The 72089-nt window shown below is 46.3% G+C and overlaps 2 protein-coding genes and 1 pseudogene across 2 annotated transcripts; 1 reads left to right on the forward strand and 2 right to left on the reverse strand.

Moving 5' to 3' along the window:
• The first annotated feature begins 2447 nt into the window (after window positions 1-2447).
• On the forward strand, window positions 2448-29190 carry LOC134442707 (uncharacterized). Its single transcript, XM_063192749.1, has 10 exons — window positions 2448-2461; window positions 4476-4488; window positions 5748-5861; window positions 6134-6227; window positions 7636-7697; window positions 8275-8362; window positions 9015-9076; window positions 11157-11250; window positions 24286-24346; window positions 29041-29190. The coding sequence occupies exons 1-10, from the start codon at window positions 2448-2450 to the stop codon at window positions 29042-29044; spliced, it is 606 nt and encodes a 201-aa protein (XP_063048819.1). The 3' UTR covers window positions 29045-29190.
• Window positions 29191-41952: 12762 nt separating this feature from the next.
• LOC134442706 (uncharacterized) lies at window positions 41953-45085 on the reverse strand (annotated as a pseudogene).
• Window positions 45086-67615: 22530 nt separating this feature from the next.
• On the reverse strand, window positions 67616-68842 carry LOC134442708 (uncharacterized). The gene is made up of 2 exons (XM_063192751.1): window positions 68749-68842; window positions 67616-68655 (listed from the first exon to the last, which is right to left on the reverse strand). Exons 1-2 carry the CDS (start codon window positions 68818-68820, stop codon window positions 68200-68202), a joined length of 528 nt encoding a protein of 175 aa, XP_063048821.1. The 5' UTR covers window positions 68821-68842; the 3' UTR covers window positions 67616-68199.
• Window positions 68843-72089: the final 3247 nt, after the last annotated feature.

Here is a 72089-nt window from a genome sequence, read left to right on the forward strand (position 1 = left end):
GTGTGTGTGTGTGTGTGTGTGTGTGTGTGTGTGTGTGTGTGTGTGTGTGTGTGTGTGTGTGTGTGTGTGTGTGTGTGTGTGTGTGTGTGTGTGTGTGAGAGAGAGAGAGAGAGAGAGAGAGAGAGAGAGAGAGAGAGAGAGAGAGAGAGAGAGAGAGAGAGAGAGAGAGAGAGGGTGCATGTGCGTGTGCGTGTGCGTGCGTGTGTGTCTGTGTGTGTTGTGTGTGTGTGTGTGGTGTGTGTCTGTGTGAGTGTGTGAGTGTGTGTGTTTTGTGTGTGTGTGTGTGTGTGTGTGTTCGTGTGTGTGTGTGTGTGTGTGTGTGTGTGTGTGTGTGCGTGCGTGTGCGTGTGTGCACGAGTACATTTTAAAATGCATCAAATCTATATAATTGAATGGAAAGTAGCCTTGGTGTTTATTCTAATATGCAGTCATTGGTCGGTGCTAATATAAGCCACTATGGCTGAGTAGTCTGGGCTCCTAGCAACATGTGCCAGACCAGCAGCTGGCCTCCCTCAGCCTCCCAGCTACACTCCTCAACCCTGCGCTCCACTCTTCCGTTTGTCTCTTCTCTCCTCTCTTCTCCTCGCCTCTTTTCTCCAATTTTCTCTTCTCCACTTTTCTCTCCTCTCCTCAACTCCATTTACTGTATCTCCTTTTCTGCTCTGCTCTGCTCTCCACTCATCTCCTCTCCTCTCCCCTCCTCTCCTCTCTCCCCTCCTCTCCTCTCCTCTCCCCTCCCTCTCCTCTCCTCTCCTCTCCTCTCCTCTCCTCTCCTCTCCTCTCCTCTCCTCTCCTTTCCCCTCCTCTGCCGTACACACACACACACACACACACACACACACACACACACACACACACACACACACACACACACAACCCCCATCATACACATACACACACTGACACAAACATTCTTATACACACACACCCAAACACACACGCACGCGCACACACACACACACACACACACACACACACACACACACACACACACACACACACACACACACACACACACACACACACACACACACACACACACACACGCTAGCCTTGCCACAACATCTCTGCTGTGCTCTGCTGTGATGTGTGTTCCCTTTCCGCTCCACTCCTCGGTCACTGACACAGATGGCCGAGGAAAACAACTTAGCGCTTTTAGCTAAAAGGCCAATTATGGTTCTCTGGCACTGTGGTTATTTCAGGCATCCAAATGTTTGGATCCATGTGTGTGTATCGTTTGTGTGTGTGACTGTGTGTGTGTGTGTGTGTGTGTGTGTGTGTGTGTGTGTACCGTATGTGTGTGTGTGTGTGTGTGTGTGGTGTGTGTGTGTGTGTGTGTGTGTGCATGTGTGTGTGTGTGTGTGTGGGTTCCTCTGTGCTTTGAGTGTGAGAGTCGGGGGGGGGGGGGGGAGTCCAAAGCATGTTACACAGCTACACTCAGTGTTATTGCGTGTGTATGTGCATGCGTGTGTGTGTGTGTGTGTATGTGTGTGTGTGTGTGTGTGTGTGTGTGTGTGTGTGTGTGTGTGTGTGTGTGTGTGTGTGTGTGTGTGTGTGTGTGTGTGTGTGTGTGTGTGTGTGTGTGTGTGTGTGTGTGTGTGTGTGTGTGTGTGTGTGTGTGTGTGTGTGTGTGTGTGTGTGTGTGTGTGTGTGTGTGTGTGTGTGTGTGTGTGTGTGTGTGTGTGTGTGCTGTCCAATAACTGCACTAAGGAACTTTTGACCCTTGACCACTGGATACACTTGTTTCTCCTGCTTACCACAAGCAAAGACTGTGATCTGTCGGAGCTGGCCCAGTTACTGGGGAACCTCTGTGTGTGTGTGTGTGTGTGTGTGTGTGTGTGTGTGTGTGTGTGTGTGTGTGTGTGTGTGTGTGTGTGTGTGTGTGTGTGTGTGTGTGTGTGTGTGTGTGTGTCGGTTTCTGGGGTTACGGGGACAAATTTCCTGAAAAGTCCAAGAGCAAGGAGGACTAGGTGAGCTATGAGGACAGCTGTCCTTTTTATGAGGACAGCTGTGCATGTCCTCATAAAAATGAGCATTATAAAGTGATTTTTCAGCATGTTATAGCTACCAAAACGTGTTTTTCTCCAAAGACCTGTTAAATATAAAGTCCAAAATACAATGTTGTTTTAAAAAAATGTTTCTCATATCACGTTTTAATACTAAAAACGGGTTTTTTTATCAAAAGTCTTGCTATACCAAAAAACCTGACATATTGTGTATGCCTGTGTGTCCGCCACTGCCCCCTTTCGATGGTAGGTGGTCCTGCACAGGAGCATACACAGGCGCGGGAAATTATACACACGCGCGGGAAATTATACACAAGCGCGGGAAATTATACACAGGCGCGGGAATTTAATGCATATTGCAACGTCATTGGCTGAATAGGAGGAAGTACCTAAGCTTACACTTGCAGCGACACGCCCCGACCTTGGATCCGTGGAGAAGACATGGCGGAGATCGGGTAAGTTGCTTAGAGCTCTAGCTGTTCTATTCCATCAAATTGCATGCATTTATTTTACTTAGCCTACGGTCTCTGCTGTTGGATACAGTGATGCGGTTTAAATGCATATTTAACGTTGCAACTTATAGACCTACATTTACTGGAGTTTAACAACAGTTATCATGGTATGTCCAAATGCACAGAGAAGTTGCCTCAAACTTTTTCTTTTGGCTGCATGTTAGTGATGAAGTTATCAAATGTCATATTTATACTGCGATGTCCGATATGCAAACTTAATGAAAAGTCCAGGATGTCATGCGTTGATCATTATCTAAATCCTGCCATCCATTGTATGGGCGTTGTTACCCAAACTGCCTCGTTCAAAGGACATGGCATATTTAGCCTACATATTCCTGGCAACATTAAGGCAACGAATATGGAACAACTCGGTATGACATGTTAACGTGGGGTCTACAGGTGTTATCATTAATCCATCTACTATACTGCAAAGACAATGTTGAAATTGTGGCAATTGTATTGTGTATTGTGGTGGCAATGTGTAACGTGGTTAGGTAGGTCATAGCAAAACCAATGTTGGACTCAACATTTCCTCGAATATATTTCAGATACTAGCGTTTTTTGAATGCATTGTCCGACAGCCGAAATGCGTCGCTTGTTTAGAGGTGGTCCTCTGTGTCTAGATGTTGGACATGGCATGTTATGTTACATCTTTTGCTAATCGAAATGCCTTTCAAGTGTGGCGTCTGCTAGTACTAAACGCCATGCTAGCTAATGGCTGGATGCGCACAGTGGGTGAGTAGAAGCGAAAACGTATGGACTACGTCTGAAGAGAAATACTGTTTTTGCCAGGGATGTTTAATATAAGTAGTCATGGCGCTAATACACTTGAAATGAGGAGAAACAATGTGATGGTGCTTTTCTCGTGTAAGGGAACGCGGATGGCCACGGAACGATTATTAGTTGTGAATCTTCCCCCCACCGGTTCCATTTAATCATCGGACTGGATTTCTGTTATTGTTATCAGAGCTAGACGCTACGTGACTCAGGCATCAAAGGCAAGTCATACGTTTAACCAATTAGTTACTTTATTGTGTGTCGCTTAGCCCCTTGACAATTTAAACACGCCTGGTGTGTTGTCAAAGAGCTGGCTGCTGGCCGAGCTGTAGGGAGTTTGTCCATACCCTCGTAAGCATCTCCAAAATCGCCGAATGCAAAAGGCATTCTTTATGAAACCAGGTAAACTGCACGCAACGTTCTTTATGTCTGCGTGGTGCTGCCAACTGCTACGTGAAACGCAACTGCAAAGGAATCCGTACTTGCATTATTTTTTGTATCCCCAAATATTCACCATCTAGATAGCTTTATTTCCGGCGTTCTGTTTTACCTCGCCACACAAAGTTTCCTGGCGTTTGCGAGCGATTTGCAAATTACTTGTGTTTGTTTTTAATGGCACTTATTATAGACATGTGAGCTCGACAATGTAAACGGACCAAACCTCCCCCCTTTACTGTTTTGGAAGTTATATTTGATGCCATCAATAGCCAACTTCCTAGTCGTTAGACAACAGGAGGGCCACATGCGCAGTCTGGGAGTGCATCTTAATATGCCACCTTGCCTCCTCCACTTGCGCTTGTCTCCTCGTCCCGCCTCCTGGCCCCTACTCCGTGGAGAAAACGATAAAGTGTCCCAGCTGTCAGCCTAGCCACAACAACTTTTGAGGGACTGTTTTTCATTCACCATCCCAATTGCAAACAATTGAGCTTTTGCAAGATATTGAAATATAATGCTGTTGTCAGTGATGTCATCATGACGAGAAGCGAATGGAGGAGGCAAGGTTGCATATTAAGATGCACTCTGGGAGATTGGATCAGACTCAGAGCGCGGCTGAAGAGTGGCAGCAGGGGCGGAGCTAACCATCTTGGGGCCCTAGGTGAAACATGAACACACAGCCCCCCCCCCCCCCCCGTCATTGTATAGACATGAAATTTTGTGTTTTTTATGTGTACTATTTCAGTGTTTTGTCTCACGTAGGCCTAGGTATCTCTGATTGCTTTTCCTATTAAGATTAGCCTACTTGTGTGTGTATTTCAATACAATCATCACATGCTTCTCCATGCTGGAAAACAATATCTTGCGGTGTTCTGTTGCACAGAATCCCAACCAAGATCAGAGTGTCAGTCATCCACGACCACACCCAACATCACTGCTTGTGAGGTGAGCGCAAACACTGTTAAGCTCTGCTACTGGAAGCATGGGTGGACCTCATAAGCGTAGTGTCCTCTCAACTATGTTTTTTTTCTGATTGTGCCACACACAAGTAGCTTACTGAGACACCGAAAATGTCAATAATGTATGCAAGACACTATTGCTGTTTGTCACCAGAAGTTCTTCCTCGTGTATATTAGGTGGGGGTGGGGCGTAGTATGTTTCCCAGCGTGGCTGGACCTCATTAAACGTAGATTCCTTAAAGGAACAGACCACCCTTTTTTGATTTTCACATATTTGCAGTATTTCCCAACATTATTCATGAATGTGCATATCATTTTCGTCTCAGTGTTTTCAGTACTTAGATTTATTGGATCAGAATTATTAGCATAGCTTAGCATAATCACTGGAAGTAACTGGTATCTTTAGCATCAAGCCACAAGTGGTCACTGGACGGAATTAAATTGCCGTTTTACACTCGGGTGAATTTTACATTAATTTTAAAATGGTTTATAAGTACATTTGATTGTGTTTTATTTTGTACCATACACTTGCATTGCTATGCCTAATGTGGCTATACTGTTCAATCAGGCAATGCAAACACATAGACGAAAATTATATGCACATTCATGAATAATGCTTGGAAATACTGCAAATATGTGAAAATCAAAAAAGGGTGGTCTGTTCCTTTAAGCTTCGATTTCGGATCACACTTTGCAGACATCTATTGAAACTATTCAAAACCAGTGTCTAGATTTTTCTCTTCGAGTGTAGTTTCTCCAAGATTTTGTATTGACTGTAGGAGTGCCAGCGCTGCTGTAAAGCCTTCAACACATCACAAAGATTCTCATTGCGGCTGAGGTCTCAACTTTATGGTGGCCAATCCATGTTTTAAAGTGATCTCATGCTCACTGAGCCATGATTTTGAACCTTTGAACCCGGTGAAGTTTGACATTGCCGTCTTAGAATACGACGGTGCCAAATGTGTTGTGCAGTAATGCTAAAGGTGCTCCAACAACTTTTGGTGTGTGTGTGTGTGACGTTGTTTCCGTGGTAACTCTTTGGCCAGTCTGTATGTTAGTTTAATGAAAAGAGGAAAGTAAAACCATATCTTATTGTGTTGTGTTGCACAGAGTCCCAACCAATATCAGAGTGTCAGTCATCCACGACCACACCAGACATCACTACTAGTGAGGTAAGTGACTGCTTCCTTGCGCCACTGAGCAATGTGTGCAGAAACTTTAGAGCTTTGCTACTGGAAGAATGAGTGGACCTCATCAATTGTAGTGTCCTTTCAAACATGTTTTTTTTCTGATTTTGCGCCACACATGCAGCTCAATAGAGTGTCTTGCATACTTTGTTTTTCTGTGTGTTACCAGAAGTTCCTCCACGTGTATAATGGCATACACGCACAGTCACGTTTCATTTTTTGAAACTAAACATGAACGTTGCTGTACATCTTTTAAGGTGGAGTGTTCCACACCCTCAGTTAAAGAAGTGATTGGAGCCGTTGGTGTCAGGCAGGAGTCATCTGTGGAGAATAATGCAGCTATTGCCAGTGGTAAGTGAAAATTTTGAGTAACCAGTCCCTCCAGTTTTTCGCTATTCAGCGATCGCGTGGATTCATGCAAATTCAATGATATTCCGCATAATTTCACGATGCCAAGTAATTCCTGTAAAGCCGCATTTTTCCAGCAAATTTTCACCTTTGTCCCTGTGAGGATGTGAATTCTCTTCCCCTCTTCACCGCTCCGTTTGTGAATGCGCACGGACAGCATTGGCAACAGCAAGCGCATAAAGTGACTCTCTCTCTCTCTCTCTCTCTCTCTCTCTCTCTCTCTCTCTCTCTCTCTCTCTCTCTCTCTCTCTCTCTGGGGTGCGCAAACGGAGCACTCGCATTCGTTGACACACACACATAGACGCACACGCATACAATACTGATTCTGGACTTGAGCATGGCTAAAATGAACTTTGTTGTGTCGGGATTTGTTGGGGGGAAGGTTTGGAACTCAAGGTGGAAAAGTTTGGACGGTTTTGGTCGCCGCGGGCGACGCCATTAGCCTAACCACGAGGTTATTTCATATAGGCTAGCGCATTTCATGTTCCACACACTTTGCCGTTAAAACAGTCCCTCCATAACATCCACAGCATCTAGCGAGGCGCCTGCTAGCCAATGTTCCCTCTAATTTTTTCGGTGCCTGAGCAAATGCACTATATCACTGAGCAGAGCCAATAACCTCGGTGAGCGGGTCGGACCCCCCCCCCGCCATTTTAAGGGTAACATTGATGCTTCATAATATGTTGATTATATTGTCATTCACTATAGTGAATATTACAAAATCAGTTAAGTAATGTTTCCAAATCTTGATTATTACTTAATCATCAAACCACCAACATCAATATATTGTAGGCTAGGCCTACATTTGTAAGATGTTGGAAAGAAAGTATCTTTACAGCAGCCCAATAGCCCAGAATGTTGAATTTATGTTTAAAAGGATGAATCATTTAATTTGGCTTTAAATGTTTTATAATAGGCCATGCCTATGTAACAAATTTAAAAGACTAAAATATTGAGCTGAAATTAGGCCTACATGAAGTAAAAGTATGCACTGTCACTTTAAGAGCTTGTGGAGATTTCAGATCTTGGAAAGCAAACTTTTTTCTTACCGGACAGTCTGACTGACCTTCTGGCTAACTGGGTTTTCTGGACCTTCTTATCAGTAGGCTAGTAGTTCGTTTAGGCATAGGGCCTATTAGTTCATATGTTTTCAAGACATTTCCCGTCATTGTATAGACATGAAATGTTGTGTTTTTTATGTGTACTATTTCAGTGTTTTGTCTCACGTAGGCCTAGGTATCTCTGATTGCTTTTCCTATTAAGATTAGCCTACTTGTGTGTGTATTTCAATACAATCATCACATGCTTCTCCATGCTGGAAAACAATATCTTACGGTGTTCTGTTGCACAGACTCCCAACCAAGATCAGAGTGTCAGTCATCCACGACCACACCCAACATCACTGCTTGTGAGGTGAGCGCAAACACTGCTTCTGATCATTACTCCACTTAACAGTCAGACACCTTAGAGCTCTGCTACTGGAAGCATGGGTGGACCTCATAAGCGTAGTGTCCTCTCAACTATGTTTTTTTTCTGATTGTGCCACACACAAGTAGCTGACTGAGACACAGAAAATGTCAATAATGTATGCAAGACACTATTGCTGTTTGTCACCAGAAGTTCTTCCTCGTGTATATTAGGTGGGGGTGGGGCGTAGTATGTTTCCCAGCGTGGCTGGACCTCATTAAACGTAGAGTCCTCTCAAACACGTTCTTTTTCTGATCGTGTCACACACAAGCAGCTCAATGCTCTGAGTTTGCGCAGTGATGTCTTTAAACAGCAAAGGAGTGTCTTGTATACCTTGCTTTTCTATGTGTCGCCAGTAGTTCCTCCACGTGTATATTAGGATACATGCACAGTGGGTGGGGCGGAGTGATGGCAAACATGCCTTTCACTATAGTGCCTATTTTTTAATAGCATAAATAGTCACGTTTTAATATTATTTTTTTTATCTTAACATGAATATTGCTGTTTATCTTTTACGGTGCAGAGTGTTACACCCTCTGCTAAAGAAGTTATAGGAGATATTGGTGTCAGGCAGGAGTCAGCTACGTTATTCTCCACAGATGGGTCCATTGGTAAGTGAAAATTGAGTAACAATAACTTCTTTGAATAAACATCACGGCTGCTGTGGTTTTTCAGCACGGAGAAACATGTGATAGTTGTATTGAAATGGTTTTGTTTCTGTGTTCACTGATGCATTGAGTAGCAGTTTCTGTCTGGGAAGTGAATTGAGCGTCAGCCTGGCACAAAACAACTGTCGCACTAATATACAGTTAGGCCGCCTTAAGCTTCGATTTCGGATCACACTTTGCAGACATCTATTGAAACTATTCAAAACCAGTGTCTAGATTTTTCTCTTCGAGTGTAGTTTCTCCAAGATTTTGTATTGACTGTAGGAGTGTCAGCGCTGCTGTAAAGCCTTCAACACATCACAAAGATTCTCATTGCGGCTGAGGTCTCAACTTTATGGTGGCCAATCCATGTTTTAAAGTGATCTCATGCTCACTGAGCCATGATTTTGAACCTTTGAACCCGGTGAAGTTTGGCATTGCCGTCTTAGAATACGACGGTGCCAAATGTGTTGTGCAGTAATGCTAACGGTGCTCCAACAACTTTTGGTGTGTGTGTGTGTGACGTTGTTTCCGTGGTGACTCTTTGGCCAGTCTGTATGTTAGTTTAATGAAAAGAGGAAAGTAAAACCATATCTTATTGTGTTGTGTTGCACAGAGTCCCAACCAATATCAGAGTGTCAGTCATCCACGACCACACCAGACATCACTACTAGTGAGGTAAGTGACTGCTTCCTTGCGCCACTGAGCAATGTGTGCAGAAACCTTAGAGCTTTGCTACTGGAAGAATGAGTGGACCTAATCAATTGTAGTGTCCTTTCAAACATGTTTTTTTTCTGATTTTGCGCCACACATGCAGCTCAATAGAGTGTCTTGCATACTTTGTTTTTCTGTGTGTTACCAGAAGTTCCTCCACGTGTATAATGGCATACATGCACAGTCACGTTTCATTTTTTAAAACTAAACATGAACGTTGCTGTTTAATCTTATTAAAGAAGAAGTTAAAACGAATATTAATTGTTGGAATTTTACAGTTTGTGCTGCATATTACAAAAGTTCCAAGCTTTGTGATTAAAACAAGATATCGTGTGTGTAATAATTTATCCGGGAAGTCATGTTAAAACGTGCTCAAAATGAGCAATATTTTGTCCAGTAGTGCGAATTTATTGTCTTATGCGTGACGTCATAAGGTTGACACAGTCTAACTCCGAACCCACAAAGTTATAGTCAATGGCGGCGTCTATGGCTAGTAAATCAAAGCACAGTGGAAAATATTGTGTTCGTGGCGGTCCAAATGGTACAGGTTGCAACAAGTACAAGCTTCACTGAAGGCATCTCTCTGCACAAGTGTCTTTAAGTCAAAATTACTGGAACTGTTGCTGACAAGGAGAAGGCAAAACAACGCTGATCGTGTAGGAGGCATCGGCTTTTGAAGTGACCTAGATCAATGTTGTGCTCCGGGCGTTTTCCACCCCTCCTGTTGTTTACCTTAAAAAATCTGGAGACCGTGGACATGGTTGGAAATACACTCCTAGGCTACCACAAGCAGTGTCTATGGATAGCAGGTGTGCTGACGGATATCTCTAGCTCGAGTGCAACCACGGGTGAGTCTGGCCGACAGCCACTTAGCAGGATAGCAGCATGCTAAAGCTATTCCTCTCTGCCATTGTAGCACCCTAGTACTAAGGGTCCTCGGTCAATGCGCTGCGGGTCGAGGTGTTTCGTTACGACTCCATGGCCGTCGGTCGTGGAGTTATTGCTTTATATGCAACGAAATCGCCCCAGCATCCGAGCACGAACATCTGTGTTGTGTAGTTATGACTCGTAGATATGTGTAGATAAGCACGAACATCTGTGTCAAAATATACCTACCGACTTCCAAATTGTCGCATAATGATGGGTATGTATAACGCCATTGTTTATTAAGATTACATTAAATCCATGCTATTGAGCTACTTAAGCATACGTTTTTAAAGTAGCTGATAGTGCAATTTCGCTAGGTTTCAACATGTCAAAGACAGAGTGCAGCAGCCAAAGCATCGTCCCCCCCCCCCTTGTCACGTTGCCATAAACAAAAAAACAAGTATGCCGCGCTGGTTGATCGATAAGTTGTCGGCATAATAATTGAGATAACGCCATTGTTTAATAAGATTTTAAAGCTGGCTTTCAAAGTGCCACTTCGGTTTCAACTTGTCAAAGACAGCGCGGAATGTCACATGATCTGAGAAACCGTCAGCTGGCTGGCACCCTAACATGCTCCCATATTTTCCAGTTTACCACAGCACATACAGCCTACACTAATAGTGTCATATGATTGATAATATCTTAATAATGATCAGCGTGTAGCCTAGTAGGAGCGCGGTGCTGTTTTGTGCCCGTCGATCCTGTGCCGAATATGGCATATCTTTCCAACCCATATGGCATATGGTGGTGCATCATCAAAGAAAAGTCTACTCGGCTTATTTGTGAGGCTTATATTCAACGTGAGTTTTTGTTACATAATGTTAGAGGTGTGTTCTTTCGACATGTCGATATTTGTATCTTAATGTTGGTTCCTTTATGAGATATGGGTCCTTCAAATGTATGATATTTCCGCAGCCAACCATACTCGCAAAAAGAGGGTGTCAACCGCATGACGTCACGCCCCTGTAAATATTGTCGCACCAAAGGCACGGTTTTAAGTTGCCGTTTCAACAAGTTATGTCCGGAAAAATTATTTAAAGTTGGATTGATGTTTTAGAAATAGGCCCAATATTTAATGTGAATAATAGATGAATATTCGTTTCATTTCTTCTTTAAGGTGGAGTGTTCCACACCCACAGTTAAAGAAGTGATTGGAGCCGTTGGTGTCAGGCAGGAGTCATCTGTGGAGAATAATGCAGCTATTGCCAGTGGTAAGTGAAAATTTTGAGTAACTCTGACTTGTGTGAATGCACGTCACTGCTGCTATGGTTCTATATCGTTCCTTCTGACCGCCAGAGGCGGTGCTTACAGCACTGGATATCCATTGCACGTCAGTGCAGGTCTAGTATTTAGTAACAACAAATTCACTTGTGACCTGGGTGTTGTCACCCGGTGACCCCGGGGTCGGCGTCAAAAGAGCGACGCACCCAGGAAATGTCCTCTTTTCATTTCTCGCGTATCATCGCAGGTCGCGAGTGTTGTGAAATGTAACATTACTGGATTTTGGGCTAGCGCCTGTCGGTTTCGTTACCCTCGGAATTGGGGCTGTGTTTTTACATCCCCCAAGAAACTGCGCTTTGGTCCCCTTCGTTTTCCTCAGATATCCCATGTTTGCGTAGAGATAATGCGTTGCCTCATTGCCGATTGTCCTCGCTCGGTTGAGCTAAGCTACCTGTTGTATCCCTCGCCCCGACGCGGTGTTCACGCTGCTGATGGCTTCCACCGGTATTTTATTTGAAGGTAAGCCGTGTTGTTAGTATCTTATTTCTGTCGCCGCTTAGTTCCAACTTTCCACCGGTGTTTCCCGCCGCTGTTTTGTTTGGTAAGCGGTTGTGGTGAACGTCGCCTCTCTGTTGGCTGACTGAACTGCTTGTTAGTTGTAGACCATGGCGTTTGCGTGGTGTTGGTGCGCCGCTATCATTTGCTTTATTCAAATTTCATTGATTTTCGCTTTGTTTCCAGTGTTCCCCCGCTGGTTTTGTTTGATAAGCGGTTATGGCGCACGACTCCTCCTCAGTTTATAGTTCGATCCTTGCTAAACTATTTGAACTGTTGCAACGTTGCTAACTTATTGGTAGTGTACTTGCGCCTTCAGCCTGTGCCTGTCCACGGGCTGGCTTGCGTTGGCGCATTCTGTTAAGTTCTAGTATTGCCGTTACTTACGTGCTCGTTTGACATTACGGCCTCCTTGTTTACGTGGCGGTGGTTCATCTACAATTTGCATTGCCCCGGTGTTCTCGCCAAAGGGCCCTCGCACCGCTACATGCCAGCTCCATTGTTTACATGGTTAGTCTGCACTTGACGCTAGTGTTCTCCCTACTGGGCCACGCACCGTTCTATTATTCTGTTACCATGTTTAGTATTATGGTATTATTATATTCTGCCAACTGCCTGTGTAATCACTCAGTTGTCGCCTGGTCGTTTGTTTGCTTGTCTCCGCCCCTGTGATGTGCATTTGCCATGCACTTGCATTGCTGTGCATTTCGTACAGCCTAGTGATATTGGCTGTGGTTATGTTCCTTACTGTGAGTCGCTTTGGTTGGACAGCGCCTGCCCAGTGCCAACTGCAATGTGCAGTTTGTGTCATTGCTTGCTTGTCAGATTGGTGTCCTCGCCTGTCTGCTGGCGCCTTGTTGGCTACACTTGGGGTGCCCTCGCCCCGGTGTTGTGTATTTGCAGTGTTCTCTCAGCGCGGTGTCTTCACCTCACTGCTGACTTCATTATTGACTGCCATTGGGGTGCCCTCGCCCCCTGGGTTGTGTATTTGCAGTGCTTACTTGTCAGCGCGGTGTCCTCGCCTACCTGCTGACTTCCTTACTGACCACCATTGGGATGCCCTCGCCCCTGGTGTATATTTTGCATTGTATGCTTACACGCAGGTGTTTTGACTGCCATTGGGGTGCTCTCGCCCCCTGGCTTGTGTATTTGCAGTGCTTACTTGTCAGTGCGGTGTCCTCGCCTACCTGCTGACTTCCTTACTGACCACCATTGGGATGCCCTCACCCCTGGTGTATATTTTGCATTGTATGCTTGTGTACTAGAGCGTGGCTCGGGCCGTTTTTTTCTGTCCGAGCCCGGCCCTCAGCCGACAGAAAAGTGATCAACCCCGACCCGGGCCCGAGACTAATTAAAATGTTTGTGTCCGAACCCGTCCGAAGCCCGAGACCACTGTAATAACAACAGAACCTGTGCGCAAGCAATATTTTCTATGTGGCCTCCTTCATACTCAAAATAGCACATGATAAATAGCCAGGATAGGCAACTAGGATGAGGCAATTTGCTGTAGCCTAATTTAGTTACGCACGCATAGTAAGTATAAACACACGCATACATGTGACAGCGCACCTTATGTTTCTTTCGGTTAGACCAGAGATGTTGGGTGCTGTGATCAAATGCATGGGAGGGGCGTGAGAGGATAAGAAAGGCGAAAACTAACGAATACGGTTTGGATGCAGTCAGCGCGGCTATGGACGCATTTGTTACGTTACTGTTAGTGCAAATAAATCCCCGCGAGCCGGTGAAGATGCCACTCCTTGTCGTTAAGAAGGATGGGCTATAAGTTCACCCCGAAGAACAGTAGCCTGTTCGGCCCTCCAAGAGAATGTCATTTCCCCTGATGTCCATGCGGTCAATATAAAATCAGGAAAGGTTGCACGCGCATAGTTACAACTGTAGGCTACAGTAAAAGTGACAAGAATTAAGAACCTACGTGAAGGACATGAAATGTCACAGCGGACAAAGTAGTAGGAAACCTCTTCGCCCCTACCTTAGGCAACTCCACGTAGCGTGTGCGTCTTCTTTAATCCATATTATGCTCCTTGCTACCCCTTGCTGGAAATGTAATCCTTGGCGAGCAATGCAGTGACAAACTTCGTCATTTTATGTTCAACATTTAAGACAGCACCGAAGGCATGCTAAAGCATGGCCTACACTAGGCCTACAACAAAAGACCACGCGTTCACTGACAACTGTATTTGGCGCTTATTAAGAAAGCAAGTTGACTCGGCATTCCTGCTCGGCTGACTGGGAGTGAGCGTCCATGTTGCCACTGGTAACTGGCGCGTGCATACAGCCAATAATAATCACTCGCACGAGTAGCCTACCAACATTTTCATTTAGCCTATGCATATTCAATTACTTATTTTTTAATCACAAAACTGCCGTTTGCATGAACTGAAACGTTTCCTCTGATTGCTTACAATTTTCACAATGTCTGTTTGGTTCAAGCCCGAGCCCGACCCGAGTCCGACAGATATTCTATTTTTTTTGTCCGAGTCCGGCCCGGCCCGTCGGGTTCCGACCCGGCCCGTCGGGCTTCGGTCGGGTTGCCATGCTCTGTTGTGTACGCATGTGTTTTGGCTGCCGTTGGGGTGCTCTCGCCCCTTCTATGTGTTTTTTCTCAGTGTTTGCTCGCCTGCCTGGTGTCCTCGCCTCCCTGCTGGCTTACTTATTGACTTCCGTTGGGGTGCCCTCGCCCTAGTGTGTATGTTGCATTGTTTGCTTGTCAGCCCAGTGTCCTCGGCTGCCTACCGACTTCCATGTTGGCTACCATGTTGGGTTTTTTCCCACTGCTGCGCCGACTGCTGGGTGGTCCTGGAGATGGATGTCGGCCTTCACGAGTGCCCCTCCTTCCTAGGAACACCTGTGGCGGGGTTTAACCTGCTTGGCCTGTGCAGCCTGCATGTTGCTGGGTCATGTTTGGGCCCTCGGCCTGACGCGCGCCGCAGGGTAGACGTGGTGTTTGCTGTTGGAGTGTTGGAGGTTCTGCCTCCCCTGCTCTAGCCTCCTGCTCGGAGGGCACAGGGTGGCAGTGTTCTTGCTTGCACACCGCATGCCGATACCTGCGGCATGCCCTGTTTCAAGATGTAACTGGTACAGCGCTGTTGCGTTACCTCTATTCCTAGTCTGGTGACTGTTTTGTTTGGCCATGGGTGATCTCGCCTGGGGCTGGGACTACTTGTACATGCCGATGGCGTTTCCGCCACGAGGGCTGCTTCTACCGTGTGTGCATGATTACACCCTGTCCGATGTGTTCAACTTTGTTTCCTCGTCTGGGGTCTGCTCCACAACGTCCCTTTGGGTTTGTGTGGCCATGGGTGATCTCGCCTGAGGCTAGAACTACTTGTGAATCCCGCTGGTGCTCCCACCACTGCGGCTGGGTGGTTGACGTTTAAAGGGGTAGTCCGGTGTGAAATGGTTTACGTTGTGTCAATATGTGATGCTGAGCGCTGACGTTTGCCTCATACCTCGCATCCAAAGGCCCCCTGCATTCCGAAATCCGAGTGGTAGGCGGACCCCGCGAGCTAGGTGAAATGCAGCTTCTGTTGGGAGGTCGTGGCACCTAGGTTAGCCATGGAGCTAAATCTTTACTTTACACCCATTTACGAGGCTCAAAGTTGCAAAAATGTTGATCCCGTAGTGTCGGGTGGTTGTTGACATGTAAATCCAGGCACTGAGAAGTTTGATAGTGCACCGTTGTTTTAACTACAATTACGTTTTTGAAGGCTGCGCCTCGGAGGACTCTGCCGGGCGCCGCCATCTTTTTTTCTAGTCGCGTCGAAACAATAGGTCATGTGACACATCACGTGGTTATTGGACTGCAGTCGGAGACCGTCTAAAACTTCAGCTTCAGCTTCAGCGACAAAATATTACAGTACTTATAGGTTTGGTTTGTTTTTTTATATATACAATGGGTGTTTTGTCGCTGAAGCTGAAGTTTTAGACGGTCTCCGACTGCAGTCCAATAACCACGTGATGTGTCACATGACCTATTGTTTCGACGCGACTAGAAAAAAAGATGGCGGCGCCCGGCAGAGTCCTCCGAGGCGCAGCCTTCAAAAACGTAATTGTAGTTAAAACAACGGTGCACTATCAAACTTCTCAGTGCCTGGATTTACATGTCAACAACCACCCGACACTACGGGATCAACATTTTTGCAACTTTGAGCCTCGTAAATGGGTGTAAAGTAAAGATTTAGCCCCATGGCTAACCCAGGTGCCACGACCTCCCAACAGAAGCTGCATTTCACCTAGCTCGCGGGGTCCGCCTACCACTCGGATTTCGGAATGCAGGGGACCTTTGGATGCGAGGTATGAGGCAAACGTCAGCGCTCAGCATCACATATTGACACAACGTAAACCATTTCACACCGGACTACCCCTTTAAGGGCGTAACGCAAAAAAAAAAAAAAAAGTTTTTCAAATTCCTGAAAAAAATGATGGATAAAAATTGGAAAAAAATAGAAAAAAATAAAGCACTTAGTGGTCTGTGGAATTTCACTTTATTTTTGCCATTTTTGGGAAAATGTGTCCTGCATCAACACATAGCATAGGCATGTCACACCGCAGGAAAATGGAGTCACACCACAGGGAATTCACTGCATTATGGCCATTTTAATCCTTTTGTATACATGACTGACATCTGAGCTCATGCTAACTTGATAATGATATTGTGTTTAATCTTAATATGTGTTTTCATTAATAAAAAAACTTTTTTTTCCTCTTATAAGAGCAGTCACACCACAGGACACCATAAAATGAACCTAAGCATTGCGTGACAGAAAGATTTCAATATGAAGACATATTAAGAGGTTAAGAGTCACCTTAAACTTCAACAGCACTCTCCAATAACTGAGGTACTGACTGGTTAGGAGCCAGTCTTTAAGACCCTTGTAGTTGGCCTTGCAGCTGCCCATTCACAAACATTGATATACATGTCACCCCACAGGACGCAATTTGTGTTACGAAATTGAACTTGTAGTTAATATTACTGTCTTGAGTTTTTTCCACATTCACATATCTTAATCTAAAGTTAAGATTTATGCAATCATGCCAAATGCTTCGTACATTATTCAAAATGTTGTTGGTTAATTTATATATATATTATTATATATTGTTTCATTAATGTTACAGTCACACCACAGGAAATTTGACATATAAACCTTTACATAAATCTTAACAAAAATGTTTCTTCTCATCTAAGACTAATATGAAACATAGTGTACCACACCTTCTTTCATTGACATTTGTTTTTTAAAGGAAAATAACAGTTTTGTAGGTTTTTAACCAATGTTACGAAAAAACAAGGCGTCACGTCTCCCACCCGGCTATTTCTACTTTATGTGGATGGTTCCGTCACGCCTTCTGTTCTGAACACTCTTTCGGGATCTTCAGACCTTTGCACGTAGCCTCCCTGAGTTGTTTTCTGGCCATGGGTGTTTTCCGCCCTGTAGGCTGCTCCACTACCATTGACGTGTGCGCTACTGCGCCTGCTATGGTGTGTTGACGGGGTTCAGACATCCTGCCATTCTTCTGTGCGCATAGGTTACACAGTGGCACTGCATGCTTGCACAATTTGCGCCCTTGCGTGGCTGTACGGCGTGAGTGTTCCCGCTCGTCTGCTGTTCCCTGCCTCTCTCCGTTGTCTTACGTCTGACCACCGTCCTAATGTGATGTTCTGGCTGTGGGCGTTTCCGCCTGTAGGCTACTTGATGCCGTCGCCCCTTGTGCAGCTACGACAGCTACGGTACGTTTTGGTGGTCCTGTGCATGAGTGATCTCGCTCTGGCTACTGTTATCTCTGTCCTATGACTGTTTAGTGTCGTCCTCCTGGGTGTTTGGCCGCTGGTGGTTTCGCCTGTGGGCCTCTTGATGATGCCGCCGGCGCTTACGCCTTGACTGCTGCTACAGGCTGATGTGTGGGCCTTGATACCTTTGTGGTACTATCGGATGTGCAGGGTTTGCATTATTGCATTGCAGTGAGTGGTCCTGCTCCCTGTCCTGCGGCCTGGCTTGCTTTTATTCATCGCCTTGCGACTGGTACGAGTCGTTCTCCAGGCTTTGGTTGGCGGTGGCCGGTTTCGCCCGTTGGCTGCTTGAGCACATCAGGGCACCCGCGCCGTCATGGCTGCTGCCGCTGTTGGAGTGACTTCGCTCCAGATCATACTATGTGGCTCGCTACTCTTCACCATGTTGGCCGTGGGCGGTTCCGCCTGTCGGCTCCTTGAGTGTCTACGCCTCTACGGCTGCTGCTGCTGTGTGGGAGTGATTCCGCTCCATGCCCTATTTTCTGCTTGTCTGCATTATCATTGGACTGTTACGCGTCATCCTCTGGGGCCTGTTTGGCCGTGTGCGGCTTCACCGTGGGCTGGTTGTGGTTGCCGTTGGTGCCTTCGCCACTTCAGCTGCGGATGCTATATGCGAGTGATTCCGCTCTGCCTCCTATTGTCCACTCTTGCCCACTGTCCTATGGCTGGCGCGTCGTCCTTCGGACCTTGCAGGGCCTTTGGCTGTTTCGCCCCTTGGCCCTCTGGTGTACCACTGTGGCTGATGCCACTGTTTGTGAGCGTTCCTGCCCCGAAGCAGTTGTCTGCTTTCATTGTCTTTCGACTGCTGCTTGTTGTCCTCCGTAGGCTGTTGGTGACTTCGCCATAGCCTCGCTGGGGGGTGCCCTTGGTGCCTACACCACTGCGGCTTCGGCATGTATGTGGGAGTGGTCCCGCTCCATATTCTGTTGCCTTGCATGTTTCCCTGTTTCATGGGATCACTTTCCCCAGGGGTGATGATGGTGCCACTACAGCTTCTGTTGCTGTACGTGGGCGGCCCTGCTGCATGTTTTGCCTTTTTCTGACGACTGTTCCTCGTCGTCTCGCTGAGTTCACCTCGTGGGTGATCTCTCCTCGCTGTTTCCAAGCGCTGGTGCCCTAGCGCCTAGCGCCCCTACGGCTGCTGCTACGGTGTATGGATGGTTCGGCCCCATGTTCTGCTATCGGCTGCAGGGGCATGATGGTTCACTTATCGCGGGCGAGTGCGCCCTGTGTCGTCTTGTGCCTTCTCTGGGCCTGGCTTGTTACCATTCCCACCTGTCCTGTTGCACATTTCTACTGCGGTGGCTGCACCTGCTGCTTGGCAGCACGTGCCACCCTGCCCTGTCTCCGGGTGTGTCTGCCCATGGGATTGCGTACTCTCTGCCAGGGCTTCGTAGAGCCTGACCGTCTTCGTCGGGCGGACGGCCCTCTCCCTCTGTACCTACGCCCCCCTACAGGGCTCTGTGTGTGTTGTGGCTGACCGTATACGTATGTGGCTGACCGTATGCGCTTTGCGCTCAGGTTCGGCGATCGGACTTTGGCCGGCATACTGGAGGCCTCCACCTATGGCCTTGACTCCTTCCCGGGTATTAGCCCGGTTCTGGACGCTCTACTTGCCTCACCAGTTCAGGTATTGAGCCTGGGGGCACACTGCCCCGGCCGCAATGTCACGGCGCAGATGTGTTCGTCTGCGGGCGTTGTGATGCGACATTGCGTGAGGCACGCAAGGGAGCTCAGTGCCCCATGTCTTGTTGGCCGTCTCTCGGCCACCCTGGGCAGTTGTGGCCGACCCGCCTGCCCGGGCCTGCCTCTTTGGCTCTTGGTTGCCTATGTGTCCGGAGTACTGGCCAAGGTTCTGCCGAACCGGACCACGGCACAGTGATTGCTGTGACTTGCGCAGCACCCCTGTCTGAGCCATGCTGGGAGGCCCTCTGCTTGCTGCTGGCGGTCCCTGGACGCCCCTTTGGTCCGTCCACTTGCTGCACTGTGGCGTAGCCTTCTGGGCACTGCGGTTACTTACATGTGGTTTTATTCCATTTACGTTGCCGTTCCCGTCATGGCGTGGGCTTTGCCCCGTTCTCGACTTGCGGCCTCCTGGACCGCCGTCTCAAGGTCTCCTGCTGCTGGCATCCTACGTGCTTGCCGGCATTGGACGCGCTCCTTCCTGACGCTATACTCCTTCCAGGTGTTGGTGTGTGTGTGTGCCGACCCCGGCATCCTGCATCGTTTCCCTCGGCCTCCGCTAGTGAGGCTTTTGTTTTCTCTGTTTTAGGAATAGGCAGAGTAGTAACATCCCCTGCCCGGGTTAACGCTCACCACTTCACCTCCAACGCAGTGTGCCGATTTTTGGTTGGGCTTCACTCCACTCTTTTTGCTGTGTGATTCTCTTCTTTTTTGGGAAGTCTGTTTGTGTGTTTTGTCCATGGTCCTGTCTGCACTCCGGTGCCTGTGTCTCTGACCACCTGTTGCTACTTAGTGTACCCTGTTCGTAGCTCCGTAGCCTATTGGCTCTAGTTTGTTGCTACTCGTGAGGAGCATTTAGACTTCTGTGCTCGTAATTGCCGGTTTGTTTCCGCACACTCGTCCTGTTACAACTATCCTGATTAATCAGCTGTTCGTTATCACTAGTCATGTCTGCAATCAAGAGTTTTGTTGAGTCTCTGACTTTTAAGAAGTTGCAACGGTTCAACAAACCACAATTACTTGAATTGGCGAAAAGGTACAATGTCGTTAAATACAGAAGAAGAGAACCAATGACACTATAAAAACAAAGTTATTCGATGTATTCACTGAAAACAGTGTACTGCTCCGCACGCTAGCCAAAGCCGCTTCGCCTTCCACTCCGTGTGGTCCGTCCGAGACAGTCCGCCTGCGTGAGTTAGACCTCGAGCAGCGGCGATTAGAGTTAGAGACTGATCTGGCAAAAACAGCGATTGGACATTGAGCGCCAGCGTCTTAAACTAGAAGCCGAAAAGGCCAAGTCTAAAACTGTCTTTGATGTTGCAAAAAATATAAAGCTGGTTCCTCTCTTCTCAGAGACTGATGTAGAATGGTATTTCCCGCACTTCGAGAGGGTGGCAACCAACTTCGCATGGCCGAAAGAGAATTGGATCTCTCTCCTCCAGTGTGTGTTATCCGGGAAAGGCCAAGAGATTTACTCGTGTCTCCCTCTCGCCAAAAGTCTTTTGTATGACGACGTGATGGGTGCTAGTTGACCCCTGAGGCGTATCACCAGTCGTTCCGTAAACTCCAGAAGAAAGTAGACCAGATGTACGTCGAGTTTGGCCGGTTAAGAGACTGTTCAAACGCTGGTGCGCTGTTGTAGAAGCAGATGAGCGCGCAAAACTCCGCGAATCAATTCTCTTCGAGGAATGTATCAATTGTTCGCGGCCCTCTGTTGCAACACATGTTAGTGAACAGAAGCCTAAAACTCTGCCTGCCATCGGTCCTTTGCGCTGTGACTCTCCTGCTTTGAGTAACAGGTTCATAGCTGCCACAAACGGGGAGACGGATATTGTGCAACCAGCCATGATCCCCTTTTCAAGCCGCTGCCACTTGGTGCTAAAATCCCTTGCACCTCATCTGCAGAGAGTCCATGTGAGACATTACCAGCTTGATGACATCTGGTGGTACTTGGTAATGCTCCAATGCTTTGCGTATGAGTTGGTGAGGTACATTGGGGTAAGCCTTGGCGAGGTCTAGCCAGACCACTGAGAGCGTTGTCTTGTTCCTCTTTGCTTCTTTGATGATCTGGCTGATCACAGATGTATGGTCCAGGCACCCAGAGTAACCCGGTACTCCTCCTTTCTGGGCACTGGCGTCAACGTAGCCGTTGGTAAGTAGGTAAGAGGTTAATCTTCCAGCGATGATTGCTCAGAAGACCTTCCCCTCGACGTCCAGCAGGGAAATTTCTCTAAATTGGTCAAGGCTGGATGAATTAAGCTCCTTGGGGATGAAGCAGCCCTCTGCGAGTGTCCACTGCCAGGGTTCCTGCTTCTTCTTCCACAATGTGCGTAGGGGTGTGGCCAGCCTCTTTAACACTTGTGGGCAGTTCTTGTAGATCTTGTAAGAAGTCCCTGATGGACCAGGAGCTGATCCTGCTCGCGCCCGCCTCACCACTCTCCTCACTTCTTCGAAAGTGAAGTCAGCCATGTTGAAAGGGGTTGTTAGGTTGACCTTTGGAATTGGGAAGGGGCACTCTCCCGGTGGTAGGTCCCTGATGGGGTCACTATGCGCTTCCTTGACTGCGTCTTCCGCTTCCTTCTTAGAACACACCAGTCTTCCGCTTTTTGGCTGGCCCAGGAGGTCGGATGTGAAGCGGAATGGGTTGTTAAAGAATGCTTTCCGCTGTATGCACTTCTCTTTCCGTCTTCTCCGGATTGCCTCTGCCCTCTGCAGCTGGAGAAGGTTTTTCCGCGCCTCTGAACTCTCCACCACCTTTTCTTGAGTGCTCGCAGGTTTTGACGCAGCTCTGCAATTCGACGTTGCCTTCTGCTGGGCCCTGATGGACATTTATCAGGCTTACCCTCCTTGATTCCAAATCTGTCGTAGCATGTTTGATATACTATCTCCACCATAGTCTTGATCTTCTTTACAGCATCCCCTTTCAAGGTGTTGTCGAGGGTGATGCTGAGGTCTTCATCTAGTTGCGCCCATCTGTGGTCCCTGGCTGATGGTAGGTTCAACCGCGGCTTCTTCAGCAAGCCCTCCATGTTGTGGGCTTCTCGGCTCCTCCTTGTACTCGGGGCGGATACAGCTAAGGGGTCCGGAGCACTGTGGTGTGCCTCCTGACTCCGGACCTCCATCGACTGACAAACAGTGCTAACAAACTCTGAGATGAGACTCTGGGCTGTGTTATATGCTTTGCGCTGCTGCAACTGCTCCTTGCACTTGGATTTGCCTTGGTGGATTTTCACGCCACGTTAGTTCTTAAAACTTCTGCCACAGATGGAGCATCTTCGATTTTCTTCACCTTCCTGTCTTTCCACATCCAAGTCCATAGTCCTTGTATCATTGTCCGGGTCAGTTGCCGTGTGATCCGTCCTAGATAGCAGATTATCCTCCCCCCCTCCTCGGTCTGCCTGGGGGTATTCTCTTTGTTTTGTACTCGTAGCGTTTTGTGCAGTCCGTCGGGGTGCCAACCCTAGAACTATTGCATGCCGTCTTTCCGTGCAGTCATCCATTCTTTCATGGAAGTCCGTGGGTCTTCCCCCACCGCCAATGGGCCTTTCCCCACGGTCACGACAGTTAAGATGAGATAAACACCGAAGATGCTTTGCTACAAGCAGAGACTGCAGGAGCAACTGGAGATGTGGAAGTTGAATCTCTAGACAGTGGACTGGTGTTCCTTGGGACCCCTTCTGCATCCTCAGCAGGTATCTCAGAGTCTTAGGGTGCAATAGATTACTAGCATTAACAGACAAATTAAATTAACATCGGCAATTAATGTGACAGTGTCAGAGAAGGCAGAGTTGAAAGAGTGAGCTCAGTAAAGGAATGTGTTACATTTTCAAACATCAAAGGGTATGTTGTAGCTGTATATGATGGCAACTGGTGGCTAGCACGTGTTGAGGAATGTATGCCGAGCACTGGAGAGGTGAAACTGAACTTCCTGCATCCTCATGGACCATCTCCATCCTTCACTTTTCCCTTCAGACCAGATAGACTTGTCATGGATCATCAGGATGTGCTTCTGGTAGTGGAACCTGTAACTGCAACGGGACGTACTTATACATTATCTACAAAAGACACAGCTGCTGCTTCAAATGCACTGGTAGAGTACAAAATGAGAGTGTAGCCATTGATTATCTCTTTAAAGTACGGTAAAGGGGAGATGACACAGGTACACAGAGAAGGAATGTTCAAACATTCACATATCATCATTTGGTGTGTATAAATGGACATCTGCCTTAGTTTCTGAAACCTGGGACCATGGAAACTGACCATTTTTGTTTTGTTTTTGTTTTGTCATGTGATGCTACTATGGTATTACCATATTATTAGTAAGTGGTCTGTATGGTGCCATATTTGTGAGTCAAATTCTCTCTGAAATGAATAAAGAACCGAACACCAGCATTTGAGGTGTTGCTAATGACATTGCCGGCTACGTTTGGACAAGGAACTGGCCATTGTAAAATATAGTTATTTTAGATATTCAATTTTTAATTTTTCAATTTATCATAATTCATATTCTGAGAGTTGTTGTATTCCAAGCTGATTGTGTAATATGTAGAGCCAGAAAAGAGCTTTCAAACAATACCACAGGCATCTTTTTGTGACTAACACTGACTGATATATTCAAGGCTGAATGTATAGTGTCCTACCCTAAAATGTGAACCTTTCCTAGTCTGTTTCTCCCTTAATATTAGTGTCAGATTCAAACCAATGCAGTTCTGGGGTGCTACCTTGCTACTAAAAAGGCACACCAAGTATGATTGAAATCCGGATCGGTCGGGTCCCAAAGCGTCTGATTTCACGTATAATGACCCTGTTACGCATACTGAAAATAAGAGGTCCAAATTCATAGCGCAACGGGCCATATACCTATAACGCAAGTTTGCGCTATAGAACCTTGACAGACTGTAGCGGAAACCCTGAGTTATAATTGTTTTGCTGATCTTCTTAAATGTTTGTCAAATCTAAGATTTTTCTTTTTTCTAAGATTGGAGGTATTGGTGTCAGGCAGGAGTCAGCTGCGTTACTTTCCACAGATGTGGCCAGTGGTAAGTGAAAATTTTGAGTAAATATAGCTTGAATACACATCACGCCTGCTAATGTTTTCCAGCATGGAGAAACATATGAACTTTGTATTGAAATGATTTTGTCTGTGCTCCCTAATGTATTGAGTAGCAATTTCTGTCTGCGAAGTGAATTGAGCGTCAGCCTGGCACAAAACAACGGTCGCACTAATATACAGTTAGGCCGCCTTAAGCTTTTACAAACCCCAACTCCAGTGAAGTTGGGACGTTTGGTAAACTGTGAATAAAATCAAAATGCTATCATTTCCATCACATACAATCCATTCATTAGATGGAGAATAGTGCAACGACAACATATTAAGTGTTCAAACTGAGAAAAAATATTGTTTTGGGGGACATATGTACTCATTTCTAATTTCAAAACTGCAACACGTTCAAAATAAGTTGAGACGGGGATCAGTGAGATGTCCAAATAAGATAAAACAACAAGGAAGAACATTTCAAACATTTCAAAATTGTGCTGATGGACAATAAGAGTGTCCAGGTATAAGACCATCACAGAGAGGCGGAGTCACTCAGAATTAAAGATGCAGAGGGAATAATTACCATAGTTATTACATACATTTCTGAATTCCCTTTGATTTACCATGATTAAGTGTATTTAAGACATATTTCTGTCATTGAAATCATTGTATAGATTCATGACATCATGACATATATATTGGCCGTAGTCTCACACTAGCTCTGCAGGAGTTACAGCTATTGAAAATTGACCATATTAAGAGCTCTTCATGTGTGCAAATGATAGAGGGGTTTAACATTCTCCTATGCACCCGAGCTCACTTGAAATAGACTCAGGAGACATGGGCAACTGTCCTTTGCTTACAGAAGTCAGCCGAAGTTGCAGAAGTCAATTTTTTTTTAAAATAATAAAGTCTTGCACATCCTGTGCTACAGTGAAAATGGACCATCCAACTTGTGTTAGTACTAACTTCTAAAGACTGCCTCCATGATGCATGGGGGTACAGTATTGCATTGGTTAAGTTGTTCTCACTCATCTGTAGAGTTAAATACAGTGCTGAATGACATAAATGGGATTTAAACAGCATGAAAAGCCACTCATGCATTATATTTTGAAGGGAGATCTTCAATTACTGCCACATAGTAAAGACGCATTGCATTATTGACTATGTTTTAACAGTTTAACTCCATCATAAGGACCAGCAATTGATAAAATGGCATTCTTTTGGGAAAGACCTGTCACACTGTAAGCACTACAGGAAGGAAAACATTGCAAAACATGATGAGGTATACACCCATCATTTAAGCTGATGAAATCATGTCCAAGATAGGAATTAACACTCTTTTTAATATAAAATCATCTCATTGGTTAATGTAATTAACTGTGAAGTGTTGTCTTTTGTTTTGTTTTTAGTCTTCCTCAGCATTTTCTGCCTTTTATTGACCGGTCCCAACTCTTTTGAGACGTGTTGCAGATTTGAAATTAGAAATGAGTACATATGTCCCCCAAAACAATATTTTTTCTCGGTTTGAACACTTAATATGTTCTCTTCTCACTATTCTCAATCTAATGAATGGATTGAATGTGATGGAAAGGATAGCATTTTGATTTTATTCACAGTTTACCAAACGTCCCAACTTCACCGGAGTTGGGGTTTGTATTTCGGCTCACACTTTGGTTTTGAATTGTTTCAATATACATTGGAGGGGTATACTCACTTCTCCTACACACTGTTCATTCAGGAGTTAAGATGTCCTCATTCTTTCAACACACTGTATTTCGGGGTCCTCAAGTGAAAGTCAGAGGTCCAGTTTTCCCAGATCCTCCCAGTAAAAGGTCAGGCAGGTCCTTACGTCATCATCACACAAGGCTGCTGCATTGTAGGCCTAATATTCCACAATCCATGGCACTTTGTCTCTTGTGCCTGACAGGCTCACATTGCAAGACTTGTAAGCTTTCTTCCAAAGCAACATAGGACCCCATTTGACACTCCAAAACACGTCTTAAACTGGACATTCAAACATATAAGTGACAAAGTTAAAAACCTTGAAACTTCTAGTTTTCAAATATACACACATTAACAATTATATAGTTGGCCAGTTTTAGAGAGTGAAAAGACATCTTTCAGGGTAGCCGCGGGGTCTAAAAAGTCTATAAAATGTCTTAAAGGGACACTGCAAGATTTTTAGTTGTTTATTTTCAGAATTCATGCTACCCATTCACCAATTTTACCTTTTTCATGAATACGTACCACCACCATCAAATTCTAATTATTCATTATGACTGGGAAAATTGCCCTTCTCCATGGTCCGCCATTTTGAATTTCCAGAAGTGGCCATATTTAGCTGCAAAAATGGCTTTACTTGGGCCATACTTGGAAATGTTTATTACTTAGTAAACTTTAATGAAAATTTGGCAATAGGCAGCCCAGTTTCAATGAGTAGCATAGTTGCAGTACCTTTTTTGACCATTTCCTGCAGTGTCCCTTAAAATTTTTAATCCCCTCTTTAGGCCTAAAAAAGGTCTAAAATATGTGTCCCAGGTCTAAAAATTTTAACAAAGGTCTAAAATTTATTTTGTATATTTTCTCGCAACTGGTCTGCTACAAAGTGCAATGTATGAAACGTGACCATCAAACGAACAAACGTTCAATGGAAACTGAGCGAGCATCAAAAGTGCAAACCGAGCCTCTGCGGGCATTTCGGTTCTGTGTCGGAGTGAGGTAGCCGGTCAGTGGAGGATTGTTTGTACCTGAAGAGTGGTTTGTTAAGAGGTACCGTGTTGGCGGTCAAGTGGAGGTAGAGGCGTAGGCAGGAACTGGGGTTCAACGTTGTTTTTTTTTTTGTCAACCACCTTCAGCACCAATGTGCACTATTATTTACTGAGGTTAAAATATGAAAATAAATTGACACGTGGGTCAAAAAAAAGAATAGAAATAAATGCTAAGGACACTAAATCCAGTAATAAATCAATAGAGCAAAATAATCAGAATTAAAATAATATTTGCTATAGCAGCAGAAAATAACAAGAGGCCAATTGAAATGTGAAAACCGTCACAATTCCAAGTAGTCTAGCAGAGCCCACCGTACCAGGTGTGTACTCCTTGCTGGCCTCACCTAGAATGAAACTGGCAAGTTTTTGAAGAGCATGAAAGCTCGTGCCCATCGGTGGAGCATACCACCTTTACAACTAAGATGGGGGAAAATAGCACTTTAACACAATACCAGCAAAATAAACCAAATACAACAAAATAACGCAAACCAAAACAAATGTCCTCACACAGGAATTCAAAATAAACATACTGAAAGCAAATGAAATCATAACTGAGGCTGAAATGAAAAATAACAACAAACGGGTTAAACCAGCGCGTCGCACGCGCAGCGTGAACGCAGCACGAACGTGCCTAGGGCAAAGCTGCAGTGTTTATCTTCCTGTCAGAGTGAGTGTAGACTCTTTTAGCTGGGAAGATGCTGCTACACAGGTAAGAGATGCTAACTAACTAAAAACAGTGCAATTGAACCATGACAGTTTAACAGAAGTGAAATACTGAACAGAAATGATACCGGTGGTGAAGTTTGTCATGTTTGTGTATGCGTGTGGTGTTAATCAGCGTGTTGTATGTTTGTGGATGGGATGTTGGCGTGTTTGGGTGTTACTGAATGAAATGTATGCTTGTGGAGTGTTTGCTAACTGGAAACAATGTGTGCACCCATGTTAACAGTTGTCAGAACAGAAACGGGAGTGAAATGGTGAATGCTTACGGTAGAAAGTTCTTTGAAAGTCCGGTTTGGGTGAGAGTAATCCGAGTGAGTGGTTTGAATGAGGAAATGGCGCCTCGCAAGTTCAAGGCGAACGCCACTCGAGGCGCCGTGATGACGTGGTGAACAACTTCATCGTGGAAAAATGGCCATTTAAGCTGCGTTGTGCTTAATTTATTGCGTCGTCCGGGTAGGACTAAATGTGTGGATGGATTTACCACCACCACGGCCAGCAACAGGACAGGGTTGACAGTTGACATTATTCTTAAATATAGGCTACATATTTAGGCCTATTAATCAACCAACCGTGCCCAGTAGCAAAGCCAGGGGCTGAGTCGATAAATGTTGGTGGAGCCTTGGGCCAGAAGGGTTCTCTTTACGTCTCACAATCATCACTGACCATCACTAGAACGGCCATAATGTTATTATAACAATGTGCAAATGTCTCGCTAAAACATTTAACTTGCCGAAACTCTTCACATTAGCTGTAAACAGCGCATCTATCTGTAGTCAACTTGAAGATGTCTAGTACTTTTGAAATCACAGCGGTGTAAAAACCCTGATGGCGGTGTCCTATTCATTTTTGAAGGGACGCTGTGAAGAGGTTAGCTCATCTGCCTCAAAATGTCAATTTTTTGGCTTAACTATTTAACATATAAACTTGATCCAAATTTTGGTAGAGAGATCTGGGATATGACTCGAAACAGTGAAAAGGGAATGTGCCAATTGTTATGTAATATGTCCCATAAACGCGGCACTGATCTATGTGTAGATATTAAATTTATAACTACTCAGCTCTGGCCCAAAAGGCAAGCCCGCTTTCAGTATTTTCTGTGAGAATGCAATCTAGTTCTAGTTTGCTGTTCAAACTTGCAAAAGAGGAGACTGTGTACAGTTCCAAGCTGAATGGCAATTTTTTTTCTTTTTTTCCCCAACAGCTAGGCGGTGTATGAAGAGGCCGTGGACGCAGGAGGAGACTGATGCGGTCTTCAAACACATGAAAGTTTTTATTGAAAATGGGTTGACAGTTACTAAGGAGTAGTGCAATTATTGCAAGAATAAAGAAGCTCCTATCCTGGACAACAGAACTCTAATGAACATCAGGGACTTTGTTTGGCCTTTGGCTTGGCCTTTAAAAGGAACTTGAAGGAGAAGCATTAAAGGATGACTTCTGCCAATTTCAGTATGCTGTTGCATGTATTTTATGTAGATTTAAACAAAAATGGGCATGTAGAGTGAGTTCAATAAGTATTTGAGACCTTGCTAATTTTGCTGGTTTGCCCACTAATAAAGACATGATCAGTCTATAAATGTAATGATAATATGTATTGTATATGGAGAGACATGTTAAATTTCCCTAGATGGACGTTTCATCCACTTGTTCCCAGTAGATACCCCAATCTTTATTACACATTTCCAGAGCTACAGTGGTGTTTACTCTTTCAAAAGCATGATCACAACCCAAACTACCCAAATGACCCTGTTCAAAAGTTTACATACCCTAGTTTTCTGATGCTGAGTATGGCCCTGTTTAACATCAGGGACTGCTCTAAATTGTTTGTGGTAGTTGTGGATAAGGCTCTTAATGTTCTCAGATGACAAAACAGCACATTCTTCCTGGCAGAATGGTTGTTTCCTATAATATTTTTGGGTGTCTTGCTGGAACCTCGCATTTGAGGTTTCCCCTGAATGGCTCAATGATGTTGAGATCAGGAGAGTGAGACGGTCGCTCAAAATTTTCATTTTATTCTTTCTGAAGCTAATGGCGGGTTGATTTGGCTTTCTGTGTTGAAATATTGTCATGTTGGCATGTCCAAACAATGGACCATGTGCAGTTTCAAGGCTGATGTGTGTCAAGTTTCCTCCAGTGTTTTTCACAGGGCAATGTATTTATCATTCTGCGAGTATGGATCAAAAGTATAGTGCATTTGTAACTCAAATGTCCCCATGACATCAGTGGTGAATGACCATGTTTCACAGAAGGGATGGTGTAACTTTCATCATAGGCTCCGTTGACTGTTCTCCAAATGGTACTGTTAATAGTGGCTGAAAAAAGTTCCATATTGATCTCATTTTTTCAAATGACTTTGCCACAGGCATTCTGATGCTTCTCACTATGCTATTTGGTGTATCATATGCAAAATAACATGTTTGCATTTTTGTAGTAATGGCTTTCTCCTGGCAACCCCCAACAGCCCATCTTTCCTCAAGTGCCATTTTTTCATGTTGTCCTATATTTCATCTGAAGTTATTTTTTGGTTGTCCTATGCCTCCTGAACAATTAAAACAACAAAGCAATGCAATGATTCCCTTGCCCAATGGCTTGATTCCAACCAAACCCCCTCATATTGCATTTCTGAATTGAAATTCCAACAGTGCCAACATGACAATATTTCGACACAGAAAGCCAAATCAACCCATCATTAGCTTCAGAAATAATAAAATGAAGGTTTTTGAGCGACCATCTCACTCTCCTGATTTCAACATCATTGAGCCATTCAGGGGAAACCTCAAATGTGAGGTTCCAGCAAGACATCCAAAGATATTATAGGAAACAACCATTCTGCCAGGAAGAATGTGCTGTTTTGTCATCTGAGAATATTAAGAGACTGATGCGGTCTTCAAACACATGAAAGTTTTTATTGAAAATGGGTTGACAGTTACTAAGGAGCAGTGCAATTATTGCAAGAATGAAGAAGCTCCTATCCTGGACAACAGAACTCTAATGAACATCAGGGACTTTGTTAGGAACCGAGGCTTGGCCTTTAAAAGGAACTTGAAGGAGAAGCATTAAAGGATGACTTCTGCCAATTTCAGTATGCTGTTGCCCACTAATGTATTTTATGTAGATTTAAACAAAAATGGGCATGTACAGTGAGTTCAATAAGTATAATGGAAACCCAACTACCACAAACAATTTAGAGCGGTCATTGATGTTAAACAGGGCCATATTCAGCATCAGAAACTAGGGTATGTAAACTTTTGAACAGGGTCATTTGGGTAGTTTGGGTTGTGATCATGCTTTTGAAAGAGTAAACACGGAAGATTGCTAATAAATATCTTAAGCCAGTCACTAGCAATGAGTGAAAAAAAAAGGTTTTGTGTAATCCTTCATATTTTGTGAGAAATCGCCAAGAAAGTGTATATTCTGCTGGGGTATGTAAACATATGAGCACCACTGTATACTACATTTAGATAACATTACAAGAACGAGGAAACAAAATGCTACTGCTTATTTTGTTGTAACAGTAATAAAGATTTTGAAGTCGAGGAGACGCGTTTTCATCTTGTGGTGTTGAAAGTGAAAGTGGATATTTATCCAAAGCCTAGGCAATAGCATGGTAAGTCGGCTAGAGTTAATCACGTTATCTCCTCTTGGTCGGCAACATATATTTTGAGGTTCGCTCGGCTGATTGTGTCCTGATTGAGTAAAATGTGCGCCATCAGATTCCAACTCCTATACATTGGTAGCTTTGTAAACTAAATGAGGTGACGTGGGCTTTGAAAACATTTAGCATTTGAGCATAATCAGACAGTTTGGGTAGGAGGAGGAACTTTGGCATTACATAAAAGGATGATCAAATCCACGTCTTTGCTCTATTGGCGTTCAGCTCTCTACTTTGAAGGGGCATTTCCAATGTTCACACAAGTGATTTATTTGCCTGTCCAAACCTTTCATCTCAATAAGCTCAACAATTTTCTGCAGTCCAATTAATTGTTTTCGCTGGTTATGCTAGCATGATCTTTTACAATCAGCTAACAGCCAGGCTTTCATCGAGCTGCTGCTTAGCTAGCTAACGAAAGGGAATGGGTCTTGGTCGTTCTGCTCATAGCCTAGAAATCTACATGCCCAAAGCGGCTCCTAGCGGCCAACTTTCAGTGCAACAAAACAAAGCACGCGGCACTACCAGGCAAAATTGTTACGGGGGAGAGACACCAGATGGAGTTGGAAATATTGCCATTTTCGCCATTACTGAAGTGAAGTTAGAAGTCCTTTGTGGGACATCAAGCCTTAAGGACTTGACAAACCCTTGACGACGAAGTTGTGAGAAGGGCTATTTATCCGGCCGGATCATCTCTAATATTTAATCATACTTGTCAAACACTTGCCAATACCAGGCATTGATGACGTTACTGCATGAAACAAGGCTATCTTGTCACATTCTGTTGACTGGAAAGCAGCATGGAAAAAGCCTCCCCAACAGCATAAGTTAATCGCTAACAGCTCTATGATGTTACATCGATGGTTCAGAGTAGATTCACCATTTGAACCGTGATATCCATCCAGTTGTCCACACCAAGTGATTTCAACCTTGAGGTGAACATAAGCTGCGTTGTCGAGTTATATATTTTTATTCTGACTAATTTAGTACAAGCAGTAACGGAACTTGACAGTATCACCAAACTTACCGCACTAAAATTACATGCCACAACACCCAACTTCTACAAATATGGTCTGTACTCACAAAACGAAGTATTTGGAAGTTTGAAGCATAGTCCAGGGGCCTCATGTACAAAGAAGTGCGTGGATTTCCTACCAAGAAAGTGCGGGCGCGAAAATCCTGAAAGTTACTTACGGACAAAAAAATCCGGATGTATCAATAAGTGCGTAACCAGGTTTTGCCGTGAAATCTTGCGCACATGCACGAGCACACGCGGGCCCAAGTCTCCGCCTTGTCTCCTCCCTTAAATATTCTATATGAATATTCTAATTAGTATGAACAGACCCATTCGTGTGCATTCATTGGTTGAAAGAATTGGGAAGGGAACGCGGGAAGGGGAACGCGGGAAATACATTTCATGATGCAAGGTGAAGGCGCAGTTTCGGAGGTAGTTCTCAGTTCTAGCCAATTTAGAAGGGAAAAGGCTGCGCGCAATAGCCAAACAAAATTACTTTGGCGTGTGTATAAAATCAGGCATTGGTAATAGCCTACTTAATGTGAGGACTGCAGAAAAACTGTCATATTATAGCCTACTGCAATACTACAATGCAGGTTTCCCAACAATTGATATTTACAAGGCATTACATCAAAACACATTGCGATGAGGCAGTCGCCAAGGTTTCCGAGAAATAAACATTTAGGCTATGTCGGGTATAAATATGAAAGATGACACATGTACACATAGGCTACGCCACATGTATGAATAACTTGCAGCCAATAGGCCTAGGCCTACTCAGTTAGCCTATAAAATCACCTGTTAATTGATGGACTAATTTTACAGTAGCCTTATTAAAAGAGAAAGACAAGCACTGCGGTGAGGACGTTCCCAACAAATGCGAGAAGACACATCGCAGATCCAGAAAATATTCAATTTTTAATTGCTGCCAAATAGCCTACTTGAAATAATACTGCTGATGGGCATCCAATTTCGTTGTAGCCTAATTCCAGGATAGTTTCATGAGTCCACTTCATTTTAACCAGCTGCCTCAACAATAGGTTCGTACCTCAAAATTAAAATCCACGTTTAACTGGCTGCATCTCTGCAATATTTCCGACCGCGTACAACACATGTACTTGCGCTGCATGCCTCTGTGTGCCGCCAAAAGGACGCAATGCACCACTTACGGCAACTTCCATGCTTACGGAAACTTCCACAGCAGCCCTGAAATTCGCGTGGAGATCCGCAGATTTCCACGTCTAGTCTGTTTTAGTACATCTGACCGTGACCGTGGAAAACAACTTAAGTAGCTTTTTTGTCCGTAAGTGAGCTTCGTACATGAGGCCCCAGGGGTTTATTATCCACACAAGCCGAACAGCTTCTCTGATTGAAGTGCTGGGTTGACCTTAATTCCGTCAGTGGCAGTAGCCCGTATAAGTCATAACAAAAAGTTCCAGACGAGAGTATTAGAAACTGTTTTTACTGAATTGTGATAAGCTTATATTTTCAAGTGAACACTTCAGAGACATTTTCAAATGTTGCCCTTTATCAATTAGACAATTTTAGTTATCAATACTGATGCTGTGTTCACTTTTCATTGAGAATATGATGAGTTTCGTTGAGGGTTTTAAAGCTGATGAAGGAAGTAACGTTGAGCCAGAAAGCTACTCGGCTTGTGTTGATAATGCTAACTCCTGGGCCATGTACAAACTTCCAAATGCATCGTTGTGCAAGTACAGACCATAGAGACTATATTTGTACTACTGTAAAATTTGTGTGTCATGGCATGTGATTTTAATGCTGTGAATTTGGTGATGCTGTCAAGTTCCGTTACCGCTTGTACTAATTAGCTACATTAAGCTAGTCGGAATAAAAAATATTTTAACTCGGTAATTAGGCTAATGTTTGCCCAAGGTTGAAAACAATTAAGGTGGACCACTGGATGGATGCCACGGTTCAAATAGCAGTAGGGTGAATCTACTCTGAACCCTCGCTTTACATGTGTGGAGACCTTTTCCTGCTGGATGCAAACAGTTAATTGATGACTATTAGTCCACGTTTAGGAAAACTACGACCGACTAGAGCTGTGGTATAATCTGTGAGGTTAAACAGCTTGACGGACTGAGTGGAGACTGACTTGGGCTGCTGGTGTTTTACAGAGGTGGAGGAGTAGCATGGAGTTGAATTGTGCTCCTTAGCAACTTAAATGCCAGATTATGATGCACAGCAGAGGCATACGTAGGAATTTCATTACTAATTACATTTTGATATATTCCAGGCATTAATGATGGTAGGCCTATGTCTTAGGAATTTGGGTCCCATTAATCATTTTGTCCCACCAAACCAGGTTGTAGTTGGTGTATGTGTGTAACCTGTCCTGATAGAACGTATGTCCTTTCAAACAGGTTGTACATAGTGTATGTGTATGATTGGTCCTATTAATCATTTTGTCCCACCAAACCAGGTTTTATTTGGTGTATGTGTGTAACCCGTCCTGATAAAACTTGTGTCCTTTCAAACAGGTTATACATAGTGTATGTGTATGATGACATCAGCGATGACATCATCGACCTTGTAAACCTCACTTTTCTTAAACAGGGGTCTACGAGGACGGACTCCATAAACCACCAAAAAGTCTGAAAAATAGGCATTTTTTTAAACTCACATTTATGAAGAAAAATCTTTTAATTTTAAGTGTTGTATAGGTTCTCTGATTTTTTTCATGATTTTTGATGTATTTCTTGTAGCTCTAGCACCTCCAGAACCCGGTGTCCTCGTAGCCCTATGCCAGCCTAGGTTTGCGAAAAATTTCAGAAATTGTCCCCGTAGCCCGAGAAACGGGTATGTGTGTGTGTGTGTGTGTGTGTGTGTGTGTGTGTGTGTGTGTGTGTGTGTGTGTGTGTGTGTGTGTGTGTGTGTGTGTGTGTGTGTGTGTGTGTGTGTGTGTGTTTGTGTGTGTGGGTGTGTGTGTTTGTGTGTGTGTGTGTGTTTGCCTAATAAACTTACCTGTACTTTACTGTGACATTGTGAGAATTTTCAACCCCTATCATACTCTCTACACTGCCTACTTCTACATACTATACTCTACACACACACACACACACACACAAACACACACACACACACACACACACACACACACACACACACACACACACACACACACACACACACACACACACACACACACACACACACACACACACACACACACACACACACACACACACACACACACACACACACACACACACACTCACCTCTCATGTCATTGATTGGCTAAAACCACTTTTTTTTCAGATGGCTTATTTCAGACCACCTTGCAGTGACTATTCCACAGGCGGCGTGTCTGAGGTGAGATATATCATTATATAACTATTTCAATGACTTTGTACACACATTGTGTTAAGTATTTTATTTTCACTCTTTTCTTTAAGGATCCAACGGAACTGCTGTCCCGGAGTGTAAGTTACACTCTATCGCTACATTTTATTTTATGAGCCTCAATGTATTTATATATAATGGGGAAAATAATTAAAGTTTCTTTCATTAAGGAGGAAGACTTCTTCTCCCTCGGAGAAGAAGTCTCTAATTCAGACGGGGAGGAGGCCCCAGTTCTGAACATGGCTCCCCAACCAGCTCCGCAACCTGTTCCACCTCAGGGACTCCCCTTCGAGGTGGACGATGGATATCTCGCGGACGACGAGGAGGAAGAGGAGGAGGAGTAGGAGGGAGAAGATATATATGAATAATAATAATAATGTATATAATATATATATAATCAATCTTTTTTTGTTTTTTACGAGTTATTTTTTAATTAATATTGTTATTTGTTCACTTGTTTATGTTTGTAATCAATAAAAACTTTTGACTTTTGACGTTTGACTTTCTACGACCTGGATGGATAGGCAAACAAACCTAATTTCCGGAAAATGCAGTCTGGATGGATAGGCAAACAGACTTAATTTCCGGCAAATGCAGTCTAGGCCACCTGCATTCAAATACACACAGAAATGAACATCGTACGGCTTCGCGGACACTTCAGAGAGTTTTGGCAATCTCAAATTAGGGTCCCCGTGAAATTTGGGGTCGCTGGGACCTTCGTGTGATTTTTCACGAATTTTTATACACTCGCGCGCGACCCGTAGGCCGCAAAGGTCAACTTTGTCCAGGAACGGGCTAGAAACGCGGGGATGGTTTTGCATCGTTCAGGGGGTCGCCCCGATAAAAACCCATCCTCTCTTGGCTCTCTACGACATGTCTTTCATTGAAGCCTAACCCTAGGCCCCAAAAGCGTCCGGAGCCGCCATTTTGGATGGGAACGTCGTAGAAAGAAGCCGTACATTTCCACGCGTTCAGGGGGAGGCGAGAGGCTTCCAATGCACCCACTCCTGGCTTTCTACGACCTAGCGTTAATTTTTTAGCATTATTTGTGCTTATTTTTATTTGAGGCCTACAACGAATGTGTTCGGGGCTGCCATGTTGGATAGGAACGCAGTAGAAAGCTACCATTGAGTTCCACGCGTTCAGGCTGATTAGACGATTCAAGCGCATCCTCGTTTGACTTTCTTCGACCTTTCCTTGATTTTTAGCGAATATTTAGCGTTGATTTTTCAACGCTGTTTTGGACAGGAGCTTCGTAGAGAGACCGGGTGAAGTTCCCCGCGTTTGTGGTAGTGATACGATAATTACGGTACCGTTTTTTGTTGGCCGCGTCTTTCACAGACGAATTTACGAAGTTTTTACACGTTCAAATTTTCGATTTTTTCGAAAAAATGAATCGGGGCCCGGCCTGGTGTTCGGGGCCTCTAGACGATTACAACGCATCCTCGCACATGTCTCTATGACAAACCCCTGATTTTTGGCAATTTTTTCAAGATATTTAAATACCGGGCGCGTTTGGGGCGGCCATTTTGGACAGGAACGTCGTAGAGAGACGCTTCGAACGTCCACGCGTTCGGGGCGGCGGGCCGATTAAAACGCATCCTCAAACGTCTCCCTACGACCTTCCCTTAATTTTTTTTTTTTTTTCCTGGGAATTTAACAGGCTTACTGTTTCGCGGACTACTTTGACTGCTCCGGTCAGAGATTCAGCCCTTTTCGGCCTTAGCTTTAGACGGGAACGTAGTAGAGTGCCGCGGCCGAGTTCCTAGCGTTCGGGGGGACGACCCGATTACGATGGCGCCTAGCACGTCTCTCTACGACGTTCCCTTGATTTTATACGAATAAATAGCGTTTAATCGACTAGGCCCAATTAATTATGCTTCCGTGGCGGGCCTTCGTTTCACGTAGGAACGTCGCAGAGACGTCGGGAAAGTTGTTCCCGCTTCGTCTCCGTCAGGGCTATCTACCTGAGCTGCGATTGATCTGTTTCGGCCTCGTTAAAGTTGCGTAACGTCAAGTGACCCCCCTGCGAATCGGGACCAAAAAGTCGGAAAATTTACGGAAAACCGCCTTGTCCGACGGCCTCCCCTACTGCACCGTGAGCCGGTAGCGCGAGACCGTAACTTGAAACGGTTGGCCTTGGTAGGCCGAAATGTCTGATGCCAACAGGAAGATTCTAAGCAATGGGAGGTTGCCGATGGGAGGTTTCCTAACTTTGACCTTTGTGAACTCTCGCAATGGCAGCCAAAACAGCTCAGCCAGCTTTTTCCAAGAGGGGGCCCACCCTAATCTTTCTGACTTGGCCCCACACTTAAGTTTTGGCATTCGGCCTGACTTTTTTGGCATTTTCTTCAAACTCAATTTTGAATAGCTGAGACAAGTCCCCCGACCCTATGCCTTGCCCCCCAGACTTAGATTTTGGCATTCGGACTCACTTTGTGGCATTGCTGCAAACTCAGTTTTGAATATCTGAGACAAGTCCGCCGACCATAGGCCTTGCTCCCCAGACTTTGCAATCTGCAAAATGCAAAATGCACTCGGGATGGATAGGCAAAGAGACTTATTTTCCGGAAAATGCAGTCTGGATAGGCAAACAGACTTAATTTCCGGAAAATGCAGTCTGGGCCTCCTGCATTCAAATACAGAAATGAACATCATACGGCTTCGCGGACGACGCGAAAAGTTTCGACAGCCTCCAATTAGGTAGCCCACCGAATTTGGGGTCGCGGGGACTTCCGGTTGCGATTCTGCGAGTCCTTTTACACTTGCGCCTGACCTCAAGGCCTAAAAGGTCAAATCTGGCCAGGAACGGGCTAGAGACCTATATGAGGTGTCCTAGCGTTGGGGGGGACGAGACAATTACAACGCATGCTAGCACATCTCTCTTCGACCTTTCCTTGATTTTCTACGAATATTTTTCCTATTTTTTGAAGCCCGAAAAGCCTTTCGGGCCGTGGAATCGGACAGGAACGTCGTAGAAAGATTCCGTAAAGTTCCACGCGCTCAGGCTGATGAGACGATTCAAACGAGACTCGTTTGGCTCTCTAGGACCTTTCCCCACAAAGTTTGTTTTTTTGGGTTCTAAAGCAAAAATGAAGTTGACAAAAAAAATTGGCATTCGGACTCACTTTTTGGCATTTTTTCTACAAACTCAGTTTTGAATAGCTGACACAAGTCCGGGGGGCGTGGCCTAGGGGTCCAGGTAGTGTCCCTGCATGTTATGGAGCAAGTGCCGAAAAGTAGGTCTGAGTGCCAAATACGAAGTCCGGGGGGCGTGGCCTAGGGTCCAGGTAGTGTCCCTACATGTTATGGAGCAAGTGCCGAAAAAGTAGGTCTGAGTACCAAATACGAAGTCCGGGGGGCGTGGCCTAGGGGTCCAGTGTTCAGGTGGTCAAGGAGCACCCCCCTCTGGTCAAAATGCCGCCTATGCTAAGCTAGCACTCTCAGACCACAGATTTGGGTGCCAGATTTGTCGTGCCGGATTCCGTATTCCCCTGAATGGATGTTTTCTGAGGTCAGCGCTTGCAGCAGTTCACAGCCGAGTTCAGGAGTCCGGCCCATTCAAAAATGCCAAAAACTGAGTCCATAATCCTAAAGGAATGAACATTACTCCATATACCTCATGAAACTTACATGGGCTTAGCCTTTGCTGCCCCACTCAGGAGAGGTGTTCAGGTTAAGGGGCGAAACACCTGAGTTAGCCTTCACCTGCAGAAGGGGTCCAGCTACGACTCCTAGAGAGCCACAGCCACCTGGAACTGGTTTCAGCTGCTGTGGCTATCTCCCTGATGGCCTTCTGCAGTTGCTTTGGATCGAGTCCCATCTTCTGTAGGAAAGACCGAACTGATGTGGCGGGGAAACCCCGAGCGCCAACTTCAATTGGAAAGAGGGTGGCGTGCCACCCCGCAAGGTTCGCCTCTTCCACTAGGTCCTGGTACTTAGCCTTCTTTGCCTGGTGGGATATGGCTAGCCTGTCTTCCCAGGGAACCGTGAGCTCAGCTAGAATGAGGGTCTTCGTGCTCTTAGAAAGGAGGATCATATCCGGTCGGAGGGTAGTTGCCACAATCTCCTGAGGAAAGACCAGCTTCTTCTTAAGATCCACGTGCAGCTCCCAATCTGTTGCACGGTGCAGCAGAGATGGTCGGCTGTTAGATCTGGTACCCTTCGGAATCTTGCTGCCCTCTAGATGGAAAATGTGAAGCTTGGTGGTGCTGATGGCTGTTTGCTGGCTTTACCTCTCTGCAGCTCGACCCACTTGGCGACCTCAGTGAGGACCTTATCGTGTCTCCACCTGTGGCGCCCCTCCGCAAGAGCTTTGGGGCAGCTGGCCAGAATGTGGTTCAGTGTGCAGAGGCTGGCACCGCACTGACTACAGGATGCCTCTTGCTCCTTGCTCCAGATCTTCAAATTGCTCGGTGTGGGTAGAAGATCAGCCACAGCGCGCAGCAGGAAGTTCAACTTCCCCTGATCAGTAGCCCAAAGCTCTCTCCAAGACAGTGGTCTTTCAAGCGCCTCATCCCACTGCATCCATCGAGCCTGGGAGCCCATCCCCGTTGCTTTCATTCAGCGGTGTTCTTCGGCCGTCTTCCTGACTCTTTGCACCACCAGGTCCCTCCGGTCTTGTGTGCAGCTTTTCGCCCAAGTCTTGACGCTGTAGTTGCCAAGCCCTAGGCGACCCTGACACACTGTGCCCACGATGTCTTGATGCCTCCAGTAGGATTCGGCTTCCTTCACAGCTTCAAGAGGTTTCCATTTCCTCCCGCAGCTGATTTCAGTGCTTGCATGCCTAACTTTCGTGTCTTTGGATAGTGAAAGTGTGCATGCTGCCCTGGCCTTGGTCGCCTTGAATTCTTCGATGACAGAGGAGCATGGTAGACGGAGCACTGATGACCTGCTGTAGAGGTTAACTGAGCTAAACGATGGAGGAACGCCCAGCCACTTCCTGATAAACCTGCTACAGACTCTCTCCATCGCTTCTCTACTGGTCAGCGGGAAGTCGTAAAGCAGAAATGGCCACTGGAGTCTTGGTATGATGCCATACTGGAAGCACCATACCTTTAAACCTCAAGCGACCGGCCTGTTTTTGCGACTAATCTGACCGAGTGGGGTCATTTATGACCCCAAGGAGTTTATATGGAAATACCACTATATAAATTATTTTTTGGGGTTCATTCAAATTTATTTACATCTTGCACATACTTGTCCCTCATCTAGAGCAAAAAAATGTGAATTTTAACATTTTATTGTTTTGCTAAAAATTAGTCAAACTTACATACGTGTATGCTAAATATGATGTATGCCCTCATTTGCATATGTAAACATCAAAATACAAAAAACATCCAATACATTTTGTTCTTCTCTCATCATCAGTAATCAACTGAGAAAGTTTCATGGTGATATCTATCATTAATTTTTTTTTTTGCCTATTCACTTGTAGTAGTCTTACCATAATAATACAGTATATTTATGCTAATTATGGAAATTGCTCAAAATGAAACTTTGGGAAACCAAGCTAAATTCTATCCATTAGGCCCATAGATGATATTTCTGCAAAAGGGTATTCAACATTTCTGGGTTCAAGAAATCACATGATCAGAGAATATGGTAATTTACATAGACAAAACCATGACTCAAACATATAAGCTTATGCACACTCAAAATTTCTCTGAAACTTTTTCTGTACATTGTAGCTGTGAAAAGGTGTCTTCCATATGTATTAGAGCAAAGAAATGATTCAACTGATGCTTCATGCCTTTGTACAGCCATATAATAAGGAAAATTCTAAAAACGCCATTGATTTCTACACTGATTACTCATATCCTCCCTTTTTGTTCATCAGGATGACTTCCATTTCATATGCTCATCATGTGTCTAGGACCACTGTGCCATGATATCAACAAATATGAAGCAATAACAGAGAAAATGCTACCAGGGTGCCCTCACAATATGGATTGGTTGGCTATCGCAGGGGTGCCCTATTTATTTATATAATATATTACATTTTCATACTATAAATGTTTATATTATGAATATTTTAGGTCTGCAGACCATGGCCTGCCCCTAGAAACAAAATACAGAGACTTGCAATACACCTAGTGGTGCAACCTGGACACATCTTCAGTGACTCTCCCGCGATCATTGGGTGTTTCGGGTCTTAAGTCATACACCCTCACCGGGCGACCCAGTCGGGGGTGATCAGTTCCCCGACTTGTGTCCAGGTAGCGCACTGCGCCACGCCTCACCCCTCCTCAACCAAAGCCACCGTGAAGCCTTCTCCGCTGCTTCCAAGATGTTCTTGGTGGCTCTTCTCCTGTGCAGTCCACGAATTCCAAGGAGCCCAAGGACACGGTGTAGGGATCTGCCCGCGAAGCCTCTGCAACCCACCTCTATTGGCTCACAGCGGGCAATCCAACCATTCCTACGGCACTCAGCCACCAGATCCGCATATTTCGCTCTCTTCCTCTCCTGAGCTTCCTCCATTCGGTCCTCCCAGGGAACTGTTAGCTCGAGGAGCACCACCTGCCTGCTGGACGTAGACGTCAACACCATATCAGGGCGGAGTGTCGTAATTGCGATGTTGTCTGGGAATCGCAAGTGTCTCCCCAGATCAACCAAGAGCTGCCAGTCCCTTGCTGTAGTGAGGAGGCCCCCTAGGGTCTTCTTGGAGGGTTGAGGTTTCTCACCTGCTCGGACGAAAGCAATTGCGCTCTTGGTTGGTTGTTGCCCCTTGCTGACACTGATGCCGGTGCAGATGGTGTCTGCTATTGCCCGCAGGACTTGGTCGTGGCACCAACGATATCTGCCATCTCCTGCCAAGGCCTTTGAGCAACAGCTGGAGGATGTGTTCTAAAGATCCCCTCCTCTGGCAGAGCTGACACACAGGCGAGTCTGTCAGGCCCCAGGTGAACAGGTTAGCAGGGCTTGGGAGTACATCGTAAACCGACTGGACAAGAAACTTGAAATGGTGTGGCTCCGCCTTCCACAGCTCAGTCCACGTGATCTTGCGGTTCGTGACGTGTTCCCACTTAGTCCAAGCCCCCTGCTTGCTCATGCCCACCACTCTGCTGAGTCGAGCCTTCTTCCACCTCTGCCCGAACCTCCTCCTGTATGAGCTTCCGCCTTTCCTTCCCTTTGGCTTTGCTGAAGCAAGGCTTCGGGATGCTGCCAGCCCTGCGCGCCCTGTGGCCACAGTGCCTACTAAGGTACTGTGCCGCAGCCTTGCCTCTGCTCTCTCCACTGCGTCATGGGCTCGCCACTTCCTTCCTGTGCGAACCTCCACCCCTGCTGAGGATACCTTCCCATCAGAGGAGTCTCTGTAAAGCAGGACCTCTCTGGCTCGGGCGACCTTGAACTCCTCGGTGACACTGCTGAACGGAAGCTGGAGCTTAGTCCCATGTCCAAACAGTGCTATACTGCTCAGACTCCGTGGCAGGCCCAGCCACCTGCGCAGGTGCTGGCTGATCTTTCGCTCAAAGCTCTCCACGGTTGTGACTGGGATTTCGTACATTAGCAGTGGCCAAAGGAGGCGAGGCAGGATGTTGTGCTGGTAGATCCAGGCCTTGAACTTCCCGGGAAGTCCACTCTTGTCTACCGCTGAGAGCCACTGGTTGAGGTCATCACTGGCTGCCTGGCGTGCCCTGGTGTCCTTCAGGTCGCCAGTGAAGAGCTTTCCAAGGCTCTTCACTGGTTTCTCGGATACAGATGGGATGGTGGTGTCTCCCAGCTTGAATCGGAAGCGGTCTGTCACCTTCCCATTCCTCAAGACGAGGGACCTGGACTTCCCAGGCTTGAAACTCATTCTTGCCCAAGAGATGAGTCGGTCCAGACCTTGCAGGAGCCATCTGCATCCAGGCACTGATGTTGTGGTTACCGTGAGATCATCCATGAAAGCTCTTATCGGTGGCTGCCGGGTACCAGATCTTGACAGTGGTCCTCGACACTCCACTTCTGCTGACTTCACGAGCATGTTCATGGCGAGGGCAAACAGAGACACAGAGATCGTGCAGCCAGTGATGATTCCTTTTTCCAGATGATGCCAATCTGATGTTGTTGCCCCAGAAGACACCCTCAGACTAAAATGGTCATAGTAGTTGAGGATGAGGTGGCGCACTTTCTCTGGGACATGGTACTTACAAAGGGATAATTCCACAAGCTTGTGTGGAATAGACCCTTAAGCATTGGCAAGGTCCAGCCACAGTACTGCCAGATCGCCCCTGCTCTCTCTCGCTTCACGAATCAGCTGGGTCACTACACCGGTGTGCTCGATGCACCCTGGGACTCCTGGGACTCCTCCTTTCTGCACTGAGGTGTCGATGTAGGAGTTCTTGAGCAGATATCTCATGAGGCGATTGGAAACGATCTTGAAGAAGGCCTTGCACTCTGCGCTGAGAAGGGAGATTGACCTGAACTCTTCGATGTCCTTGGCGTTCTCCACCTTGGGGATCCATACTCCTTCTGCATAGTTCCACTGATGGGGTACCTTCCCTTTCTTCCAGATCACTCTGAAGATCTTCCATAGGCGCTCCAGCAGGCGGGGACACTGCTTGAAGACCTTGTATGGAACCCCACTTGGGCCTGGTGCTGATGCTGCTCTGGAAGCTTTGATGACTTCTTTGACTTCCTTCAGAGTGGGTGCGCTGATGTCAAACAGGGTGCTAGGTTCAGGGGGGCATACTAGGACATTACAGTGGCCGAGGTCTTGGTCTCTCATGCTGTCGCTGTAGGTGTTGCTTATGTGGCGGTTGATGTCTTCCTTTGGACACGAGAGCTGACCACTGCGTTTCTCTCCCAGCAGTTTCCTTGCAAAACCAAATGGGTTTGCAATGAAGGCACTGCGCTTGCGAGCCTTCTCTTTGCCCCTCTTCCTGTGCCACTCTGCCCGGCGAAGGGTGAGTAGCTTCTCCCTTAGCATACCCCTCAGCTCTGCCAAAGCTGCCTTCTCATCGTCGTTAGCCTTCTTGAACTGGCTCCTTAGTATCCTCAGCTACTTTCTGAGTTGAGAGATCTTCTTCTCACGCCGGTTTGGAATTGGTGCTGTTGAAGTCTTGGTGGCATGTTGGTCCTTGATGCCAAACCTGTCTGATGCGATGCATATTATGAGTGTGCTCATTGTCCTGAGCCGCTGCTCTACATCACCCTTTGCTGCTGCTTCAAGGGCTGAATCGACATCGACATCAAACTGCTGCCACTCCGACTCCTTGTTGGCAGCGGGCCACAAAATTCGACGATGTTCCGATGGCCTGCTATGGGGTGTCACCGGTGGTGCATGGAGGCTCTGGGCACTGTGGGGTGTCTCCGGGCCTGGATCCTCCTCCGTCTCACCAGATGCTGTACTGGGTACTGGCACTGTGCGTTGCACCACAGGATTCCTTAAGCAGCGCATCTTGGTCTGATGTATCTTAAGACCTGTCAGATTTTGCAGACCTTGCCACATTTGCAAACTGCGCTCATAGTCGATTGTCCATTTGCAGGGGTCATTACCAGAAAATCCATCCGATTAGGGTGCTCATTCTCCCCCCCTCTCGGGCACCCTTGGGGGTATATCTCTTTAGGGTTCATCGTAGCGTCGTTGTTCGGGTGCTCCCTTGCGGGAGCTGCAGCTCGGGATGCTACCCCTCCCTGCCCCAGTTGCCGTCTCTCCGAGCTGTCCTCTGTCTCTCCAGCTGTCACCACACTTTCGAGGTTGTCATCCAGTCTTTCCTGGAAGTCAATGGCAATGCCATGTTTGAATAGACTTGCAATACACCTTGTGGTGCAACCTGGACACATCTTCAGTGACTCAAAAAGCAGAGTTTGAAAATTACAACAACAATGGACATTATAATGTTGAGTATCTCATGGATCCTCTCGGGGTCATAAATTACCCCAGAGGTGTTTTGATTATAAATCCCATACAGATGGTCCAAATCTCACAAAAATCATTCACACCATGCATAACATATGTATTGACAAACTCCTAGAAGGACAATGTTTCTGATGAAAATGGAAGAAATGGTGTATGAAAATATGTGCCCGGGGTCATAAATGACCCCAGTCGGTCGCTTTAGGGTTAAACCTCCCCAGCAGCAAACTCTTGTCGATTCTCCTCAGCCACTCTATAAAGGCCATTTCCTACCAAACTTTTCTGGCCTTGTGAGGCAGAGTTTGAAGTTGCTTTGACGTGCATTCCATAATAAGCACGCACGGAGAGTGAAATAAAATGAGATGGTCTTGATATTTATTTTCAACAGTCCGGTTGACTTTCAATTAATTCAAGTAAATAAACAAACAAAGGCTACAAACTTAGAGTACACGCTATGCGTTCTATGCGGTCAAAAACTGTTTCCTCTCCACGCTCTGTCTGCCAGGCACCTGTGAGTGTCCTAATTAACTAATCTGTGAGTCGCGCCACCAATGCGCGTCGGAGGGAGGGGTTCACAGTACCAAACTCACATCACAGGTGCGTTGGAAAGACAGAGGGTGATTAGGTCCAGGTAAGTATACATAAAAGCAGAGGTAAGTATGTGACACAAGTAGATAAACAAAAAAATGTAAGAATATAACACAAACTGGTAACAGGTAAGTATTTAACAAACTGAAAAGTCTCTCATTTATAGTTTACAATAAAACCTAAAGCAAATGGATAGAAATCAGGAATATGGCTCCAACACACTGGCCCCTAATTGTCACTGTTTCTACAGGGCAATTACCAATAAAGTTACCAAAAGGAGCCATGAATGCTATAGAAATAGAATGCAATACATCTCCTAACATTCTTAAATAAGTTAGCAGTCATGTACTGTATCAAAAGTCATCAGTATGAAAGGAGTGAAAAGAACTAACTAAAAATGCTGCTTTTAACATTGCTATACACAAAATCACAATATTTACATTGTATATTTACATATTTACATCTGTGCAAAAAGATATTTTTTGGGTTCCCCCTTCTGTTTTTTTATGCCATTGTTTTTTTGTTTTTTTTTTGGTTCTGGCTTTTTTTTGGGTTTTTTTTTTGGTTTGGGTCGTTTTTTTTTTCTTTTATGTTTTTCCCCCTTTTTTATTTTTTTTGTGGAGATGATGATCTCTCTTTTTAATGTTTTTTTTTGCATCAATAAAGTCTTTTGAGTGAAAAAATTCAAAAAGGTTCAAAAAGTTGAAAAAGGTTGAAGTCCAATGTATATGTGGTGCAGTGTGACAAAGTTCATGTATGTGCAACAGTGACTGTAAATCAGGGCTTTGAACCGGTTCAAGGAACGAAAATGAAAACCAGGAACTTTTTGTATTTTAAAGGGAACAGAAATGAAACCGGAAATGTTATTATTTTTTATGTTCAGGAACGGAAACACTTATTTAAAAATAATGGTAACCGGTTAATACCGGTAAATACCGTTCCTCAAACAAAAAAAAAGTTATTATTTTCCTGTGCACGTTACCATGATGGCTGAGGTTCACGTCCTGTGTGACATCAGACATTCTCTGACTGAATGGAGAGAGAGCTGTGGATTACAAAGTCTCCACTCCACATCTTAAATAAGAGAAACCAATACAAAAGGGCAGAGTCTCCATTGCATCATTGTAAGATATTGCAGAGAAGCGCGTGTAAAGCGCACCGAGAATGTTCGACGTTATTGGGCATCCATGGGCGCTTCAAATATGCACAAACTCACAATGTCCATCATAGCGCTCCCCGTGACCCAAGTCAGCGTGGAGCACGCATTTTCATCATTGAGGTTTATTCTCCGCTTAGGTCGTCCCTGAATGACAAAATTCTGGAGGATATTCTTTTCATCCGCTTGAATAAACAGTTTGGAAGTAGGCTGACTCATTTGCACTTCCGTCTTTCTTGGTTAATTAACGTCAGTCAGACCTATGGGGAGTAATCAGCTGACAGGAACGAAATTAACCGTTCCGGGAACAGTATTTTTTTGTTCTAACCGGTTCGGGAACGTCAATTTATTGGTGGAACGCATAACCGGAAACGTTATAATTCCGTTTCTGTTCGGAACGGAACTTTTGGAAAAAAATAACGGTTCAAAGCCCTGCTGTAAATGTGGTGCTGAATTGTGAAGTCCATGAGTGCAAGTGTATGGGCTGGTGTGTGAGCACGCGCAGGAATGTTTGGGTTTGTCAGTAATGAAAGCGTGCATGTTGGGCTTAACCCTCCTGTTACCCTCAAATTTTGGAACATCCGTGATCCTTGGGGTCAATTTGACCCCAACCACTTAAATGTCTACAAAATCAGTATGAAACAACACTTTGGCACATGTTTATGTCTCAGATATGTATTATTGCTCTGTTGGTGACATAAAAAGTCCTTTCAATATATCCTAGCACCCCCACACAAAGCCTATACACCAAAAAACTTAATCCATGACTAGGCGAAAATTAGAAAAAATACCAATAAAATGTCATTAATTGGTATAAAAACAGATGGACAAATATTATTTTAATTTTATTGGGTCCATATACTCCCTAAATATGAATTTCTATAACTTATAACATTTGAAAAGAAAAAAACAAATTTGATTATCAAGGATATTATCTATCTATTACCATATCGGTCAATTTGACCCTAAAAGAAATAGACATATTTCCAAACATTCAGAAGGTTTTTTAAGTCCAACATTCATTTTTTTGAATGTTTGAATGTGTATTTATAGCACAAGTATAACAGTTAGGTAAGAAAATGGATACATTGCCAACCAAGAGTTTCGGGAACAACATAGAAAATCATTGTTTTCTACATTGTGTCTACGCTTGAATTAGTGTGCACATAAGGAAAAAAGTTTTGCATGTGCTCCTTGTAGACATATTACATGGTCATGGTTGTGGGGTAATGTTTGAAGGAACAGGGCTAGCAACTTGTATGTTTACTTCTATTCAATATGTATGCCCACTGGAGAACTTGTGGTATGGATGTCAATGTGTATGTCCTTCACAAAAGTTACAGCTGTTGCTGTTCCTGCCTTCTCTATGACAGGTAGCACCAGTTTATAACCAAGGCTGCAGACAAAGATGTCAATTTGGAACACAATACTGAAATGAGGAGAAGAATAGCACCATTATATCTCTCAACATAGCAAACAACTTTGAGATCGTCTCCATCTAAATAAGTACAATGGCATGTCACCATCAGAACCGTCCATTTCAATATTTGGATCAGAGTCATAAAGCTTCTCTTCAAATATACCATCACTTATAATTATGTATGCTGGGCACAGAACAGCATGCACAGCAATGCTGACTATATGTGACCCTTCTTATACTAGTGTTTGTGTGTAGTGGGAGGGTGCAAAAGTAGCTCCCAAGGTACAGGAATGGGGGGGGGGTGTTGCTGTGGTGGGTGCCATGATGGTGCTTTGGGTACAACAAGGTTCAGTTGGTGTATTTCGTCAAAATGTCAATGCTGTATTAGCCACCAATGTCCAAAATGTTGTCGTGAATTACTTTTAGGCCTCCCCCATATCATAAGCATTTTTAGTTATCAGGGCCCAAACAAAAGCAAAATGTTCAGAAGAAACATGGCTGAATAGCTTATTTTCATGTATTTCACATTATCTAAACAGATTTTAACATTTATTTGCAAAATATGAATGTTCCATTTATGTTTTATACACTTGAAACAATTGGGGTCAAATTGACCTAAATGTGTACAGCACTTAGGGAAAACATTTTTGCTGAAATTTCACGTTTTTCACATTCATCCCATCTATTTAGGAAAAGTCATCAAAGATGAGGCAGAAGAAATGTGTACTTCATGTATTTTTCAGGTGTTAAACATTGAAAGGGGTCAAATAGACCCCAAGGATAACAGGAGGGTTAAGGTGCTTCATCACCTTCAAGAAGCAAGCAGAGCTTGTTGATTGGCCTCTGCAGCACGTTGGTTTTTGTTTGAACCAACACGCTGCGCACAAGACCTTTGGCTCCAGGCAGGGTCTTCACCACCCTACCAAGCAGCCACGAGTTCCTAGGTGCTGCTGGGTCTACCAGCACCACGATGTCGTTCACCCTGAAGTTTGTCGTAGGGTGGGTCCACTTCTGTCGCTGTTGCATTAGTGGAAGGTATTCCGTGGTCCATCTTCGCCAGAAGAGGTCTGTGAGGTATTGGACTTGTTTCCACTGTTTCCTGCTGCACACGTCCTTTTGGCTGAAGAGACCAGGAGGCAGCAGCGGTTCACCTTTCAATTGCAGCAGGGTGTTTGGTGTCAAGGGGGACAAGTACTTCGGGTCACTGGATGTCGTGGTGAGGGGTCGGTCATTGAGAATGCATTCAGCCTCACAAAAGACTGTCTGCAGCATTTCGTCGTCCAGTACCTGTTGCCGTACGACTGAGAGGAGGATCTTCTTTACCATGCGGATAAGTCTTTCCCATACTCCTCCAAAGTGTGCGGCAGATGGCGGGTTGAAGAGCCACTTCACATGGTTGGCTAGCAGGTGCTCTTTGATCTTTTCCTGATCCACTTGCTTCAACGCACTTTCCAGTTCCCTCTGTGCGGAGGTGAAGTTGGTGCCACAGTCGGTTCTGATGGTAAGTACCCGACCTCTCCTACGAGGTTGCGAGAGGGCAATTACAACCGCTTTTCTACAGTCTCACAATATCACCGAAGACTTCGCTAGAACCCCTGGGTCTCCATGGATTATCGCTGCTGGGAGACGGCGCAGGCAGCGTCGGGAAAGGAGACAGAAAAGAGGCTGCAGGGCTGGTGTAGTAGCGAGGTTACGGAGAGGGGCTAATAAACCTCCGCTCCCAAGCGTTTTTCTCGCAAATTTAAGATCACTCGGAAACAAGATGGATGAACTGAGATTGCTACTTGTCAACAACAACACCGTGGAGAAAAGCTGCATTCTACTCTTCACCGAAACCTGGCTTCAGCCGTCTACCCCAGACGCAGCTATCGAGATAGAGGGCTTCACAGCGCATCGGCAGGACAGGACAAGAGACTCCGGTAAAAACAAGGGAGGGGGCTTATGCGTGTATACAAATAACAACTGGTGTACAAACTCTGTGCCTGTAAGCAGATACTGCTCCCCAGACCTGGAATATGTGACTGTGAAGTGTAGACCCTTTTATTTACCTCGTGAGTTCTCCGTCATCATCATCACTGCTGTATATATTCCCCCTGATGCTAAAGCCAGCTCCGCCCTGGGACTATTATATGACGCAGTTAATGATCAACAGAGCCTTCATCCAGAGGCTGTCCACATTGTAGCAGGGGACTTTAACCATGTTAATTTAAAGACAGCACTGCCTAAATTCCATCAACATGTTAAATGCGCCACAAGGGGGAACAACATATTGGATAAGGTATATTCAAATGTCAAGTCAGGCTTCAGAGTGAAACCACTACCACACCTGGGCCAGTCAGACCACCTGTCGCTGCTTGTGTTACCAGCATACACCCCCTCAGGAGAAGCACTCCCATAACCACCAGAACAGTCATAACCTGGCCCGATACTGCCTCTGAACAGCTGCAGGAGTGTTTTGAGTCAACAAATTGGGAAGTCTTTGAACACCCAGACCTGGAACTGCATACCACAGCTGTCCTGGAATATATCAAATTCTGCACAGACTTGGTACTGGGTCTGTGGTTCGTGATGTGCTGAATGCCCTGCCACACCTGCCTGGAGTTGTGGCTCTGGAAACAGTCCTCTATTTTCTGCCTGTAAGCAGCCTTGGCTTGTCTGATTCCCCTCTTGAGGCTAGACCTGGCCGCGCTGTACATCCCCCCTTAGCTCGGCTTTCAACACTATCCTCCCCAACAGACTGGTGACCAAGTTATTGGACCTGGGGCTGTCACACTCCATCTGTCGGTGGATACTGGACTTTCTGACAGGCCGCTCCCAGAGGGTAAGAGCTGGCTCCCACCTGTCCTCAGTCATAAACACCAGCACAGGCTCCCCCCAAGGTTGTGTGCTAAGCCCACTCCTGTACACCCTATACACTTACGACTGCACCCCCTCTCACTCCAGCAATAGTATCATCAAGTTTGCTGATGACACCACCATCGTAGGTCTCATCTCCAAGGGAGACGAAACTGCATACAGGGAAGAGGTGCAGCGTCTATCGGTCTGGTGTAAGGAGAACAACCTGTTCCTAAACATCTCAAAAACAAAGGAGTTGATAGTGGACTACAGGAGGACAAAGGCTAACATTCAACCGCTGGTCATCGATGGGGCCTGTGTGGAGAGGGTCTCTGATTTCCGCTTCCTGGGCGTGCATCTGAGGGACGACCTTACTTGGAACACCAACACCACTGCCACCATCAAGAAGGCACAACAGAGACTGTACTTCCTTAGGGTCTTACGGGCTAACCATCTACCCCAAAGTCTACTGGTGGCCTTCTACCGGAGCTCCATAGAGAGCATCCTAACATACTGTTTATGTGTGTGGTATTCCAGCTGCACAGCAGCGGACAGAAGAGCTCTTCAGAGAGTGGTCAGCACAGCTCAGAAGATCACCAGCTGTCCCCTGCCCTCTTTAGAGGAGTTGTTCTCCTGTCGCTGTCTAAAGAAAGCCAAGCAAATCATCAGAGACCCCTACCATACTGGACATAAACTGTTTGAGCTGCTGCCATCAGGCAGGCGTTACAGGGCTCTGGGTACAAAAACAAACAGGCTAAAAGACAGTTTTTATCCAAAAGCAATCTACACACTAAATTTTGCACAGCTGACTTTTTAAAATCTTAATTATTTTTATACAGTATATATATAGGTTCTTTGTTGATTTTTAAGCACCGTGAGCATCTGCACTTTACCAATTTCGTTGTACCTGTACAATGACAATAAAGTTTCATTCATTCATTCATACACAGGAACCTCCGGATGGCGTTGATGCAGGAGCTGGTGTCCAGACTCCAGGCTACCTCGAGATGGATGGCTCGGCATACCAGACAGGTGAAGACCACTCCCCAGCGCTTTACACGTGAGCGACCACTCTTGACCTCTATGGGTCCAAAGAAGTCAATGCCCACATGCGAGAATGGTGGTAGGTTGGGAGTGATCCGATCCTCTGGTAGCTCTGCCATCTTCTAGGTACCAGGTCTGGCCTGCATCCTTTTGCAAAACACACAGCATCTAACAACATATCTTGCACAGGAGTTAGCAGAGGGCAGCCAGTATTTTTGCCCAAGTCTGGATAGCATGTAATTTCTCCCGGAGTGCCCGGTTTGTTGATGAATGTCTCTCAGAATCAACTTGGATATGCAAGACAACTTGGGGAGTATGATTGGATGTTTTGTACTCACGGATATTGGTGCTCTACCAATTCTTCCTCCAACCTTTATCATGCCATCTTCGATGACTGGATCCAGACTGAAAAGAGGGCTATCCGACTTCACTGGTCGGTTCGTATTCAGGAGTCTGAATTCTGAGTTAAAATGGCGTTGTTGTTCATAGCGAACAATTGATTTCTCTGCTTCTTCTAGGTCCTCCACAGTTAAGCCTTTTGGCTCATCCTGACTTCTGGTGAGTATTTTTCCTCTTTTTAGCAGAGATCTCTTGAATTTGATGAGCCATGCCACTGCTCGTACTAACCTTTTCCATGAAGAGTAGTGCTCAATCAGTTTGGTGGTGGCAGCATTGGTCAGAATGACAGTGTTAACAGTGATGTCAGGCTTTACCTCTGGGTCACCTGGAGGGATTTGGCCGATGTCCTGTGGCGAGCTAGGCCATTCACTTTCGTTCTGTGACAGGAAGGGGGGGGCATTGAGCCACCTGACAGAAGTCAAGAGTGGTATAATGTGCAAGCCACGGGATGCATCATCTGCTGGGTTTTGTTCAGAGCGTACATACCTCCATTGCTGCTCATTGGAGAGATTGTGGATGACTGCCACTCTGTTTGCCACGTAAGTATGAAATCTTTTGGTTGTGTTGTGAATGTACTTAAGTACTGTTGTACTGTCAGTCCAGAAAGTAGATGCACTCAATTCCATGTGGAGTTCTTTCTGTAGCATCCTGTCCACCTTCACAGCCAGCGTTGCGGCTGCAAGCTCCAGTCTAGGGATTGTTAACTGTTTCAGAGGAGCTACTCTTGCCTTCCCAAGAACAAATGCAACATGAACATCATTGGTGTCGTTGGTGAGTCTAAGGTAACTTACAATCCCATATCCTGACTGGCTTGCATCGCTGAAGTGGTGCAGTTCAGCAGTCTTCACAGTAAAATTCTCAGGCTTCATGCACCTGTCCATCTCAAATCTGTCTAACTGCTCCAATTCAGTGAGCCATTTTTTCCAGGGTCCAGTCATCTCATCAGGAATTAGATCATCCCATCCATAGCTTTCCTGACAGAGTTTTTGCAGGATTTGTTTGGCCTGAAGTGTGAAAGGGGAAAGGACCCCTAGTGGGTCGTAAAGGGAACTCACCACAGAGAGAATGTTGCGCCTGGTAGGGGCTTTGTTTTTCATTGCCACACGGAACGTGAATTTGTCATTTTGGATATTCCACTGTATTCCCAATGCTCTTTCCAGTGGTGGTTTGTCTAGATCCAGGTCAAGGTGTTTCACAACTGCAGCTCTGTGGCTTTCAGGGATGGTTTCCAGGACTTTGCAGCTGTTGCTCACCCATTTATTTAAAGTAAAGCCACCTTGGGCACATGCCTTTCTCAAGTCACTGGTGAGTTGGATTGCGTCTTGTACAGTGGGTACACTCTTTAAACAGTCATCCACATAAAAGCTGCGTTTGATTGTGTCCTGTACATCAATGCTGTATTGATGTGCATTGTCCAGTGCAGTCTGCTTCAGTGCAAAGTTTGCGATGCTTGGTGATGACACTGCACCGAAAAGATGAACAGTCATCCGATAGACTGTCATGGGTTGGCTGGTGTCCCCTAGTGGCCACCAAAGGAATCTCAAGAAGTCGCGCTGATGTTCATGGACTTTCACTTGGTAATACATTGCCTCAATGTCTGCCATTAATGCAATTCTCTCATGTCTGAATCTCAGCAGGATGCCCAGGAGTGGATTGGCAAGATCAGGACCTTGAAGGAGCATGGTGTTGAGTGACTTGCCTTGGTATGACGCTGAGCAATCAAAGACTACACGGAGCTTTCCCTTTTGTTTGTGGTAGACGCCATGGTGTGGTATGTGCCATACACGGCCATCACACCTTTGCAATTGGCTTGCTGGCACCCTTTCTGCATATCCCTTGTCCAGTATTCCTTCCATGAATGTTGTGTATTCAGAGGCATAGGCAGAATCCTTGTTCAGTTTTTTGGCCAAGCTCCATGCACGTTGTGCTACCATGTCATAATTGTCAGGCAAGATTGGATCTTTGTCACGAAAGGGTAAGGGTAAGTGGTAATGTCCATCTTTACGAATGAGTGACTTGGATGCCATGTCCATGAACATACGATCCTCAAAAGACAGCTCCAGCTTCTCATCGTACTCCTTTTCAGGGAAGTCATGATTGTACTGAGATATCAGCAGCTGTTTGACATTTTCAAGAGAGATGCGGTTGGTTGTTACCCTTGTAGTTCCATCCTGTTTCATTGCAGTGTCATTAATTGGACCGTGGACGAGCCATCCAAAATAGTTTTCAAAGCAAAAGGACCCTGGCCCTGAATGTGTATAATTTGCCAGGGTTCCATAGCTTTTGGAACGTTAATCCCGATCAGCAATTCAACATCAGCATTGATGTTGGGTAGTGTGACTTCACTCAGATATGGCCATTGACTTAATTCTTGTTGAGTCAGCATGTCATTTTTGGAGACTGGGATGGATTTCTGAGTGTAAACATTTGGTAGCGCAATATAGACAAAAGTATGGTTTTAATGACCTAAGTTTTGAAAGAAGCGTCCTTTAATGTTCAAAGTATGTTCAAGTATAGTTCAAGAAATGTTTTATCTCTCTGAAGTAGTTTTGACCTAGGGTAAGTAAGTAAGTAAGTATGCCTTTAATAATCCTGCCATGGGGAAATTCGTTTTGTTGCAGCAGTAACATACAGATAGTGCAGAGACAGTAGACAGTGTACATACAACAACACAGGATAAATACTTAAAAAGATGTTAGGGGAAAATATAAATGTCTCTGTTAAAAACCACAACAACAAGTACATTAGTAAAAATGAAAGTGCATTGTAAAAAGTGCATTAGCAGCTTCATAAAATGGAGGAGAGGGTGCTAGGACAATAATAAATAAGTAAGTTAAAAAGTTAAAAAGTTAAAAAGATAAAAAGACCATCACTGCCATCACTACCACCACCATCAACATCATCATCATCATCACCATCACCATCAACATCATCATCATCATCATCATGGCTACCGCAGGGACTTAGTGTTATTATATAGTCTGACTGCAGAGGGAAGAAAGGCCCTGCGGTACCTCTCTGTTCTGCAGTTTGGGTGGAGGAGTCTACTGCTCAGTGGGCTCAGCAGGGCTGCCACTGTTCCATGCAGGGGGTGGATGGTGTTAGCCAGGATTGCTGACAATTTCGTCGTCATCCTCCTGTCCCCCACCACTTCCACAGTGTCAAGGCTACAGCCCAGGACAGAGCCAGCCTTCCTCACCAGTTTGTTGAGTTTCTTTGCCTCAGCTGCTGTGATGCTGCTGCCCCAGCACACCACCCCATAGAACACAACAGAGGAGACCACAGAGTCGTAGAAGGTCCTCAGTAGGTTTTGTTGAACCCCAAAGGACCTCAGTCTCCGCAACAGGTGGAGTCTACTCTGGCCTTTCTTGTAGAGAGCCTGGGTGTTGTCAGTCCAGTCTAATTTTTTATTGAGGTGAACTCCAAGGTATTTGTACGTGTCCACAATGTCTATGTCAATACCCTGGATGTTTACTGGTAAGAGAGGGGATTGTGTTTTGCGCCGGCGGAAGTCCACAACTAATTCTTTTGTTTTCCCAGCATTTATCTGGAGGTAATTCAGTTGACACCATGCCACAAAGTTCTTGTTTACGTCCCTGTATTCCCTCTCATCCCCATTATTAATTAGACCCACGATTGCTGAGTCGTCTGAAAATTTTTGTAGGTGACAGTGTGGTGTGTAGTGTGTGAAATCTGCAGTGTAAATGGTGAATAAAAGAGGAGCCAGCACCGTCCCCTGCGGCGCCCCCGTGCCACAGACCACAGTGTCCGACACACAGCCACTTATCCTCACATACTGTGGCCTGTTGCTCAGGAAGTCCAGGAGCCATGCTGACAGATGGTGGTGCACTCCCGCACGATCCAGCTTGTCCCTCAGGAGATCTGGTTTGATGGTGTTAAAAGCACTGGAGAAATCATAAAACATGATTCTCACAGTGTTCCCAGGCCCCTCTAGGTGAGACAGGGCTCTCTGGGTGAGGAAGATGACGGCGTCCTCAACCCCAATGCCAGGCTGGTAGGCGAACTGCAGTGGGTCCGCTGATGAGCTCACCAGGGGGCGCAGGTGGTAGAGGACCAGCCGCTTCAGAGTCTTTGCCAGGTGGGCTGTCAGGGCCACTGGCCGGTAGTGGTTAAGATCAGTGGGCCGAGATGTTTTTGGCACTGGTACCACACACGATGTTTTCCATAACTGTGGCACTCTCTGTTGCCTCAGGCTCATATTAAACAGACGCTCCACAATTCCACTCAGCTGTTTGGCGCAGGACTTGAGGAGCCTGGAGCTGATGCCGTCAGGACCTGTCGCCTTCCTGGTTCCAAGCTTAGCCAGTTCCTTCTCCACCTGGGATGTGGAGAGAACAGGGGGCCACCTGAAGGGCGGGGGCTGGATGACATGGCACCACAGGAGGTGCTGGAGGTGGCAGCAGGTGTTACAGGTGGAGGGAGTTGTGGCTGTGGCAGGGCTGGCTGGGCTGGCTGGGCTGAGTTAGCTGGGGGAGGGGTGGCTGGTTGATCGAATCTATTAAAGAACCTATTTAGGTTGTTCACCCACTCCTGGTCTCTGGTCAGCTCAGGCCTGGAGTTGTTATGCCCTGAGATGGTTTTCAGGCTCTTCCAGACCCCCCTGGCGTCACACTGCTGCAGTTGTTCCTCCATCTTCCTCCTATAGCTGTTTTTCCCCTCTCTAATTTTCTGTTTCAGTTCTCTCTGCACCGTCTTCATCTGCTCCCTATTCCCTGACTTAAAAGCCCTCCTCTTGTCCCTGAGAAGGGCCTTAATGTCAGGAGTTATCCATGGTTTATTATTGGAAAATAGTCTTACTCTCTTAGTGGGTATGGTGGAATCAACACAAAAATGTATATAGTCAGTAACACAGCTGGTGAGACTGTCAATGTCCTCCCCATGGTCATCACAGAACACATCCCATACTGTGGTGTCAAAACAATCTCTAAGAGCCTCCATTGCCTCTTCAGACCAGACCTTCCTTGTGTGGTAAGTTACTGTTTGCTTCTGCACCAGGGGCTTATACACAGGGATGAGATGCACCAGGTCATGGTCAGATCTTCCTAGGGGGGGGAGGGGGGAGGATGTGTATGCCTCCTTAATATTGGCATAAAACAGGTCTAATGTTTTGTTCCCTCTCGTATGGCAGGTAACATATTGACTAAATGTTGACAGAGTGGTGGTTGGGGGGGCATGGTTAAAATCACCCGTAATCAGGAAGAGGGCTTGGGGGTGTTGTATTTGTAGTCTGCTCACAGTTGAGTGAAGAGCGTCCCGAGCCAAACCGGCATTCGCAGACGGGGGGATGTACACAGCTATCGCGATGACGTGCGAGAGTTCCCTAGGTAAATAGTATGGTCTAGTGCCAATGGCTAATAGCTCTATGTCCACACTACACAGTTTTTCTTTGATGGTAATGTGCCCCGGGTTACACCATCTCTCATTTACAAACACAGCCAGTCCCCCACCCTTCCGCTTACCACTGTCCCTTGTTCTGTCCGCCCTGATCAGCTGAAACCCGTCCAGAGTAGCATTAGAATCCGGTGTTAGCTCCGTCAGCCATGTCTCTGTAAACAGCATCATGCTACATTGCCGGTATTCCGTCTGGTGCCTTGTTAGCGCCGCAAGCTCATCCATCTTGTTCGAGAGGTTCCCGGTGATGATGGCAGGGACGGTAGGCTTAAATCTTTTCTTCTTACTCCGGCACATTACCCCCGATCGGTAACCCCTTCTCCTTCTTTTAACCCTATCCAGACTGGGGGGGGGCTAAAAGTGCCCGCACCAACTTTGATGTCGTATAATTCCTTAACGACTTAAGCTATGACTACGAAACTTGGTGACTTTTCCTAACATTTAGTTGGCTACAGTTTAGTACCAAAAGATTATGTTTATCATTTTTTCCGTTGCTATGGCAACGGTTTTCTGACAGGTATGTCTGACCAAAAATCACTAATCTAAGTCTCATTATTGTTCCTTTTTCATATTTTTTTGTTATTTCCATTAGCATCAGACAACTTTGTGAGCATTAAAGTGGTCTGAAGCATATAATCATTAAAATTTAAGTGCATTACCTAAATTTAATGGAAAATACATTACGGCGATATTTTAGGCATTATAATCATATGATGTCATAATGACGTCATAATACCAGATAATGACACAAAAATTATGTCAGTCATAGATGTCCATATGTAGATCATCTCCCCAAAGTTTGGTGGTCATACCGTATTCCGTTCATGAGTTATGAGGGGGGGGTCAAAAGAGCCCCCCCCAGGCCCAGGAATGCCAAAAAAGCCCAGTCTGAATAGGGTTAAGTCCAGGGGGAACATCAGGCTTGTGGCCGGTTAGCATCCCAGCACTGCGTAGGGCTAACAGCTGTTCCCGAGTGTAAACAATCCCATGCCCGCTGCTTGTCGAGTCAGCAAGCCAGGCAAGTAAAAGCCAGAAAAGTAAGGTGAGAACCAGTCTCGGCGTTCATAGTGTCGCCGGGGGGAAACGGTTAGTAGAGGAGTTAGTCCAAAGAGTAATCCACATAGAAACACGAACGGAGCACGCAAAAAAACACTATTACACAAACACACACGGAGCTGCTGCAACAGGCTGCCACCGGTGCGGCGCCATACATCAGGTTTTAATGACCAAATGTTTTAAAGTGTCCTCTGTTTTTAGTGTCGTAAGTATGGTTTCAACAGTGGTTCAAAGTATCTCTGTGTAAAAGTTGTTGCTGTGAATCATGAAAATCTTGAAAAAAAAAAAAAAATTCCGGAAAATGCAGTCTGGATGGATAGGCAAACAGACTTAATTTCCGGAAAATGCAGTCTGGGCCACCTGCATTCAAACACAGAAATGAACATCGTAAGGCTTCGCCGACACTTCAGACAGTTTCGGCACTCACATTTTATTCACATTTTATGGTTGATGCTGAAAATAGAGATTTGATCTTGGTGTTTGGTTAATTTAGTCAGATTTTTTGGGCTGAATCAGATTACACCCTTGCCAGGAGTTGCACCTGGAATTTCCACCCAGAGAGTGGCTGTGTTACTGTTACACCACAAGAGTTGTGCAAAAACAGCACCAAAAAATCTTTTTTTTAAAAGAGTTTTTTTTTTCAAGATTTTCATGATTGACAGCAACAACTTTTACACAGATAAAACATGAGATACTTTGAACCACTGTTGAAACCATACTTTGTCATGAGCCCTCTCACTCCACCAGTTCACCACCTTAATTGGTTCCCATTACCTGCCACTCTGCTCACCGCTCTCTCTACTCACCCAAACTAGTTCCACCTGTCTCTTCCCTGCTCTGCTCTAATTACCTGGCCAGCTGCGCTACATTATCCACTCACCAACCTCTCCTTGCACCACTCTGCTCTGATTACTCTGCCAGCTGCGCTGCATTACCCACTAACCTCTCCCAGTATTTAAAGCCTCTTCTCACAGCTCAACTTTGTCAGATCGTCTGCAATTCCACACCCGGAACCAGTTTGCTGTCTTCTCTCTGACTCCTGTATCTTGACCCTGAACCTGCCTTTATCCTGACTACTCTTCTGCCCCGGAAAACCCGACCTGCCTTCTGCCTGCACGACTCTTGACTACTCTTCTACCCCGGTAATTCTGACCAGCCTTCTGTCTCTGCAAAACGATTTTGGATTCTCCCTGAACTGTACTTCTGCCCTGTTTCACCGTGCTGTGGTGTTTGTGTTCCCCCCCCAGGACTTCCGGACCACCTACCACCGGCTCCTTTGGACTAATCTCTGCCACTGGGGGGGGACGCACACACAGCACGTTGGACGAACCCTGGAATCCCGGTAACTCTGGGAACCAGCAGAACCCTCACTCTCCCAACTTCCCTTCCCCCTCAAGTTTTCAATAAACTTTCTGTGTGACGCAATTGTGGTCCTCTGGTCGTCTGTCTGAACCGTGACAGTACGATCTGACCACTATGGACCCAGCGCACACTTCCCCCAACATGGAAACCGATGAGCCTGAGCAACCCACCGCCATGCAACGTCTGGAAGATGCTGAGAGAGAGGTAACCCGCATGAGCGGCGACATTGCCTCCCTGCTACAGGTCGGCCACCAACAACATCAGCAGTTCCAGCAGCAACAGCAGCAGTTCCAGCAGCAACAGCAACAGGTCCAGCACCAGCAACAACAACTCGGCTTAATCATCCAGCTCCTCACCAACCTTACCCCAGCCGCTCTACCTGCCGGCCTTGCCCCAGCCGTTCTGCCCGCCAGCCCAGCTCCAGCCAGTCTGCCCACCAGTCCAGCTCCAGCCAGTCTGCCCACCAGCCCAGCAGCCGAGTCCTCTGCCCCAGCCACTGCAGCCGCGGCGCTTGCCCCAGAACCCAAGATTGGAAACCCAGAGCGGTTCAACGGCGATTCATCCCAGGTCCGGCCATTCCTGATTAGCTGCCGACTTCAGTTTTCCTTGCAGCCAAGGACCTTTGCCACGGAAGGGGCTAAAGTCGGTTATGCCATCACACACCTGACGGGCCGAGCTCGACTCTGGGGAACAGCAGAATTTGAACGCCAGACCCCTGCATGTGCAACCTTCGACCTGTTTGCTGAGGAGATGCTGAAAGTGTTTGACTTGGATTCTCCAACCGCAGAGGCATCCCGTGAGCTTTTCAGTATTCGGCAAGGCAGACGAACAGTTGCAGACCATTCCATCGACTTCCGAACCCTGGCAAGAAGAAGTTCTTGGAACACACCATCGCTGGTGGACGCGTTCTTCAACAGCTCGGCCGACTACATCAAGGATGAGTTGGTCTCCCATGAACTGCCTTCCACCCTTGATGAAGCCATCGCACTGGCTGTCCGGATCGACAGAAGGATACAGACCCGCCGTCGTGAGAGGGGGCGCCAAAATCCACCAACCACTGGCATTCGGAGAAATTCGACTGGGCCCCTGCCACCTACTGCTACCCAACCAAGCCAGCTTGACCAGTGTGAGCCCATGGAAATTGGGCGAGCCTCTCTCACTCCAGCCGAACGCCAGCGCCGCTTCAACTCAAACCTCTGTCTCTACTGTGGCGGTGATTCACATCGTGTTGCCACCTGTCCTTTAAAAGCCGAAGCTCACCGGACCTAGGGGGAGTCCGGTTGAGCTCAATGACCGTCCAGTCCTCCGACCGCAAACCCCTGCTGCAAGTTCACCTCTGTCTCTCTGACTCAACTCACACCCTGGCTGCTCTGGTGGATTCTGGTGCCGAAGCCAACATAATAGACATCAAGCTGGCACGCCAACTGGGACTAGAGAGCCACCGTTTGACCCCTCCTATTCCTGCCCGGGCGCTGGATGGACACTTACTCGGATCGGTCACTCACGTCACGGCCCCTGTCTCAATGAATCTGTCCGGAAACCATCAAGAAACCATCCAGTTTCACCTGCTCCATTCCCCGGGCCAGCCCCTCATCCTGGGTTACCCATGGCTCCGCCGGCACAACCCTCAGCTCGACTGGGTGACCGGGGTGATCAGGGCGTGGGGAGAGGACTGCCATCGAACCTGCCTGCTTGCTGCCGGCTTACCCAAACGGCCAGTACCCACCAACTCTGCTCCAGACCTTGCCAATGTCCCGGAATGCTACCACAGTCTCAGAGAAGTGTTCAACAAAGCAAGAGCCACATGCCTGCCCCCTCACCGGCCATACGACTGTGCCATCGACCTCCTCCCTGGAACAGCTCCTCCCAAGGGCCGCCTCTATTCATTGTCTGCTCCTGAGAGACAGTCCTAGGAGGACTACATCAATGACTCTCTGTCCGCAGGGTTAATCCGTCCATCTTCATCTCCTGCTGGTGCCGGCTTCTTCTTTGTAGGGAAGAAAGACGGATCCCTTCGCCCCTGCATCGATTACAGGGGCCTCAACGACATCACGGTGAAGAACCGTTACCCTCTGCCTTTGCTCACCTCTGCCTTTGAGTTGCTCCAGGGAGCTACAGTCTTTACCAAATTGGATCTCAGAAACGCATACCACCTAGTGCGGATCCGGGAGGGGGATGAATGGAAGACCGCATTCAATACACCAACAGGCCACTACGAGTATCTGGTTATGCCCTTTGGCCTCACAAATGCTCCTGGTGTGTTCCAGGCTCTTGTGAACGACGTGCTGCGGGATATGTTAAACCAATTTGTCTTCATTTACCTCGATGACATTTTAATATTCTCCAGAAGCCTGTCTGACCACACCCGCCATGTCCAGCAAGTCCTTCACCGTCTCCTGGAGAATTCCCTTTATGTCAAGGCGGAAAAATGTGAGTTTCACGTCAAGACTGTGGCCTTCCTGGGGTACATTGTGGCAGAGGGAAGTATCCAAATGGATCCAGCCAAGGTGTCTGCAGTCAGTTCATGGCCAGTTCCGGAGAACAGAAAGAAGCTGCAGCAGTTCTTGGGGTTTGCTAACTTTTATAGAAAGTTTGTCAGGAACTACAGTACTGTTGCCGCCCCTCTGACTGCTCTAACCAGCACCAAGCAACCCTTCACCTGGACCCCAGCAGCCGACAAGGCCTTCAGTATCCTCAAGGCAAGGTTCACCTCCGCTCCCATTCTCCAGATGCCTGATGTGGACCGGCAATTCATTGTGGAGGTGGATGCCTCTGATGTGGGAGTTGGTGCTGTGATTTCCCAGTGGGCTGCAGAGGATAAAAAGCTCCATCCCTGTGCATTTTTCTCACGTCGGTTGTCCCCCGCTGAGTGCAATTATGACATAGGGAACCGAGAGCTGCTAGCTGTTAAGCTTGCCCTGGAGGAGTGGCGTCACTGGCTGGAGGGGTCCACCGTCCCATTCCTCGTTTGGACTGATCATAAAAACTTGGAGTACATCCGCACGGCCAAACGGTTGAACTCCAGGCAGTCCCGCTGGGCCCTCTTCTTCACGCGGTTTAACTTCACTCTGTCATACCGGCCTGGATCACGCAACACCAAGCCAGATGCCCTCTCCCGCCAATTCCAGAAAGGTGACACTCCCTCCAGGGATCCTGCACCGATTCTGCCCAGTCCCTGCATTGTAGCAGCTCTGACCTGGGATGTCGAAGAACGGGTGCTGAAAGCTCTTCGTAACCAGCCAGGTCCCAGCACTTGTCCAGTTGACCGCCTCTTTGTTCCCGAAAATCTCAGGTCCCAGGTCATTCAATGGGGACACGACTCCCGCCTAGCCTGTCACCCTGGCTCCAACCGCACCTACGACCTGCTTGACCAGAGATTCTGGTGGCCCTCTCTGAAAAAGGATGTACGGGAATTCGTCCAAGCCTGTCCCATCTGCAGCCAAAACAAGTCGTCCTGCCAGCCACCAGCCGGATTGCTGCAGCCCCTGCCTGTGCCCACACGTCCCTGGTCTCACATGTCCCTTGACTTTGTTACAGGCCTGCCCCCTTCCAGCGGTATGACTGTCATTCTCACCATAGTCGACAGATTCAGCAAAATGGCACACTTCATTCCTCTCCCCAAGCTCCCAACCGCCAAGGAGACTGCCCAGGTGGCCCTGGAACACGTCTTCCGCATCCACGGTCTGCCCAAGGATGTAGTTTCTGACCGTGGCCCACAATTCTCCTCTGCCTTTTGGAAGGAGTTCTGCCACCTGCTGGGAGCCACAGTCAGTCTAACTTCTGGATTTCATCCCCAATCCAATGGGCAGTCAGAGCGGACAAATCAGGAGCTTGAGAAGGCACTGCGATGCATGTCGTCCCGCAACCCTCACTCCTGGTCACAGCAATTGACATGGGTGGAGTACGCACACAATTCTCTGACCAGCTCTGCCATCGGTATGTCCCCCTTTCAATGTGTCTATGGATACCAGCCTCCTCTATTTGCCAGCCAGGAAGGGGAGGTTACCTGCCCATCTGCACTTGCTTTTGCCCGTCGATGTCGTCGCACCTGGTCACAAGCCCGAGCCACCCTCCTCAAATCCGTTACCAGCTACACTACCGGGGCCAACCGTCGGAGAATCCCTGCGCCCGCCTACCATGTGGGCCAAAGGGTGTGGTTGTCATCCAAGGACATCCCACTCAAAGTGGAATCACGAAAGCTGGCGCCCAGGTTCCTTGGTCCATTCCCCATCCAGAGGGTGATCAGCCCAACTGCTGTCCGGCTCCGACTGCCCAATTCCATGAGGGTGCACCCGACTTTCCATGTGTCAAAGATTAAACCCCTTCATGAGAGTCCGCTGGTTCCTGCTGCACCCCCTCCTCCTCCTCCACGCCTTGTCGATGGTGGTCCAGTATACACCGTCCGCCGCCTGCTTCGGTCCAGACGCAGAGGTAGGGGCCTCCATTACCTCGTCGACTGGGAGGGCTATGGACCAGAGGAGAGGACATGGGTGCCGGCTGGTCGGATTGTGGATCGGACCCTCATCACCAGCTTCCACCAGCGTCATCCTGATCAGCCTGCAATCCGGAGGGGGCGCCCCAGAGGGATTCCTGACCGCCCGGCCTCCCGTCCTGTGCCTGACCCTGACCCTGTCCCGCAGCCTGTGACCCGTGGGGGCCATCTCAGAAGGGCCCCTGCTCGTCCTGCCCGCTCGGCCACCTGTCCTGTGCCTGATCCTGACCCTGTCTTGGGCCCTGCCCCCAACCTCGGACCTCCGGCTTCCTCGGAGGATGAGGGCGCTCGCTCTGACCGTTCCGAGGAGTTCTAACCCTCCGCCGGCTCCCCTCCTCCCGCCCGACGTGATGATCTTGGGACTTCTGGGGCCGTCCCTTGGGTGGGGGGTTCTGTCATGAGCCCTCTCACTCCACCAGTTCACCACCTTAATTGGTTCCCATTACCTGCCACTCTGCTCACCGCTCTCTCTACTCACCCAAACTAGTTCCACCTGTCTCTTCCCTGCTCTGCTCTAATTACCTGGCCAGCTGCGCTACATTATCCACTCACCAACCTCTCCTTGCACCACTCTGCTCTGATTACTCTGCCAGCTGCGCTGCATTACCCACTAACCTCTCCCAGTATTTAAAGCCTCTTCTCACAGCTCAACTTTGTCAGATCGTCTGAAATTCCACACCCGGAACCAGTTTGCTGTCTTCTCTCTGACTCCTGTATCTTGACCCTGAACCTGCCTTTATCCTGACTACTCTTCTGCCCCGGAAAACCCGACCTGCCTTCTGCCTGCACGACTCTTGACTACTCTTCTACCCCGGTAATTCTGACCAGCCTTCTGTCTCTGCACAACGATTTTGGATTCTCCCTGAACTGTACTTCTGCCCTGTTTCACCGTGCTGTTGTGTTTGTGTTCCCCCCCCAGGACTTCCGGACCACCTACCACCGGCTCCTTTGGACTAATCTCTGCCACTGGGGGGGGACGCACACACAGCACGTTGGACGAACCCTGGAATCCCGGTAACTCTGGGAACCAGCAGAACCCTCACTCTCCCAACTTCCCTTCCCCCTCAAGTTTTCAATAAACTTTCTGTGTGACGCAATTGTGGTCCTCTGGTCGTCTGTCTGAACCGTGACATACTTACGATACTAAAAACAGAGGACACTTTAAAACATTTGGTCATTAAAACCATACTTACCCTAGGTCAAAACTACTTCAGAGAGATAAAACATTACTTGAACTATACTTGAACATACTTTGAACATTAAAGGACGCTTCTTTTAAAACTTATGTCATTAAAACCATACTTTATTTAAAACAGTTACAGATAAAAGATCCTTAATTTTTTTTTTATCTTGAAACAAAAAAAACGTATCTCAATAATTCAAACAAAAAACATTAAAAACAAGAACATTTGAATCTTTGAAGGGGAAATGGTTAAGGGACGGGGCCGCATCTGCGATATGGATTTGACGGTGTGTATTTGCTTGCAGACGAGGGGGGTGCGCTGGCTGCAGCTTCCTTCTCGGGCGTTTTCAGGCCTACAGAGATATAAAGCGCACTGAAATAATTCAGTTCCTTATTTCAACTGCACAGTCCACACATAAAGTAAAAAGATTGGGCCCAGTTACTTACCTGTCCACTTCCTCACGCGCCTTGGGGTGAGGCGTTCTAAAGGCACGGACATTCTTGCCAGTTTGCGTTTGGCTTCTGCAATGTTTTTCTTTTGAAAATAAAAAATCAGACATGTTAAAGTTTGAAGTCTGTATATCCTTGTTTGTCTGTGTCTCTCATCAATGTTTTTCGCCTAACTAACTGGATGGGAAAATTCCAAAAACTCAGTATAGGAAATAATATGTACCTTATGTTGTTTAAGCAGCGCAGCCCTGGCCATGTCTTTGCCCGCGCCGTCTTCCAGGAATTTTGGTGACTGATAAAAGAAGACAAAAATATGAGTAAAACACAAGAATCCCACCTGAGAGTGCGACTTTTCTACTAAATAAGAAATAGGACGTCAGACTTACGGTGAAGAGAGACTTCCTGGGCTTTGTGATATCACGAGAGGCCGCATCCTAGAGGGACGCTACATCCCAATGCGGTGGCTCCAACCACCGCTGGTCCTGGCTCCATCTGGTGGTGGCATGTGAGATTGCACCTCAACTGTATGTTGCAGCACAGCTGCAGTCACTGATTGCAGCACTCAGCTGAAGCTGAGAAGGACCTGATTAACTGCATGTTCTGTGAAAACACTCTCGACTCACAGACAATGGGAGAAGGAGTTGGAAGAGCAAGAGAGAAGGTTGTGCTCTCTTTTCTGAGCAGGATGGACTTCTGTGGAAGAACTGCTAAAAAGGAAACTCTTAATGAAATACTTACCTGGGCTACTTACCTCCGTGGCGGCTACCCTGTGGAGAAAACACTGAGTCGGTGAGAACTGTGATAAAGACTGAAAAGAAGAATCGTTTTGTTTGAGAAGAAGATTTATTGAAAAGAGGAACTTTTGATTTCACCTTTCTAAGGAAACAGAGACATTGTTTATTTTGAGCCTTGAGAAGAAAAATCCTTGTTTTGACTTTTGAACTTAAAAGACATTTTCTGTTAACCCCCTTTGAACATCATTAAAAAAACTTTAATTTGAAACTTGTGTCCTTGCACTGTTTGAACTGTACCGCTGAGAGCCGTGTAGCCTCTCGTTATATCACAGCTTCTTTTTCGGAGTTTCCTCCAACACCTCTATCTCTCTCGCAAACTCCTCTTCCTCTTCCTCAGAGGACGGATCCTCCCCCAGTTTTTCCGCTTTGGTGACCCAAGCTCTTCATCAGAGGAGTCGACGACTCGCTTACTCTTCCGTTGTCTTTTCCTACTCGCTTTTTCTTTTCCTCCATCCTGCTTTTTGTCTTCCTTCATCCCCCAGTCCGAATCTCCCTCATCTTCCTCCTCCTCATCCCTCAGGTCCTCGTCGTCGTCGTCCTCCTCCTCCTCCTCCTTATCCTGCTCCTCGTCCATTGCTGCCTCCTCGTTCTCATCAATTTTCAACTCCCCTACCATCTTCGAGAGCATTAGCTCTCTGATTTCAGTGATCTCATCAGGGTTTGGGACTTTTTGATAAAACTTTTGGTTGGTTGTGAGGTCGTGGCACATTTGTCCAGCAATCTTACGGCCTTCGAGCGTGTCGGACGTCTTGACGGCCTAACAAGAGAACATGTTTACACATACTTATACATACATGCATGAATGCATAAATTAATACAGGCACATGCATACACAAATAATGTGACTCACATGTGTGGCGATGGAGTCCCTCAACCCGCTGAAGGTTGGCGCAGGGTTCGGCATGCCCAATTCAGCCCACATTTTTCTGTGGAACTCCAGTAGAGCTGGGGCAATCCCCCCACTCATACTGGAGAAGACATGGGGGCCTCCCCAGCCCTCCAGCCCCTTCCTCGCCTCCAACCAATTGGTGATTGTCGCGTAGACCTTGTCGCTGACGGTCACCGGGGCATCGCCAAAGGTTGCACGAGTTTTATGGTCTTTGACCTGTTTGAGGACACAATGAGTAAAACAGACATTGCACATTATATTATATTACATTACATTACAATATATGACAGAGCTTTACTTGACAGATGAATGGAGATGAAAACATACGTAGATGATGTGACACGATTGTGTCCTCTTTGCCTCCTCAACCTCATGCACCATCATATTTTTCAGGGCGACCAACCTGTGGCCGGTCTCCCCTACTATGAGGCCGGCCAACAGGGAGAGAAATTTGTGGATTGAGACCCTCGTCTTTCTTTTCATGGCGATATCTAAGATTATGTAGATAAAAAACAGGAAAAATAATGCATTAACAATTTATAGTCGGTAACACCCTTAAAATTTTGGATATACAAACTTATATAAAGACTTACTGAAATATTTCACAATGTTTGAGTTGGATTTCTTTATCCAAGTCTTGTGAACATCGAGGGGGAGTATTTTGTCTGGAATGTAGAATAGAATAGAATAGACTTAGACTTACTTTTATTAATGGAATAGAAGAGAATGCATTTAAGTACAATAAAATAAAGCAGATATTGAGAGCCTTGCCAGATTTTTTGCGCCGGTAATTAACTCGGTGGCTGGAGACGTCGGCCCTGAGTCTCCGGAGCTCCCTCCTCAACTCCTCCATCAGCCCCCCAAGCCTGCGTTGGGAGATCTTGACGCCTGAGGGCCAAACCCTCCCAATCCACGTGAGGAAATCCAGCACACTTGTAATTTTGTGTTTCAGAGTTGTGGGCTTGAGCCCTTGGTCTTTCCACACCCGCAAAGCCCTAAAAACAAATTTAAAAAAGGTGTTTTGGGGGGATTTCATGCAAACGGCAACCTCTTTGACACATAGAACCAGAAGAGTGATCATCAATCACATGTCAGTACTTACTTTTGAACGTTGCTTTGATCGGTCAAGAACAAAAGGTTTGAAGAAGGCACGCCTCCTGCGGCATTGATCAGAAATTTCCTCACGGTTGAAACGCGCTGTTGGGCGTTGTCTTTATCTTTTGAAGACCCTTTTTTAACCCTTTTACTGCCGTCGTCGCAAAATTGCGACAGGTCGCGGTATTGAATTAGGTGGGCTGTCACGTCGAATAGAGTGTAAAATCTTGTCCATACTCCTTTCCACTGGGTGGCAGACATGTGGTACTTCAATCCTTTCTAAGAATTTCGACCCCTCTTAGTGCATTTTTTTCGAGTAATTTCCATCTGAAAACCCAGACGCGGAAGTTGCGTTGCAAGTCACTATTTCAAAACAAAGGAGGATCGGCGTTGTGAGATTGTGCACATAATTTCCTCTAATTCAAGCCCAAATACATTCCAAATGCAAGTTGTCTTGGTGGTTTATGTTTAGTGACATTATATTTTCCCACAAGTTGATTGTTTATGTGTAGACATTTATAATATGGCCTCAGGCAATGCGTCTCCTATTGCTAGCTTAGCCGTGGCTACAGAGAAGAACAGCCAATTCGAATAGGCAGTGAAATAGATCCCCTTGCCAAACACAGGGAAACATGGCGTCAGTTTTACATACATAAACAGTTTTACAAACATAAATGATCCTAACCACAACTCAATGGAAAGTTTCGGGATTGAGAGAAGTGGTTTGTTTGGAGACTTCATTACGTAGGGGAGTTCCCATTTGAACACACGCGACGCGAAGGCGAAGCCCTGTTCCAGGCGAACTGAACCCATGCGACTGGTTTCATTCACTGAATAAATCTGAAGCAAGTTGGCCTGCCCCCAGACGACAACTTGTCATGATGTTTTGTGTGCAATGCAATTGCGTATTTCGCCCCTCAAGTAATTGCAGCCATTATTATAAGAAAAAAGATGTTGCTGCTGAGATTGCAACACAGACGGTCAATCGGCTGTTTGGGACCTCCCCTGTCAAACACAGAAACACGGTGTAGACCTAGGAAACATGATCCTGAACACTAACTAATGAATATTTGCGGGGTTGTGAGAATGTGTTTGCTTGGCGATTTGTAAATGGTTACGGGGGATTTCCTTAGAACATGCGAGAAGCGTTTATTGTCATCCAAAAACCCACAGGGCGATATGCGTAATTTCACTGAATAAACCTCTAAATAGGCAACCACTATTTCTATGTCGTGCGTTTTATATGCAATACAATGCCATATGTCGCCCCTAAAGTGATTGCAGTCATCATGTGTTCATCGAAATAGGCTATATTTCACTTGGTGGTGAACTTTGACGTGCGTCTTCCCCTAAGCTGGAGTAGGCGAAAAAGCTAAAACATAAAGATAACGTATGTCATTTCCCTCTATGAAAGACCGTAAGGAAAACCACTGCTACAAAAAAGAATGGATTATCCTGTTAGACGTTGTACATCCCGTAGAAATTCGATACATGGCTTGGGGAAATATCCGCGTTTTCTTTTTCTTTTTTTCTTTTTTTACCGTTGCGCACGGCGAAATGAAGACGCATACCCTATAACACGAATATTTTAGGCTTGTTGAAAACTGGGCTGGTCGCCGTGGTTGGACTGTCTTTATTAGAGTTTGTCATGTCACTAAAGCAGCATGGAAGAGGGGGCGGAACCGGAGAGACTGGAGAGGAAAGCGCTGCGCTATGCGTGAGGAGGGATGGTGCCGCTTCTGATCGCCTTCAGATGGCCGACTTTAGGTGTTACTTATAAAGTATAGGCCTACTATAACGTGATAACGTCGGCCTAATTGGGCTGTGTGTATTTTCGATCCATGTCTGTATGCCTAACAGTAGCCTATGATACCAAAATGAATAGAAGCAGTTTATAAGTCAATAGAGCTGAGATAACAGGAGAGGTGATGCTGATTTGCTCCGGCTCTTCACCCCTTTTCCTGAAACTGATTTCAGAAGGGTACACCTCATGATACAAATTAGGCTTTTTTATGCCCATTATCTTGACACTGTGCCCATTAGTTCTGTGAAATGTAAGTGACAATCTGTAACATTCATTCACTGAGCTATGCTGATGATCATCCAGGATGATCCTATGGATACAGAGGTCACGGCCCCTGCACCTTATCCAAATAGCCTACAGTAGCCTATATAGGTCACAGGTGTAGTAAAATAGGCTATATAGA

This window comes from Engraulis encrasicolus, unplaced genomic scaffold, assembly GCF_034702125.1.
Source record: "Engraulis encrasicolus isolate BLACKSEA-1 unplaced genomic scaffold, IST_EnEncr_1.0 scaffold_220_np1212, whole genome shotgun sequence".
Classification (NCBI taxonomy): Eukaryota; Metazoa; Chordata; class Actinopteri; order Clupeiformes; family Engraulidae; genus Engraulis; species Engraulis encrasicolus.

Bases quoted from the DNA above. Each gene is read 5' to 3' on its own strand.
- LOC134442707 (XM_063192749.1), top strand. The intron at 5,862-6,133 runs GTAAGTGACTGC...ACATCTTTTAAG, and splicing joins CAGACATCACTACTAGTGAG to GTGGAGTGTTCCACACCCTC. The intron at 11,251-24,285 runs GTAAGTGAAAAT...CTTTTTTCTAAG, and splicing joins TAATGCAGCTATTGCCAGTG to ATTGGAGGTATTGGTGTCAG.
- LOC134442708 (XM_063192751.1), bottom strand. From the start codon at position 68,820: ATGTGGGCTGAATTGGGCATGCCGAACCCTGCGCCAACCTTCAGCGGG. The intron at 68,656-68,748 runs GTGAGTCACATT...TTCTCTTGTTAG, and splicing joins GGGACTCCATCGCCACACAT to GCCGTCAAGACGTCCGACAC.